Source organism: Ipomoea triloba, chromosome 13 (genome assembly GCF_003576645.1).
Source record: "Ipomoea triloba cultivar NCNSP0323 chromosome 13, ASM357664v1".
In the NCBI taxonomy this organism is placed as follows: Eukaryota; Viridiplantae; Streptophyta; class Magnoliopsida; order Solanales; family Convolvulaceae; genus Ipomoea; species Ipomoea triloba.
This window is the reverse complement of record NC_044928.1, coordinates 2721132-2792703: the sequence shown is the minus strand read 5'-3', so window position 1 is coordinate 2792703 and position 71572 is coordinate 2721132. Positions and strand designations below refer to the sequence as shown.

Sequence of the window (71572 nt, the reverse complement as noted above, 5' to 3'; positions counted from 1 at the left end):
CAAAAATAATTGGTATATATAATGTAATCACTGTTTAAAAATGTGTATGCACTAAGTAACAAACTATTTAGCTGCATGCATTGTGATAAAAAGACAACAGTGGGTGCTCCAAGATTAGTATTAAATCAACAAAAAAAAATTACGAAAAACAAAACACACACACACATGTACACACAAAATCAAGTATTATTACACTCATTCATACTAATTTCAAAGTATGAACTTCAAAATAAACATATGCAAAATAGATGTAGAAATTGTTGATGAAACTGGACATATTGCAGCATCAGTATTCGGATTACCTGCAAAGTTATTGTTGTTATTATCAAGTAAATAAGTTATGAAACTAGAACAAAATGTACTACTCATTAACCTTCTACAAATATAATAAATATTAATATTTTGTTCAATACTTTCACATGAGAATGTACGACACACATCTCATTGCACATGAAACATATAGGGGGGAAAACTATCATTGCCAAATATCAATAGGTGCTTGCAAGATCAAGAGTTCATAGTACAACTAAAATCTCAATCATATATACAAATACAACGAGACAAATTCACAACTTCCTACATCATATTCTCATTGCATAACGATGCCCTTTATGCTACCACAATAACTCAATTGCGCATGACACATTACGAAATACCAATAAATAAATTTTTAAAAAAATACAAGTACTGAAGATAAAGACAATGACAATGCTACTCGAAAGAGAATTAAAAAGACTTAGAGAAATTCAAACGAAAAAGTAGTATATATTTATACTATCGTTTTTAAACTAAGTATTTAGATTAGCGTTTTTACAAAATTGCAAATATTTATTTTAGTGGCAATTATAATCAATCTCTCATATATTATATATCTTGCATTCATAAACTTTAAATTACCGATTTAAATAAACAAATTCAACATTATATTCAATTACATATACATGAACATCTCTTATATAATCTTGCATTGATATACTTTGAAATACTTATTTAAAAATAAACATTGGCCTGGGTATTATCTCATCCGCCCAATGCGCGTGAAAAACAAGTAATAATAATAATTTTCATGAGTGTTTCAACAACAACAACAACAACAACAACAACAACAATAATTTTTGCCACTTGAATATAATATTAATTTATTAATTTTACAATTATTTTATTTAATTATGGTTAACATCAATTAAGAAAAAACACTTTAAAATATATAAATATTTCCAAAATAAAAATTCTAACTAATTCTTTTCATAATAATCTTGTAATTTTACAGAAGAGAAATAAGAACCAATTTCAACTTGAATTTACATCTGTAAATAAGAACCAATTTCGACAGATGTATGAGTGTGTGTGTGTGTGTGTGTATATATATATGCTAAGGATTATGTGAGAACAGTACTATAGGAGAGAAATAATAAGAACTAATTTCAGTTTTACATCTATAAAAATTCAACGAATTTGATCATATTTAAAAAAAGAAAATGCGGTGGCATTTTCATAATTATCATCTAACTTCACAATGCAAACTTGAACACTTAAATATGCAATCATTAACAACTAAATATGTAAACTTGGCATCCGGTATGCCAATGACCTTGTGGTCTAGTGGCATCCGATACTGGCATCCAGTTGCACCCCATGTTGATTGTAACTGAGTCAGTAGTACTCAAAAAAAAAAATGTAAACTTGGTAAATTTTATTAAATCAATGAAAAACTAAATTTTAAATCTAAACCGTAAATGCTAGACCTTAAGTAGTAAAAAGTGAACCATTAAACCAAATAAAATAAAAAACCCCTAACTGCACTGCACTGCACTTTCGCATTATTATTTCTAGAGAAAATTACACTTTCTGTCCCTAAGTTATAGGGTAATTGCAGAATTCGTCCCCAAGTATTGGTCATGCTTACTTTTCGTCCATAAGTTATCATTGGTGTTGCACTTTTCAGCATTATTATTTTTAGTCCACTATTTAGGCTATAGCTTGTATTATTTATTATTTATCTTTTGGGCTGTCATATTGGGCCTAGCACCCTGAGCAATAATACTACTACTTTCCTACCCTCATTCTATACTTTCATACTCAATTTATGGTGAACCTGGTCTCGATAAAATAATCAATATTCATCATTGAATTAAGTTTTTTGTCGAATATGTAATTTCTTTCACTCTTACATAAACTTTTTTACTCAAATGATGAAATTAGATGTTACCCCACTTTATTATTTTTTCTTTTTATCAAATGGGAGGGAGGAACCCGAGGGAAAGGACCTCGAATCTTTCCCTAACTTTACGAACACTAGTGGCCTGCACCAAGTCTTTGAGTGAGAAAAGCTTGTTCTCCTCTCGGAAGGCATGTCCCATGATTCGTCCAAATAGTCATCAACTGATTAGCACCATGGTTAGCAAGAGCGTCAACCACCTCATTTTGTTCTCGGTAAATCTTGCAAAGTGAAACTCTCCAATCCCTACTCATCCAACTCGCCACATCCTCAATGTAGCAATTGATGGGTCCTCTTTGAGCCGCTCTATCCCGAATCCACTTTATTACGTTCCTAGCATCAGATTGGATTTCAATGTCTCGGAGACCTCTAGTTCAAGCTCACTCCATACCTTTCACAATGGCCTCAACTTCTAAGATGTAAGCATCTCCAAACGTTGTCTTGCTAGTAAAACCCGCCACCCAATCGCCATTAGCGGTTCTAAGAATCCCATCATAACATGCTTTTCTGCTGAAAGGTTTAGAACTTCCATCCACATTAAGCGCCCAATGATGATTATTATATTGGAAGTCTTCTAGCTAGCTAACTTCAGCTCGCCTTTCATTAAATATTTGAATGACATAAATTTAAACAAATAATTATGAAAACAAATGAAAGTCAATTATACAATGAGTAAAAATTAAAAGATGACTGTGACCAAATGTAAGAATGTCACAATAGTTGATAATTAAAAGTGAACACACTATCACAGAAACATTAAAAAAAAAGAGGATTTCTAATGATGGTTATTTTACTAGAACTCGACGTCGTATATATTTTTAAAATAAATAAATATTTTAATTAAATATTAGCCCATTTATTAAATGGTTAAAACAAAATGTAACAATAGATAGTAAATGTTTAAAAGTTAAATTCGTTCACTTTAACTGACCATATTATATTGTAGTATCTGTTTATCTATATTCTTTTAACTTATTGAAGCACAAAGAGTTAGTTCACCTCCACTGAAGCTCGATCTCATAACCTCCCAAGTAAGAGAGTCACTACATGCCATTTGAGTCAAATTTATTCACTTTTTTTTTAGTTCAAGTTAATTGCATTTGTTGAGGTAATAGGAGACTCTATTTTACCCTTATGTTTAAAATGTATTTATTAATACTAAACTAATTAATATAAAAATTTTAATTATAAACAAATTAAATTGATCTTTCTAGATCACACTGCACATAAGAAACCTTTCAAAGTTTCAACTATATATTATTAACTGTACTGCGCGTCGAGGGTGCAAAAAAGTGCTCTTGAGCTTCTACAAATTTCTCAAAGCACCTATAAGAAACCCAAAAATTGCTATTTTTATCCTGTGAAAGTTTCCAATTAAAAAATTTCCTTTTAGAAAATATTATTTTCTACCTCTAACTTTACCTCATATATTTATCTACATACGTAATAATAAATAGTCATTGACTATAGGTAAATGGCCAATCCCACTCTGCTTAAAAACTTACTTATTTTTTTGAAAACAAAAACTTACTTATTAATCAAATAAAAAACATCAATCAAGTATTGATACGTAAAACGTGAATATTAGATAAGAAATATAGCTTTACTTTAATATAATTTGTGTTATAATTACGAAGTAGTATATGTTTTATACTTTCTCAATTTTTTTTTAAATTCAAACACGCAGGTAAAAATGACAGGTAATTAACTTAAGTGACACTCCCTTAGCTTTAAGTAATAGATTCATCTCTATTTTTACCAATCTTTGCTTATTTAAGATAATATTGCGATCTCTATCATCTCAAAAAAATAATACTAATAACTAGCTATTTTCTAAAATTATGGCTTATACAAGTTGAACACGAGTATTAGGCACTGACTATTTACCGAACTAAAAATGTTAATTTGAGTGCACAATACTTTACTTCAAAAAATTACAATTGTATGGTTATATTTATTTTGACATATCTCCTGTGTTGTTGGTAATAATATCGGATAATATTCGACAAAATTTTTCAGCGGAACAATTTTTCAGTTACAAAATACATCACATTGAGATAACTCCAATCAAATTGATAAAGACTTTGTAGTCTAGTGACATTTGGTGTCCCAGTTAACACTCCACATGGATGATAGGAGTGGGTTCGACCCTGTCAGTAGTACTCAAAAGAAACAAACTCCAACCAAATTAATCATATTACTTAAAAGATCGACTTCTGAACATGGCCTGTAGTGACTATGCGTTGCCGTGGTTACTAGCTAGAATGCGCCACATTCTTTACTAATTCTAATATTCCACAGTGTTACAATCCGTATAGAAGCAAATTTGTTTAATTTTGCCCGTGCATTTATACGGGAGTCACACCTGTGTGAGATTGCTCACAAATTCTTACTCGTCAATAGTTATACTATAGACACGGGTCCACTTTGCAATGTGAATATATGTTCATTTACATACTAAATGTTTACGATTTGAATTACGAACATTCAATATGTAAATTATGAACATTTAATTGTGAATATTCAGTATATAAATTGTGAACATTCAGTATGTAAATTGTGTATTTTGGACTAGGGTCCACTTTGCAAGGTGGATCCGAGTCCACTTTGCAAGATGGACCCGGGTCAAATCGGATTAGATTAATATGAAAATGTAATACGTATACTGAAAAATATAATATTAATCAAGATTAAAGTGTTTGTTTTTTGGGTGTACCTAGTGTTTCCACAACCAAATACATTGACTAATCCCTTCGATAAATTGTAGGCACCTTTATTGAGTAAGATAACTGGTCTATAAATTTAAGGTTGCTCCATACTTAAAGTCAAGAATCTAACCCTTAATATTCGAGGAAAAATGTAATATTTTGACTTTAAGCAGTCGTTATATTGTGGACCATGATCCACAATGCATTGTGGGCATGGCCACAAAACGACGTCGCTTCAATAACGGGAGAAACGGCTCCCGTAAATCTCGGTAACTGATACTACAGTTCATCTCAAATGATATTACAATTGTGTTGAACTGATATTGCAGTTATGTTGAACTGATACTACAGTTGTGTTGAAAGGGAACTGTAGTTGCGCGGAACGGAGGCCGTTTCCTCTGTCTGGAACTGCAGTTGTGTTGAACTGATATTGCAATTGCGCGGGACGGAGACTGTTTCATCCGTCCATTTTCATTAATGAAAACGATGTTGTTTTGATGCGCGGCCCACGATAAAAATTACGGAATTTAAGTAATAAACTTTTATAGTTAATTAATTAGTTTACAGTAAACAATGAATATAATTCAACGCGCAAAAACTTTGGTAAAAAAAAATCTAAAACAATAATTTCCTTCTATTATTATAGTAATATATATATCGGTCGTGCCATATTCATTTCTTCTCCAGTCTTTATAAAAGCGCAGCATTCAAAGGGAGAGAAAGACAAACGATGAGGCGATGAGCTAAAACAAGAAATAAAGAAAGAAAGAAAGAGAGAAGCAAGGTTTTGGCAATGGCGGATATTCTTAGCAACAGGAGAGGCGTTTTCGGGGTTTCTATGTGCGGCGCCGCCGAGGAAATCGAGCAATTATCGAGAGACGGCAGCCAGTTCAGCCTCTCCACCGGAATCCTCCCCTCCCTCGGCGCTCGGAGCAACCGCAGAGTCAAGCTCCGCAAGTCCATAATCTCCCCCTACGACCACCGCTACAGGTAGGTTTCTCCTCCTCCCTCCTCCGCCGCCGCCGCTGCTTTCTCTGTATATTTTGATAATTTGGAAAATATTTCTGGATTACGAGTTCAGATTCACTCATCAATTATCTCTTCATATCTTGCTTATTTGGAGAAATTCGTTTTTTTTTCGTAGTTGAAAACCGAAAATTATATTCTTTTAAAAAAATATAATTACTACTTATAAATCTAAAAGAATGGTGATATTTTAAAATATTATTATTCAAGGTACTAAAATAATCTTACTCTGCCTATTTTATTTGTCATATTATTATTTTCGTCAAATTATATTAAATGTGATTTTTTTAATTTAATAGTATTTTTAATGTAATTTTTAAATATATAAATTTTTTATATACTAATGTCATTAAATTTAATATTATAAAAATTTAAATTAAAAATAATTTTAAATAAGGCACGTTGATTGAATCAGACAAATAAAATAGAAAAAAAGTATTATTAATTTTTATTTATAATAATTGATATTTTATTTTGGGATCGTATAATTTTTTTAAGTTGTAGTTGCACGGGGTATTGTGCAGCTGTGCTGCTCGAGGCGTTGGGTGGTAACTTCTGGGAGCTAACTTTTGTATTTTTCGTATTTTTAAATTGGAAAATTTGATTTTTGGCTGTTACTATATGCATGATTGCTAAAATGCAAAATAAAGAATTTTTTACAGGAATTTTTACATTATTAAGTTTGACTTTTTGTTTAAAGAATGATATTTTTCTGGATCGTATAGAAAATGACGCCGCAACAATTCTCTTAGCTTTGGTTTTAACTTTTAGATTTTTATTTTTATGAATTATGAGATAATGTTACGGAGAAATGTCACGTTCTAGTGTTCTACGCACGTAAAGTTCTTTTAAATATCTTATTCGCGACGTTTTTTATACAGTATGATAAAAGTAGAATTAACTACACATAATTACTCTCGTAAAGTTAAATTCTTGGATCATAGTTTTTTTTTTTTTTTTGGAAAGGATCATAGTTATTGATTTATTTTGCCCGGGTTCCACACCCGGTCCAACCGGATGGTGGACCCGTAAATCATTGATTATCTTATATGAGAAAATTAAATTAGTGTATCGTGTCTATCATGAATTTATCATATTAGGTGTAACTCCGACTTTGACATTGTGGTTATTAGGTACCTGAGGGTGTGCATTAAGTAAACCCGCTTTTTAACCCTAGCCGGTAAACTAATTTAAGTTGTCTATAGCTGATTGGTTCAAATCAAGAGGGCTGAGATTTGAATACGTGACCTTGTGATTACAAGTTTGTATCCTTAGCTATTTTGACTGGGGTGACTCCCGATTATTGAGTTTATTTTGTTTTTGGTGGTGGTGGTTGGGCCGGGGAGGGAAGTGGGAGGTGGGGGAGGATTTCAGTAACAGTCTTAGATTTTTGTTTAGTACCTTTTTGTTTTCTTTTGACTAGTTGAATCTTGAAATATGAGTATAGGGTACATTTCTGGGAGGCTTCTGTTTTTATGTTTTTCTCAGCAGACAGCAGCAGTATCTTGACTAAACTTTTGTGGCCCTCCTTAATGTGTCTTTTTGTTTGTATTCTATAAATAATGCAAAGAGCCACCAACCTCCGGTGAACTGTTGGTACTTTTTACCACAGCTCCATGATGTTTTTTCTTTTTGTTTTTTAATGTAAAATTTTCCTTTAGGGAAAAACATGTCTCGTGTTGGTATAGAGTGGCCTGAACTTGTGTTATTTGACTTGACATGTTAAGGAGTGGGAGTGCAAGAGAGAGCGATCGTTAAATAGAAAATTAATTTGTTTAATGAACTGCATAGATAAACTTTTGCATGTTTGGTAGCTGGAATGTTGGGTTTAACATGGATAAAATGCACAAATTATCGTTGAACTTAAGGAAATGAACTAATTTGGATTAATGTTTTCAGGGTATGGGAGACCTTTCTGGTTGTTCTGGTCATCTATACTGCTTGGGTGTCTCCTTTTGAGTTCGGTTTTCTTAAAAAACCAGAAGGACCACTGTCAATTGCTGATAACGTTGTGAATGGATTCTTTGCGATTGATATTGTGCTCACCTTCTTTGTAGCATACCTGGATAGAACCACATATCTTCTGATTGATAGCCCGAAACAGATTGCTTGGAGATATGCAAGTACTTGGTTGGCATTTGATGTCATATCCACAATCCCTTCAGAACTGGCTAGGAAAATTTCTCCAAAACCTCTACGCTCATATGGCTTATTCAATATGCTTCGCCTCTGGCGTCTCCGTAGGGTTAGTGCTTTATTTGCCAGGTAAGTTATGTTGGTTGTAACCATAATCTGCCCTCAGATCACTCGAGTATCGAGAATGCTAATCCGCCTGCTTTCTGTTGTTATACAGATTGGAGAAAGATAGGAACTTCAATTATTTCTGGGTTCGTTGTGCAAAGCTTATTTGTGTAAGTAGACACTACAAACCCTGCAACCCTTTTGAGTGTGAGTAAACCCTGCCTTGTGATCCTAACCAGCAAAGGACCACAAGGAAGTAAACTAGCCTAGGTTACCCATACTGACTGACTCGTTTTCCAGGTCACTCTTTTTGCTGTTCATTGCGCGGGGTGCTTCTATTATCTACTTGCTGCTAGCTATCGTGACCCGAAGAAGACATGGATAGGGGCATCCATGGATGACTTCCTTCACCGAAGCCTATGGATTCGTTATGTTACTTCTATATATTGGTCTATCACAACTCTCACCACTGTTGGTTATGGTGACCTGCATGCCGAGAATACTAGGGAGATGATATTTGACATTTTCTACATGCTTTTCAACTTGGGGCTCACAGCTTACTTAATAGGTAACATGACTAATTTGGTCGTCCATGGTACGAGCAAGACAAGGCGATTTGTGAGTAAATCTATCTCATTGATCATCAACGCCTTAGAATCGAAGTTTCTTTATTGTATAGGCTGCTGGTGTTAACAAAATGTTTGTTATTCCACAGAGAGATACGATTCAAGCTGCCTCGAGTTTTGCCCAAAGGAATCGTTTACCTGCTCGCCTTCAAGATCAGATGCTCGCGCACTTGTGCTTAAAGTTTAGGACAGACTCCGAGGGGCTCCAGCAGCAAGAGACTCTCGATTCTCTTCCCAAAGCCATCAGGTCAAGCATATCGCACTTTCTCTTCTATTCCATGGTCGACAAGGTCTATCTTTTTCGGGGAGTATCAAATGATTTGCTCTTCCAGTTGGTAAGTTCAGCTATGAGATTATCCTGTTATTCGTGGCTTTTATGAATCTTGATGCTCACAATCAACTACTTTTCGGTGGACTTTTAAGGTCTCGGAGATGAAAGCAGAGTACTTCCCCCCAAAAGAAGATGTAATTCTGCAAAATGAAGCACCCACAGACTTCTATATCCTTGTGACTGGAGCTGTGGTAAGTTTGAATATTCCTTTTCATAGCATAAACACAGAAAAAAAGTGAGCTTTGAAGTGTTTTCTGTTTATTTCCTATAAGTTCGTCGCTCAATGTAGTCTAACCTGGAAATTACTTTGCAGGATCTTCTGGTCTATAAAAATGGAGCTGAACAGGCAAGTCTGATGTGAAATGTTCACTATTAAACATATTACTTCACGAAACTGCATACTCAAATCGTTTTTTTTTTTTTTTTTTGGTTTTTGTTTTGTACGCTAAAGAACTTGAATTAAAACTGCTGTTGATATTGCAGCATGTAGGGGAGGCGAAAGCGGGTGATCTCTGTGGCGAGATTGGGGTTCTTTGTTATAGGCCTCAGCTATTCACAGTCCGTACAAAGCGATTGAGTCAGCTTCTGCGTATGAACCGCACTGCATTTCTGAATATTATTCAGGCTAATGTTGGGGATGGAACCATAATCATGAACAATCTTCTTCAGGTCTAAAGTTTGCAGTGCATTTATTTTTTGTTTGATAAAATGTAGGATATAATCTTAAAACCAAATAATCCTATGTTGTAAGCTGTTTCATTTGCTCTTGATCTGAGCAGCATCTGAAGGACATGAGGGATCCAATTATGGAAGGAGTTCTCTTAGAGACAGAGAACATGTTAGCCCGCGGAAGAATGGACCTTCCTCTTACCCTCTGCTTCGCGACGCTCAGAGGAGACGATCTGCTATTGCATCACTTGTTGAAGCGTGGCCTCGATCCAAATGAATCCGACAACAACGGGAGAACAGCTCTTGTGCGTTAACTCAACTCGATTTGTGAATTGCTTTTCTTTGAAACACATTGTTTGTTTTTTCTCATTTTCTGCCTTTTTTTTTTGGCCTTTTCGTTTCGCCCATATCAGCATATAGCAGCAGCTAAAGGATATGAAAACTGTGTTCTTCTTCTTCTGGACTTTGGAGCTGATCCCAACAGCAGAGGTATATATTTTTAACTTTCTTTAATTTGCTTATCTTATAATCTAAGATTGAGGCAAAAGCTCGCTTGGACACTATCAATACCACGGGTAAACAACCAGGTGAACACAAAGTGGACTGAACAGAGACTTTGATACTGGGCTATAATGCACATAGGCCAAAATCATATTAAAAGACTAAATCCAATCAATTACCTAGTCTAACACATAGCCTTATATAAATCTATATATGTTCATTCTTATATTTTCAATCTGAGACTCTTAACAGCTTAAAATGTGTTTATTCTGCACTTTAAACCATTTTTTTTCTTCTTTCAACACCTGCAGATTCTGAAGGGAGTGTGCCATTGTGGGAGGCCATCATGGGAAAACATGAATCTGTGGCCAGGCTATTGGCAGACAACGGCGCTAAATTATCCTCGGGTGATGTTGGTCAATTCGCGTGCACTGCAGCCGAGCAGAACAACCTGGAACTACTCAGAGAGATTCTTCGTCGCGGTGGGGATGTAACGCTCCCCAGAAGCAATGGTTCCACAGCCCTCCATGTCGCTGTATGTGAAGGCAATGTCGAGATAGTGAAGTACTTGTTAGGCCAGGGGGCTGATATCTACAAAGCAGATAGCTATGGGTGGACTCCAAGGGACCTAGCTGAGCAACAAGGGCATGAAGAAATCACAGCACTGTTTGAATCCCATAAAGAGGCCAAGGCGGCTCAACCCCATGCAACAACAGTTACTGAAGACCGGCCTGGGGTTCGCTTTCTTGGGAGGTTCAAAAGCGAGCCAACAATCCTCCCGGCCTCACACTCGTCGTCCCCTTTTCCAACAACAGACGGATCCTGGGGGCGATCGTCGCGCCCTAGGCGCAGGACTAACAACTTCCACAACTCTTTGTTTGGAATAATGTCGGCTGCTCAAAACGGGGACCAACCCTTGCTTTATTCTGTGAAAGAGGATACACCTGCTGCCACTGAACAGACATATGCAGCTAGAGTGATTGTTAGTTGCCCCGAGAGAGGAGATGTCGCGGGGAAGGTTGTGTCGCTCCCTAAAACCTTCCATGAGCTGCTCCAGATTGGTGTTAAGAAGTATGGGTTTTTGCCTGCCAAAGTTGTGAGCAAAGAGGGAGCAGAAATAGAAGATATAGAGTTGATCAGAGATGATGATCATATAGTTTTTGTTAGTGAAAATAGAACTACAGAGGACAGTCACCAAACTGGTGAATTGTGAGAGGAATGAAGATTGAGAGTGATATTTTTGCGCTCTCCTCTTCTAAAAGTTATAGCTTCGAAGCTACTCATAATGGCCCAATTCAAATAGCATTTTTAGTGTATTTTTTTTTTAAATAAGAAAGCTGTTTAAAAAACGTTCTATCAATATCTCCCAATCTAATACTATTAATTAAAAACGAAAAAAATGTAAGTTGTTTAAACGGATATTTAATCAAACTTTACATATTGTTATAATATGTGACTTTATTTCCTTGCTCTAATTGCTGACTTCTTGATTGTGATGAAATGATCTTTCCATGCCCCTACTAATTAGACACACAGGACTTTGATTGATCACCTGGATGACCAAACTCCTACATCCATTTTCTGAGGCATGGAAACATCATTCATCATCTGCAAGGAAGAAAACAGTTACAACAAGAGAATAAGATATGCAGTACAAACATGTTGCCTCTTGCCTCTTCTTCCATCTTCCGACGACGTCGGTTCTTGGCAAAGTTTGTACTGCATATCTAGTCCCCTAGAGTGAGAAAAAAATTCTCTTGCCTCTCCTTCCATCTTCCTGCTGTTGGAAAAAGCAAATTTGTTGCTACTGGTGCAAGTTCACAACAACGACATCACCCCAAAGGTTATCACAAAATCCCGTCTTCCTGAACTCGGACCAGGGAGGGAAACATACACAACATTCTCAGAGTAAGAAAGAGGGCAAAAGATACATCAGACAATGTTTGTCTGTATGTTGAACTCAAGAATATATAGCCCTTAGAGAGCGTGTTAAACGTAAAGAAGTTGTTATTTAACACATTATTAGCACAGAGTTGGTGTTAGCAGATCCTTTGACTAAAGGCATGCCTCCATTTAAATTCAAGGATCTTGTTGAAAAGATGGGACTTTCGCCAACTTTATAATTTTGTATATACATTCAGTTCAATCTAATGAAATTCTTTTGCACTTCAGATATTTTCTTTTGAGTGTGTACGCTTTATTTCTGTTTTATCTAATTAAGAAATATTTTAGTGGACTTGAAATGAACATATGGTTTGTTTCATTAAGTTTATTATATAAGTACTCTAAGGCAATTTGCATTTGATCATAATGGATACTACTCGCTCTAAAGAGGACGTGTCATTATGGTTGGTGTAATCTTGTTCTTTGCACCAAGTGGGAGAATGTAACGTTTTCCTTGGGATTATTATTACTAGGATTATTATTATAAATAATAATATTAAGTATTTTATGTGGTGCAAACTATTTAGGGTGACTAAGTATTAGTCTTTGGCCAGCATTAGGTAATTAGTTACCTACATTGATAGGATGTAGGTATATAGATAGACTCCAAGTCCTCTCACTGCTCAGTTCACGACTCATACACCATCTAGAGGTACTGAGAGAAGTGAGAAAAACTTGTTACGGTGATTCCACAACGGCCCGAGGGACTTCTGTTCAACGTATGAGATAAAGTTATGGCTGGAGGTTAGTAGGTTTATGTTTATTGCCACATATCGTATGCTTAATGTGGATTATGTGCTTACAACACTTTGATTTCATTTGTGCGCCCATATCTATGATTTTCCGGCGACATTGCATTTGATTAGAATTGAACTTTGAGTTTAGGTGTTAGTAGTGATTTAGTGTAAGTTTGAGGTCGCTAATGGCAATCAACAAGTTGTCACTAAATATCGATAGAATCGCGAAACTTATTACACGTCTTATCCGTAAAACTATTTTTCCAAATAATATTTTCATTTAAAAGAAAAATATCCACATGGTAAAATAAAAACAAATCTGAAGTAGAAAATTAAGAAAACCTTTTTTTTTTTTTTTTTTTTTGTAAGGTCATATTCTCAATCTTAATTTAAGTAAAAGTTTTGATGGATATTTGCATATACGCACAAATGGGAACCATAGATGCAATCCAAATCAACAGTTCATATTCAATATTAATTAAAAAACGCGCTCTGACATATTGGTAATTTTGAGTAAGTAGGTCAGATTGTCTTTTGTATTCGAGTGCATATTTTTCTTCTTCGAGTGCACATTTTACCTTCTTCAAGTGCATATTTTCCTTTTTTCAAGTGTATCTGTTTTGTTTCAGTACTTTTTTTTTTTTTGAAGGTAAACGTAGCTATTCCATTAATTCATAACATAAAACGTTTACATCAACTATCAATGAAATGGTAAACCATTCCTTACAGTCAGACATAGAAACAATTTTTTTAACTATGCTATAGAAAACTTGAATCGCAGACTGTTTCATAACTAGGAAGCTATGTTCCTTCAAGGAGCTTAAAGCTTCATCAAAGATCTGGGTCTTCATCATCATTCTTTTTTGCTCGCCCAGGATAAGATCAACACTTGCCGAAACCAACCAAACTAAACGATTTATGCTAATGATAATGGAAAGCTCGTGAAAGTAACGAGAGGAAAAAAGCCCGTGAAAGTAACGAGAGGAAAACACAATAATAGAGAAAATAAAAAGTGGTAAAGCCAAAGTAGGGTTGGTAGTTAAGACTACCAACACAAACCCCAATACCTACCTACTATTATTTTATTCAAAGGGAAAGAAAACGGAAGAAGAAGATCTGTGGCGGTGGTCGGAGGCGGACGGAGCTGCGACGGTGGTCGAGGCGAAAGAAGAGTGGGAGCAAACGTAGAAGGTGACCAAAACCGCCGGCTCAAAGCTCCATTAGAGCTCCGGCTGGAGGCCGGTGGTGGAAGCCGAAGTTGAGTAGCAGAGAAAAGCTTTTTGTTTTAGAGAGAAAAGGGAGGCAGCCTTGTTTCAGTACTTAGTTTCTCCTTTGAGTGCACATCTTTGCACCTTTGAGTGCTAACATTTGGCCTTCAAGTGCACGTTTTGTAGCTTTCAAGTGCATGTTTGCTCTCTAAGAGTGCACAAATAATTTTCTTCTAATTTTTCCTTTTAGTATCTTGTTTTTTCCCTTGCCTTCTAGTGATCCTCTTTATGCTTTCAACTTCTCAATTTCATGCCTACAAGTGCAAGTGTGTCTTACTATTGTGTTAAAAAAAAAATAATACTTAGCATTTCGTTGAACCCTTGTTTTCATTCTAGTACATGTTTTTAGCCTTCAAGTGCACGTTTTGTAGCCTTAAAGTAGTGCATGTTTTGAACACGACAAGGAGCTTGCCTGCAATTCGAACCACTCTACACACTCAAGCGCAGGTGGCTCAAGGGCCAAACTCTCAACTATCTCAAGGAAGACAGACCTAGTCAAGCAGCCGAGGTGCATATGGAGGTAGGGGTGGCAGAGGAGGGCCCCCTAGACGAGCTGCAGCAGAGACCGAACACACGGTCGTTAGGGGTTCAAGAAACGGGAAGCAGATCACGACTATGGTAGTCCATCATCAATATGACCTCCCGGAATCATCAAACAGAGCGGAAGAGGACTCTGGCTTACTTGGAGAACCACCCGATCTTGCCAGAGTCTTTACAGGCAGACTGGGCGATGAGGATATAGCTATGGACGATGACACGTACTGGCCAAGAAGGCCAGATTGATCCTGATCTGTGAGTTTCCCTGTGCAATTGTGCATGCTTTTTGTTTTCATTTGTTTTAAACGATAGTGTTAATTTGGAATTGCCAAGGTGCTGCCTCTAGGGCTTTTAGGCACACCCTTAAACTCTTTTGCAGAAACTACTCTCCAGAGATAGTATGCCTGCTCGAACCTAAAGTTTCGGGAGACCAAGCTAATTCTATTTGTTTTAGTTTTGGATTTGATGAATGGGTTAGGGTTGAAGCGGTTGGGTTTTTGGGTGGCATTTGGGTCTTTTGGAAACTACCATTGCAAGTAGAAGTCCTATGCACACACCCACAGTTCATTAACTTACAGGTGATAGAGCAAAACTCAACCCCTTGGGTCTTGTTTTCTAACCTTTCTTTGCAGGCCTTTACCCCTCAAACTCAATGGTTAGCTTGTGGGGATTTTAACTCTGTTATCAACATCAGCGAAGTATGCAACAAGGAGCACTTTAACTCCACTAGATGCACAGACTTTAGGGAGTGGATATTTCAGGAAGGCCTAATAATAGACTTAGGTTTCAGAGGCTCGATATTCACATGGATGAGAGGAGTCAGTTCTTCAACATTTAATGGAGCACGTTTGGACAGAGCCTTATGCAATCCAGAATGGAGACTTAAATTCCCAGACGCTGAAGTAGAGCACCTGCCAATAGCCAATTCCGACCATGCACCATTGCTAATAACAACCAGTCCTCGACTGAGAGCTGGAAATACAAAAAATTTCAGATTCAATATGATTTGGACAACCCACAAGGACTTCCTGAGCTGCATTCGAAAGGCATGGAGAACAGACAAAGATCTAGAAACTAATAAAGTGTCAACAACAGAAGCCCTGAAAGAATGGAACGTCAACACGTTTGGAAACGTATTCCAAAGGAAAAAACGACTTCTAGCAAGAATCAAAGGGGTACAAAACTACCTTACCCAACAGGCGACCCGGAATCTCATCAGGTTAGAGAAAAGGTTGAGGGAAGAACTCAATGAAACACTAGCACAAGAGGAGATTATTGTTGGCGTGAGCAATCTTGGGAGAGAAATCTGCTATCAAATTTGTCAGATTATGTAAATATTATATTTACTTATTTATAATTGATTTGTTTATGTAAATATTATATTTACTTATTTATAATTGATTTGTTTAGGTTTAGGCTATAATGTAGGAAGCTGATGTATATATATAGAGGCTGTAATCACCTATTAGCAGAATCTAGTGGAGTTGGGCTGACATGAGCTGCCCACAGACGTAGGAGTTTAGCTCCGAACTGCGTAATCAATTGTTGTGTGTCTGGTTCTACTTTCTTACTTTTATTATTTTTTGTTCATTCGAAATTAACATTAATTAATGGTTTGGTAATTTGTTAATTAAAATTAAGTAGAACTATAGTCTTTAACTTGCATTCATCATCCAATATATATATGTGTATATATATATAGGCGCAGCAAGAAAAATGTTCCAGTGGGGGAGAAACATAAAAGAGGTAACACCAAGTTACCCCCTTATATGGAGGTTGTAAGTTCGAGTCTCAGTGGATGCGGTATTGACTCTTTTTGCTGCATTCTATTGTAATAGATATAGACCAAAAATAAAACACATCAAAACTTTATATATAAAGCTAAAGAATGAACACGTGCAACCCTCAGGATTTGAACCCTCGCCCGTTCTTGAGTAAAAACATACACCAACCAACTCAACTTAATAATCACTATATATATATATATATATATATATATATATTTATTTATTTATTTATTTATTTATTTATATACATACCAGGGCTATATATGGAGTGGGGTGGGGTGAGTGAGGGCAACTGCCCCCCGCCCCCCATTGTGACTCTACCACTATGTATGTATGTATGTATGTATGTATGTATGTATGTATGTATATATATATATATATATATATATATATATATATATGTATAAAATTTTGTTTCATATATCACCATTGCATTATAAATATAAATTATATTACTCTGTATGAGTAATGAGTGTTATAATTTTGTTTAAAAAATAGTTGTAATAATAAGTAGGCAATGGATTGAGACATAACTTTAGAAAAATAATAATAATAATTTGCTAATTTGCGAGTCAACTTCCGTGAAAAGGGGAAGAATCCAATGCAGAGAAGAAAGGACCTATTATTGGACATTTTTGTATTCTGTATCGCATGTGCATGTACATGTGCTTCCTCATGTGCATGTGCATCTAACTAGTAAACAAAGAAAGACTAATATATTAATTAGCTAGTCTCCACATTATATTAAAATACATAATTGATGGGTAAGACATAAAACATGTGCAAGAGTGAGATTATTTTAGAATAAATTTATAATTTAAGAATTTTATATATCACATAGTACTCGATAGATATACGACAATATTTGATTTGTTAGAGGTAAATAAATTTATAATTTAAGAAATTTATAGATCAATTAACACCCGATCTACGACAATGTTTGATATGTGCAAGGTAAATAATTTTATAATTTAAGAGTATTATAAACGAAACCTGTCTAGGGATATGATGGAACATCAATTAACTATGCATGTGCAGATGGAATGGAACCTGTCTAGGGATATCAGATATGATGGAGATGCGTGCAGTGCTAGCTCTCTTCCATGTATGCTAATTAAGTGAATTCAATCTTTAACTGCTTTTAACTAATAATATATTTACTTGTCAAAGACCTTGTAGTCTAGTGACACCAAGTTGTTCTCCCATATATAAAAATTCTTTTATATGCAGTAGTTTATTCAATAATTGTTTTTAGAAATTACAAAAGTTTTTAAAATTTTCTTAACTGAGTCTTAGGTTCCCCATTCATTACTCTGGGGTTTTAAGAAGACATAGGAGGTGATGGATATATATATATATAATATAATTTTCATATATTGTCAGGATATACTACCTATTCTTGATTAAGTTACTGCAGAGCTTACGAAAGAATTTTACATACTAAAACTTTCAAGTTACTCCCTTGGTGAATTTGTTATAAATATAACTTGAGAAATTTGACATTTTCTTGTATTTCAAAAGTTATTGTTTCATTACCCTTGATGTTTAGTAAGGGAAATAAAAAACTTTTAAGATGGTGTTTTTACATGCTTGAAGACAATGATCAAGTGCTCTCTTGTTTGTACTGAGTCCTAGGTTCCTTATACGAGACTCATGTTCCTAAAAAGCACTGTTGCAAAACTCCCCCGCCGCTCCCTATTAAGCACTGTTCCTAGGCACCATCTAGGCGCTAGGCGCTCCTACACCGGGGTGAATTGCTCCCTAGGCGTCCGCCTAGGCAGCCGCCTATTGCCTAACTCGGCCAAATTTGGCCGAGTTAACTCACCCAACACGGCAGAGTTAGCCGAGTATGTTAACTCGAGCAAGTCGGCCTTGTTAATTTTTTAATTATATTTATATATATTTAAATTTATTTATTTATATAAATAAGAGAAGTAAGAGATATATATATTATATATAATATAATATATGACATACACCACACACATGCATTATGCTTTTGTTTTTATAGGTCGCCTCCTAGGCGCTAGTCTACCACCCGACTAGCGTCTTGCGCCTACTGCAACCACGCTAAAAAAAGTCATATGGGGTTATTGAATTGCTTTTGGAATTAAAGAATCTTGAAATAGAATGCTAGGAAGTTCAAAATAATGTTGCAAAATTAGTGGTTTCAATATAAGAAAGTGAATAGAATGTGAATTTCCTACTTTACCCCTTAAATTTTGAATATTTTTTAATTTTTCCGTCAGTTTTAACCGTCAGAAACCAAATGCGCCACTTTCCTCATAATTGAGGGACTAAAAATGGATACGGTGATAAATCGATCAAGAACTGAGTCGTCACTACCATTATAACTCAGGGACCAAACTCGCCACTTTTCCCTATATATAATTTCACCTCCTTCAATTCAATTTTTGTTTATTGGACATTTTTTGTATTCTGTATCGCATGTGCATGTACATGTGCTTCCTCGAGCACCTATGATTGAACATTTTCTTATGGTGCATGTGCATGTGGATGTGCTCCTAACAAGTAAACAACGAAAGAGTAATATTGCAATTGATGGGTACGGTTAACCTTGCCATAAAACATACATGTGCAAGAGTGAGATAATTTTAGAATAAATTTATAATTTGTTTTTATAGATCAGACGTCAGAGAAAGATTCGATCGAGAGAGAAACATACAGAGAGAGAGAGAGATTGGTTGGTCAGAAATAATTTTTTTTTTTTGAATTTTAATAATAAGTAGAGTGAAGAAATGCAGTATAAATAAGCAAAGCCAAAAGTTGCGAATGCACTATTACATTCTAATCTTACTTCTAAAAAATACAAAGAGTGAGAGAGAGGAAAATTAAACATACAGAGAGAGAGAGAGATGGCTTGTGTTGCATTGACTTCTCTGATGGCTACCATTGAGCTTGAATTTTTGCATCCCAACCACAGAGTGTCTCTTCTTCCTGATGATGAAAAACCATTGAAATCTCTGGTTCAGAAGCTTTCTTATATGGAAGGGTTTGTGAAGAAGGAATACAAAAACGCTGTGGGTGGTACTCCAATCCGACGACATCTGCTAAACAAAATCAGAGACTTTGCACTCAAAGCTGAAGATGCCATCGAAATACAACTCACAAGCATCCTTCAACTTCAACAAAAAGCTCATCTCAGCTTGCAAGAAGTAGCAAAGGAGGCAGAAGAGTTGCTGAAGCTTATCAACCTTCCGTTGATTGGTTGGTCAGAAGCTGCAGCTTCTTCCAATTCGCACCCTCACAACATTGAGGAGGATGAGGATATAATAATGGTTGGTCGCGACACTGAGTTTTCATGGACAATGGATGATCTCCTTGATACGTCTTCTCTAAAACGAAGTGTATTCACAATTGTTGGAGTCCCAGGCATTGGAAAGACTGCTTTTTGTAAAAAAGTGTATACAGACATTGCGGTTGTATCACATTTCGACATTCGAGCTTGGGTTACTATTGGGCAAAGATACAATGGGAATGTGCAACAGCTACTGTGCAACCTTCTTCAATCAATGAGGCCACCCCCCCTCCCCCTCAATGACATGATGCTGCAGGGAAGCACTGTTTCTCAACTAAAAGATCAACTGCACAATCACTTGAAGAAATGCAAAAGATATTTCATTGTTTTGGATGATGTCCCTAACACTCTGCTTTGGGATGATATCCAACAATGTTTTCCCGTTGACTCAAATGGAAGTCGGATATTGCTAACTACTCTTTTCAAGAATGTGGCTATCAAAAATGGGAATACCGTCCAGTACCTGCCTTACCTAGATGACAGTGAGAGTTGGGTTCTATTTTCCCACAGATTTTCTCTTAAACAGCATATGACACCTAAATTTGAAGAAATTGCAAAGAATCTTGTTGAAGAATGCAAAGGATTGCCGCGCTCAATTGTTACAGTTGCAGACCGTCTATCTAAATGCAACTTCACATTGAAGGAATGGAAGAAGATCGAGAAAGAGTTATTGTCATTGGGAATTCTGCATAGAGATACACAGCACTCAAGTAAGCTTACCAACATTTACAATCGTTTGCCACAACATTTAAAAGTTTGTTTTTTCTATTTTGTGGTATTTCCAAAACATAGTGAAATCAATGCGAAAAGGCTTATTAAGTTATGGGTTGCTGAGGGATTTGTGAAGCCAATGAAGAATATGCCATTAGAAGATATAGGTTACATGTATTTAATGGCTCTTACAAGTACAGGACTAGTCAGAACAACCTATCAGTATGGTTTCATACCAAAGACTTGTGAGATACACATTGACATGCATAGCTTTTGTGTCAGAGAAACACAAAAAGAAGGTCTTTTATGTGCAGCAAATACTCAACAATGTATTGGATGGTCATCAGACATACTCGCAAATTCATGTCGGTGGTTAAGTTTACGCTCACATAGTTTGGACTATCATGTGTTGTTTAGTTCAAATATCCCTCGCTCACTTTTCATCTTTCAGGGAGGTTTTGAAAGGTTTATACTTTTTAAACATTTAAGAATTTTAAATTTGAGTGAATCTCTAATACTCAAAAGAGTGTCATTATTGCCCTTAAGGAATTTAGTTTTTTTAAGATATCTTTCCATACCACAGTGGTTTGAGAGTTTGGATGATGTAGTATCAAGTAATTCAAATTTGCAAACACTTACTGTTTCTGGCATTGATGAATCAACATTTGGAGCACGTACTCTTCATTTGACATCCAAAATTTGGGAACCTCAACATTTAAGGCACCTCAAACTTGGGGATATGTATATGATAGATCCTCCAAACATGGTTAAAGAGCATTTGCAAACATTAGTTTGTGCAATGCCAATTCATTTCAGGAAAGAAGAAGTGTATTATAACAGGTTTCCATGCATAAGAAAATTGAAAGTTGTGTATAAAGACGCCTTAGTGCCTGGTTGCAGAAATCGTATCATCATTCTGGAGAATTTTGGGAATTTATTATGGTTGGAGGCTCTAACGGTTATGGTTCCAGTTGGTTGTATTACCCTTTTAGAGCGGCTTGGCTTTCCTGCAAAATTGAAGAAGTTGAGGTTGAGTGGGACTAATTTTCCAGTGAAGGTTTTAAGGGTAATTGGGCAGTTACCGAACCTTAAGGTGCTGAAACTAGAGAATGCTTTCTATGGCAGAGTGTGGGAAGTGGTTGAAGGAGAATTCCCTGAATTAGAAGAGTTGATGGTTGAAGCCAGAAGTCTTGAGCGATGGGTGGCCAATATTAGTAATCCTTTCCCAAGGCTCGATTACATAGTCTTAAAACGTTGTTATTCTCTAGAAGAGATCCCTCTTGTAAGTGAAAAAGAACACTTTATGCGGCCAATTAAGTTGGAGCAATGTTCTCCTTCTGCTGTCATTTCTGCGAAGAGGTTTGTCACTTCTGCGAAGAGGTTTAAAAAAGAGACGGGACACCGATTTTGGGTAGCTGACCACCTTGTTATTGACGGCAAGGATGTTTGGGTATGTTAGTTCCATCTGTTTCTCTCTCAATCTTTTGTTTATTTTCTTTGCAAAATCTGTTTAATATATATTTCTTTTTCAATTCTCACCTGGTTTCATGTTTCACAGTATGATGATGAAAAAGAGGCCTGGTTCGAAAAAAAATAACTGGTGAGGCTTAATTTAATATAAACACGTACACTTGTTTGTCTTGAGAGGTCCTAGTAGTAAGAGGCACCTTTACCATACTTAGACTAATCCATGTTGGCACCAAGCTGACCCAATTAGAGAACAAAGTGTTGACCAAATTGGTTTCTCCCTACAAGAGGAGAGGTTTGGAATTTAGACCTCTCTTAAATGACAAGAGTCCTCGCACCAACTAAGCTGGTTACAGACTTATTTGCACGTTTAGTATTCATATTTGACCTGTATCTTGGAATTCTTGGCAGCGAAAAATGGTATGATGGACTGGTCGTTATGAAGCTCATCTTTGGGATAAAAGCACCTTGAATCAAAATCAAAATAAGAAGGGAAAACAAGGTTTTTCTCTGCCTCTAATACTTCATTTTATTGTTATTGTTTTTACATGATGATATAAAGTCTAACTTGGAGCTCAAATGCCTCGTTGGATTGCATGTTTCAGAGCATATGATGATGAGGAGGCTGCTGCTAGAGCATATGATCTTGCTAATTTGAAAACACTCATGAATTTTCCAGTAAGAAAATACAGATCCATTGCTTAACTGATTTCTGTAACAAATACCAGAATCCAGAGTTTCTTCAAATCTCCTTCCATATTCCTTTAACATTAAAATATAAAATTAAGTTTTCATTAGGTTTAATTTGTCAGTAACACATATTCTCCAGTTTTGTTAATTTGTAGTCCCTCAATCCATTTCAAGTTATTTTCTCCTACTTTTTGTCCAAAATTAAAAGGACTCAATTCCTTTACTTAAACTACTTTGTTGTTCAGTTCTTGACATGGTTATTAATGTAGGACCCGAGCATTAAAGACTGGGAAGTGATAGCAAGAGATCCTTCGTTCACTGAAATGGCAGAGAACCTTCAACAGATAGCAAGAGATTGGAACTATTTTGTGATTATGTATTTATGTTTGGAACTTCGGATATTTGAGATTTTTTGAGTTTGAACATTTTAGTTCTATTAATCTATTTATTTTAAAGGGTCTTTCTCTCAGTCCGTTTAACGGTCCAGGGTTCACCCATGTTCGTTTCGGGAGGCACGGGAGCTAGTCCAGGAGTCTAAAAATGCCTTTCTTTTTGTCCAAAGACCTCACGACTATAGGAGAACTTAATGGGTGAGCTTTATCCATGTAAAACCTTTTTAATGCCTTCTGCACATAATTTTTTTGATGGAGAAAAATTCCATCATTCAAGTATTCAATGTGAAGACCTAAATAAAATTTTGTGACTATTCAATTCCGTGGTTAGGTGTCCAATTAATTCTAAATTGTTTGACAAACAGAAGTATTAAGGGGGTGTATTCAATCATGACTTTCATAGAATTTTAAAGACTTTTATGAACTTTAAAAGTTTGGAGGTATTCAATTCAAACTTTTAGAGAGTATTTAAAAGTCATGCGGTATTCAATCAAGATTTTTAAAGAGTTTTTAAAAGTCATGTGGTATTCAATTAAAACTTTTAAAGAATCTTTAAAAGCCATGTGGTATTCAAAAAGTTATGAATTTGTAAGGACTTTTTAATTTTAGAACTTCGGTAGACTTTTATATACTTTTCTTTCTCAAATATAAATACTTGAAATCCAACCCCCAACCCCAAGATTTCAAAATTTTCTTTGAGAAGGTTTTTTTTTTCTCTCTTTCTATATTTAAAATCTATTGTTTTCTCCTTATTTAAAATTTTAAACTTTATAAACCTTATACCTAAATTCAATAAATTATTTTTTCTTCATTATCCTATATTTTCTACATACCTAAACTCTACCAATTTTTTTCTCTCATAAACTTTACAATCTTCCTCTAAAAATTTAAAATAATATTATTTTTACTTCATTGTTGCTTGTATATTTTGATTTTTTTTCTATAAACTTTTTATCCCTAACTTCTAAACATTTTCTCCTAAATACATGAACAGAGTAAATTTTTTTATCTATTACCGTCAACTTTTACTATATGTTTCATAATATTCATATGTTTATTCATAATATATTTTTTCTTTTTTCTTTTTAACAACATGTTATTACGAATAGTGAACTATTGTTCGCAATAGCAATTTGAAGCTACAAAGAGAAGCACCTTGTTGTTGTTAGCAGTCCCATATTATTATTGCAAATAATAGCTCTTTGCTTGATACCTAGCAGTATATCAAATATAATTTATATATATATTATTAATTTTTTGTATTTTATGCAACTTGTAATTTATTTTTTTAAAATATTAATTTCTCAAGAAAAAGTAATTATATTTTTAAATATTTTATTTGAACAATTCTATAACTATCTTAGTGTTTAATATTGTTATGAATTGCTTGTGAAAGTTTGTAAGGATGTATTCAATTTAGAATTTTAATGCCTTTTGTAGACTTTTTAAAATAAAAAAGTTGATAAAAGTTTATGCAAGTTTTTTATACAGACTTTTATAGAGTTTTACAAAGTTTTAAAAAGTCTAGAACGACTCTATGAAAGTCAATAAAAGTTTATTAAAATCTATCATTTTAAAAGTTTTTAAAAATCTACAAAAGTCATGATTGAATACACCCCCTAAGATTAAATGTTAAATTTCTACTCATGGTCGATTTGAAAACTCCGAAAATAAAAGCTCTGTTTGGCAGAACTTATTTAGGAGCTTATAGCTTATTTAAAAATACTAATAAACTATAAAAGCTCTGTTTGGTAATGTTCTCAAAATAAGCTAATAGCTTAAAATAAGAGTTTATTTTGAAAAGCTACTTCAAGTAGCTTTTCAAATATAAGCTAGTAGCTTTTAAACTTTTTTCCATTTTTATCTTTATTATTTTAAATAAATGACATCTTTTACCCCTTCCAATTAAAATTCTTTTTGCATTTTCTCTTCAATATGTTTGGTTGTAATTTCAATTTGACATTTGTGTGTTTGAACATTAATTTTTGTATAAACTAATTTTATGAACTATAAATATTTTGTTTTACTTTAAATATTTTCAAATATATCTTCTTACTTTATATTTTATTAAAATATATTGGTTTCATTATTTTATATTTTAATATGTAAACAATCATATTTAAGCGTTATGAAGATGTCTTTTTTAGTCTTTTTACATTTATCAACTTATTAAAAAGCTAATTTTACCAAACACTTTTAAGCATAACAGCTAGCTTAAAAGCTCTTCAGATTTCAGTTTCGAGCTTATAGCTTTTCAACTTTCAGCTACCTTTTCAGCTAGGTTTGCCAAACATAGCCTAACTCCCAAAAATTATTTTCCCAAATTTTTTGTGTTTGGATTTTCAAAGAAAATAGAGTCAACCAAAAATATGCATTCTAGTCAATATAATGGAAAAATGTTTAATTTGACGAAAAATATTTTCCTAGATTTTAAGTCGGAAAACATTTTTGGAATTCTTTATTTTCACGTCTCTATCTAATCTCTCTTCAAGCTAGTTTTCATATTTCCATTACCATCACACAACCACGAACAAATGTAGCACACCATGAACACCACCATTTACTATTATTATTATTATTATTATTATTATTATTATTATCATAACAAATAATATATTTATTTTTAGAAAATGAACCAAAAAAATGTAATTTCTTAACTTTCAGCTAAATAAAAAAAAAATATTTTTCTGAACTTCAACCAAATACCATTATTTCTTATCACATGGATCACTAACTTGACGTATATTGGGAGATCTTCCAGCGTCCAGTATTTGATTCAAGGTTGAAGTTGTGCTCATCATTTGGATCTGTTTCTTGAGTGAATCCAGCTCAGTGGTCAACTGCACTACTTTGGAACTAGATGTTGCTAGTTCAGCTTCTTTGTCAGCCACTTGTTTCCTTAATTTCAACATTTTTCTCAAGAACTCCGTTCTTGGCAGTAGCTGTGCTATGTGATTTCAATGGAATTTCTCATTTCTTGTACAGTTGGACATATGATTTTTCAAGATCCTCAACGGTCAGCAATCAGCTTGTCTACATCATCATGATCGGAGTCATTCTCCAGTTCAGACTGTGGTTCAGTAAGTGCAACAGTGAATGCGACAAAATTTCCAAAGATTTCCTCATCATCTTCCTGAGTTTTCTCAGTACATTCTTCATCGCTCTAGGTTGAAGCCTTCATGGATTTCTTTCTTTTGAGATAGGTTTCACATTCGGCCTGGATATGACCAAATCCTTCGCATTCTCGACACTGTATACCTTTGTTTCTGTTCTTATTTTCATATGGTTGCTATTGTTTTGTTCGAGATTGATTCCCAGTTTAACCTGATTGACCCGAATTTCTTGATGGGTTAGGGTTCGTCGTCTTTCCATTGGATCTTGAAGTCGATGCCGAGGAATGGTTTGATCGATTCATCTGAGACTTTCCTCCTCTGTTTCTTTGACTAATATGCTTAAGAATCTTGGAGAAATTTCTAGTGATCATAGAGATTGCTACGTCATCCAAATCTTCATTTTCATCTTCCGATTCACCACCTTCTGCGAAGAATGCAACATTTTTGTCATTCTTGTTGCTGCTTTCTTGAGAGAGTATGTCCATCTCATATGTCCTCAGATTGCTCATCAATTCAGCAACAGACTTCTTTCTCCCATCCAACTCTCTCTTGAATGGCAGGCACTTTCATCCTGAATCGTACAGGGAGAGAACGCAATAGTTTCCTAACTAATTTGTCAGAAGAGAATGGTTCACCTAGTACATCGGCTTCGTTCTTCAATTCATGTACTCTTGCGTTGAATTCAACAATCGTTTCATCATCTTTCATGCGTAATTCTTCAAATCTATTGTGGACTTGTTGCATTTTGGTCTGTTTGACTGAAGAGTCGTCTTCATAGAGTTTCTCCAATATTTCCCAAGCCTCCTTTGCCGAGTTACACCCAACGATTAATCCAAATTGGCCTTCATTAAGCGTTCTGGTAATGGTATTCAGTGCCTTGTTGTTATCGCTGTCTACGATTTTGGCTGTAGTACATTGATCGATTGGTGCAAGAATCACAGTCGATCTTGTTTTCTTGAGTTCTCGTAGGATGAGTCCATCCATGGGTGACAGACTTCCAGACATTCACTCCTTGAGCTTGTAGATAAATTATTGTTCTGGCTTTCCAGTAGCCATAACTTGTTCCGACCAATTGGGGCGGACGCACTTGACCTTCCATTATCTTGAGACAAGAAAAACTCCAAGAAACAGATTTTGCAGATGGTAATAGTATATACTAAAGCAGAGATGCAAGAACAGGGTTAAACACACAATGATCGATTAATCAAGAGAGAGGTCTTGTAACATGCTCTGATACCAAGTGAAATTAATGCCTAAGACCACTTGCTTAGCGTATATAGTCGTGATCTTGATGTTTGAACTTAATTGCTAAATTCAACAAAATCACACTAACAATTTAATCGACCGAGTAACTCTAAGAACTATGACCAAGCTGGTTCAGTTTGTAGTTCAACGACCTAATTACCAGAAATGTAGAATGCGTAAGAAATAGTAAAGACACAGGCAATTTGGTAACCCAGTTCGGAAACAACGTTCCTGCGTCTGGGGGACTTCACTCTGGTTGCTCAACTCTTCATTGAATCAATGTTAAAGAAGTGTACCCACAATACAATTGAATTCACACGGAGAACTCTTGGATCTTCAACGAATCTTCATCCTTCGAGTCCTACCTTGAAAAGTTGTCAAGAATGCGATCTCCTAATCTCCTTGTGTCGAGGTTCCCCCTCAACAGTTGCACGTCGTGTTTTACCAGAGTGAGTTCATGCCCCTTATCTCACAACGAGAATTTCGATCTTGAATCAAGGTAAGCTTTGTCAAGATATCTTTTCAGCTTAATCAGAGTGATGCTATGTGAAAGAATCTATGTAATCTCAACTTAATCAGAGTGATGCTCTGTGAAAGAATCTATGTAATCTCAACAACCACTTCTTGGAGATGATCTATGTATTTGTAGCTGCTGGAATCTTGGTTCAGTTGTAACGAAATAACCATTCTGAACTATCTTGACTTAACTAGTGTAAGCCTTAGTTCAGTGTTAAGTCTTCGAGTCTTCTGAACCATATGTTGATCTATCTAATAACTAGTACATACTCGACCTATACTTAATTCAATTGGACTTGAATCACTTAGACTGAACTATCTCTTGAACTTTAAGTAGAATATCTGATTGTCATGAAACTTATAACAACTAGGGAGTTTCACAAATCCTTATGAATGTTTCTTATGATAAAAGTCTTTTTATTAACAGCTACTACAAAAATTCATTGGCTTAAGGCGATGGATGACGAGATTTGTGCCATTGAAAAAAATGGTACTTGGGAGTTAACAGAATTATCTCCTGGAAAGAAGCCAATTGGAGTAAAGTGGGTTTACAGAACGAAATACAAGTCAAATGGAGAAATTGACCGTTTTAAGGCACGATAGATAGCAACGGGTTACAAGTAGAAACTAGGGATTGATTATCTTTATGTTTTTGCTCCGGTAAGACTTGACATAGTTAGAATGATTGTTTCTCTTGCTGCTCAAAATGATTGGAAATTGCATCAAATAGATGTCAAGTCGGATTTTTTGAATAGTTTTCTTGAAGAAAAAATATGTGTTGAGCAACTTGCATGGTTTGTGAAGAAAGGGGAGGAACATAAAGTGTACAGGTTGAGAAAAGCCTTATATGGCTTAAAGTAGGCGCCTATTAGGGCATGGTATGGTTGCATTGAGTCTTATTTCGTTGAAAGTGGTTTTATAAGATGTTCTCATGAGCATACTTTGTATGTCAAATGCACGGATTCTGGTGATATTATTATAATATGTCTATATGTCGATGATTTGTTTTTTTATTGGAAATAACTTGAAACTAATCTCAGAATTCAGGTAGACACTCATTAAGAGATTTGAAATGACTGATATGGCCCTTATTATGTGTTATTTTCTTGGTCTTGAGGTTGTTTAGATGGATGGTGGAATCTTTATTATTTCACAAAAGAAATATGCTGCTGATATTTTAGAAAAGTTCAAAATGGAAAACTCCAAACCAGTTTCAACTCCAGTAGCTGAAAAGTTAAAAGTGTTCAAAGATGAGTGTGGTAAGAATTAATGCGAATGCTACAACTTATATAAACTTAATTGGGAGTATGAGGTATCTGGTGGCAACAAGGCCAAATATTTCTTTTGGAGTTGGAATACCTAGCAGATTTATGGAGAACCCAAAGGAATCACATTGGGCTACTGCAAAGCGAATTCTGAGATAAGTCAAAGATACAAGTAATGATGAAATTTTTTACTCTACTAATAAAGTTGTGAAACTTGTTAGATATACAGACAGTGATTGGGCTAAAGATGTTGAGATCAGAAAAAGCACATCAGGATATGCCTTCTATCTTGGTTCAGCCATATTTTCTTGATTGGTTGTCAAAGAAACAACAGATTGTAGCACTTTCAACTGTAGAAGCAGAATATATTGCATTAGCAAATTGTGCTACTGCTCAAGCAGTTTGGCTAAGGAGAATTTTGAAGTTTTTACAACACAAGCAAGAAACACCTACAACTATTTTCTCTGACAACAAGTTTACAATTTCGTTGTCCAAGAATCCTATCTTTCATGGTCGCAACAAACACATTGATAACAAGTATCACACAATCAGAGAGTTGGTTGTTGAAAAATAAATCAACAACATTGAGTATTGTTCAAGTGAATGTCAAGTTGCAGATATTTTTACAAAGCCGTTGAAGACGGAGACATTTCTTAAATTGAAGAAAGATTTTGGTCGGGATGACCAATATATCCAACTTGGTTTAAAGGAGGCAATGTTATAAGCATATAATAATAATATTATTATAATATTAAACTGCAAGTTAGTGGTTTGTTATTTTTTAATTAGTGGAATTAAGTTAGTGGATTAATGGGTTGTTAAATAAATTAAAGTTAGTGGGGTAATGAGTGTTAGTGCTTTAGTGTTAGTTTTTTTCTTTACCTATAATTATATAAATATCATGGCATTTGTAGCGTTGAATATCAAGTTGTAAGAGTTTGAAGTAAAATAAATATTGTTATTTCTCTCTCTCTTTATCTTCTCAAATATATATTTAGATATATTATATTTAATATATCTTACAATTGTTTTCAAAATATATATATATATATATATATATATATATATATCTTACAATTAGAATAGATTATATGCTTGGACCAACTGAAATTTTTGATTTCTAGTCCTCTACCAGTTTATGTTATACAAGTGATCTATTACCAGTAGAGAAAATACATACTCTTATGCATTGCTTCTTTTGATGTTTAAATATGTTGCATCCACTGAAATTGTTGGTTTTAATGAGATAAATGGTAAATTTTCAAGCTACAGAGTAAAATTTAGTCAAATAGTACCTAGAAAATTCTAGAGAAGTGAATACTTTAGTTATGTTTGGGGTGCTTCACCATTGCCTCAGGAATTCTTGTATTTTCTCAGTTGGATAAATAAAATTATGTTTTATAACCTGGCCAAAGAGTACTCAATATTGATTGAATATAAACTCCAAAATCACATTGGTTCACCCATTTTCCCATCTCACACCCAATATCAGAGATAAACACAAATCAATCTCAATTTTCCAATCTTAGCTTTCCATATATGTTTATGCTCTGAATGCTCTGAAACACTGTTAGTTTCATAATTTCACACTAAAAACTTTCAAATGGTGAAAATATTGCATGTGCATGTGCTTCTAACTAGTAAACAAAGAAAGAGTAATATATTTTCACCAAAAACAAAAAAAAAAAAAAAAAAAAAAAAAAAAAAAAAAAAAAAGAAAGAGTAATATATTACTCCGTAATTAATTAGCTAGTCTCCACTATATATATATATATATATATATATATATATAAAGCAGATCTACCAATTGCAATTGCGCGCACTTCTACCTACCTACTTAATTACTCTAAAACAAGCAGATCTACCAATTGGAACATACAGAGAGAGAGATGGGTTGTGTTGCATTGACTTCTTTGATGGGTATAATTGAGCTCAAATTTTTGCAACTCAACCACAGAGTGTCTCTTCTTCTTCATGATGATGAAAAGCCATTGAAATTATCAACCAACTTTTTAAAAATAAGTAGGTTACCTTCAAAAAAAAAAAATAATAATAATAATAATACTAATAAGTATTGCATATTTTTTAATATTAATTATAGACCAAGTTTGGGTTGACATTTGCACATCTACCAATTGATTGAGGCAATTTTTTTTTAGAGAAGAGAACAATTCAAACATGACGTGATGAGTAATAATGATGCATTCTATAATTTGCAGTGCCGATTAAATATTAAATAGTTAATTTAATATAACAAAAAAATATATAATTATTGTATATTTTATATTGCTATAAAACCACCTGCATTAATATAAATATAAACATATTATGAGTGTAAGTAATTTTTTTATTTTTTTTGCAATTTTAATAATAAGTAGGCCATATTTGTATTATTATTACAAGCCCAGAATTATAGAGGGAAAGAGTCCAGAAATGCGGGATGTAGCATTTTATTTTTCTGCAGTTAATATATTTTCTTCAAACAGTTAACCGTTCATGTGTTTGTAGTTATCATGTTATGTGTCTATAATTACCATGTTATGTGCCTTCAAGTTGTTTATAGGTACAGAAACGGTTAACTGCAAGTATAAAATCTGTTAACTACAAACCCATAATTTTTGGATCAGAATTCACAATGCAATATGAACATTTGGTCGATGGTATAACAATTGAAAAAGTGCAGTATAAATTAGCAAAGCCAAAAGTTGCTAATGCATTATTACAAATTAGGCTAATATATTTATATATGTGTACGTATATATTATTATAAAATAGTTATAGTCTAAATATCAAATTTTGTTACTCTAAAATGACTGTTCAGTTTCTTCGTGGTTTAGGTGTCCAATTAATTATAAATTATTTTGCAAACAGAAGCATTGAGATTAAATGTTAAATTTTCACTCATGGTCTCTTTGAAAACTCGAAAAATAACTCCAAAAAATTATTTTCTTAATTTTTTGTGTTTGGATATTCAAAGAAAATAGAGTTACAGGAAAATAGTCATTCTAGTCAATGGAAAAATGTTTAATTTCGTCAAAAATGTCTTCCTAGAGTTTAGTCGGAAGATATTTTTTGAATTCTTTATTTTCACATCTCTCTCTAATATATATCTCTTCAAGCTAGTTTCCGAATTACTATTATCACCATGACCGAATTTTAGGGCATGCAAGATGGGCAACAACACAGGGTCAATTTTTAGAGGGTCCAATATTAATTTTTGACCTTGGGGAATTGCAACTTAAGAATTTTTTTTTTTAAAAAAAAAATCTACAATTAATCTTAAAACTAATCAGTTTATCCCAAATCACTTCTCTCTCCTAAAAATTATGACCTAATTAATTGAGCATGACAAAATGACTTTGTTTCCTCAACGACACATATGATGTCTCAAGCCCTGAATCTACAGAAATAACTTGAAACTTGTACCATTCACCACCAATACCATTCACCATTAAAGATTGCGCTTATACTTTTGGTAGGGCCTCATTTATTTATAAAAACGGGGCCACAACAATCCAAAAATCGGCCTTGATTACCACCACACAACCACCAACCCGCATCACCACCACCAACACCACCATTTACTATTATTAATATTAATATTAATATTATAACAGTACAAATAATATATTAATTTTTAAGAAAATGAACCAAACAAAATATACAATTTCTTAACTTCTGGCCAATTTATTAAAAAAAAAAAACATTTTTCTAACCTTCAGCCAAATATGTAGTACTAGAAAATTAAAATATTTTTCAAAAAAATGAATTATTTTCTTGAAATTATTTTCCAAAAAATATTTTATAGATTTCCAAGCAAACCCTAGTGTATTTGAACTTTTCCAATAAGTGGGAAATTCAATTCAATAAGTTTTGATGTTGTGCATGTAACTATGTAAGTATTATATGGGGATGTTTGCTTTTAGTTAATGGATAAAATATTTTTACCATCGAATGTAACAATAAAATTGTTCACTTATATTATTTATTTATTTATTTATGTATTATTATTATTTTTTTTTTATTTTTATTTTTTGTACTTAATAAACATTTACATACAATGAACAATGTTGAAAAATTATGCTTAATAACTTACCACTCCAAGCCTATCATCCACAACATAAATAAATAATTTAAGGAAATAAGACATAATTTAGCTCTCCATATTCATGGTAATACCAAAAACAAAAAAACATTGGAGTTGTTAGGTGGTTTGATTTATCATTTCAAGACGAAATTATCAACGAACTTTTTAATTAAGTAGGTTACCTTTAAAAAAATTATGTAGGCCATATTTTTAATCTATATATATGTATGTATGTATGTATATATAATAACAGAAGTGCATGGATACTTAAGGTATAATACTATGGAAACAAAATAAATTATCATTTTTATTCTTTAGTGTAATTACTGTGGTAATTTTATGGTAATCTTTCTTTATATATTTTTATACTTAATATAAAAATATAATTGCATAGTATTAGTATAATTACCTACTAATCATTATGGTTGTTAAGAAATTAATTGAACATATATTAGTATAATTAAGTAATAATTATTATGTTAATTAAGTTAATAATTAAATAGATATTAGTATATTTATAATTATATATGGGTCGTTGAATTTATTTTTATAATAATTACAATTAATTCATATGTATATGGAGGAGGAGAAATAAAAAAAAAAATTAAAGGCAATATGGTAAAAAGGAATATACTTAAGGTATAAAAGTATAATTGCCTAATAATAATTGTCTAATAATTATTATGGTAATTAAGGTCAACCTGGGTGAGGCTGGTGTGGTAAAACATTGTTTGGACTTATATGAAAGTATGTCTGGCCAGGCAGTAAATTATCACAAATCAAGTGTTTGCTTTAGTAGAAACACACAAGCTGCGCATAGGGAGGAGGTGGAAGTAGTATTGGGAGTTGTTCAAGCCCCTAATTTCGGAAAATATCTGGGATTGCCGGCTTTTGTGGGCAGGAACCGGAAGGCGGCCTTTGCATATATTCAAGACAAGATTATTCAGCGGATTGGGTCATGGAACAAGAAGCTCCTCTCACAGGCTGGTAAGGAGATCCTATTGAAAAGTGTGGCCCAAGCAATGACTACTTTCTCAATGAGTGTCTTTTTGCTACCTGAGTCAGTATGCCAATCTATTGAGAGAGTTATGAACCGTTTCTGGTGGGGCTCGGGAACTGAGAGAAGGATTCATTGGAAAGGACCGTTTATGCATACCCAAGAGGTTTGGAGGCTTGGGTTTTAAAGATCTACCTCCTTTCAATTTGGCTATGTTAGGAAAGCAGGCTTGGCATTTTCTAACTATACCTGACTCTTTGGTTGCTAAAATATATAAGGCACGGTATTATCCTAGAACCTCTTTTATTGAAGCAACTGTTGGCAGTTCTACAAGCTTCTGTTGGCGCAGTATCATGGCTGCTCATGACATAATTTGCAGTGGTGTGAGACGCAGAATTGGGGATGGGAAGTCTACTCTAATTTGGGGACATCTTTGGTTACCTGATGACCCAGCTCCAATTGTTCAAACACCTATGCGTGCACAACTCAGTGGTTCATATGTGTCTGGCTTAATTGATACTGACAATGGCACCTGGGACCTCTCCATTCTCAATATATTTTCAACCCGGTGGATGTCCAGCGCATCAGCAGGGTCCCAATCTCGCTAGACTATGAGGATGTGTGGTTTTTTGCATAATGACCCAAGGGGCTGTTATTCTGTGAAGTATGGTTATAGGGCAGTCATGGGTGAATTCAATGGATCGAAGGTGGATTTGATAAATGGAGTTCCCTATGGAAAATTAAAGTTCCTCCCAAATGGAAAACCTTTCTCTGGAGAGCTTTAACAGACTCTCTACCAGTCACCACTAACTTGTTTATGAAGAGGGTAGATGTAGACCCAACATGTCCTAAGTGTGGTGTAGATCATGAGAATGTTTTACATGCATTGGTTTCGTGCGCTTATTCCCAACTAGTTTGGTGTGAATTCAATTTACCTACTGCACCTTCTGTTGGAATGTCTTTTAGCATGTGGTTCTCAAATATTTTGCATACCTTTTCTGAAGGAGACATTACACGCACGGTTGCGGCATTATATTACACGTGGCGCGCAAGGAATCAGGCTGTCTGGGATGGTCTTCTACCACTGCCAAGGAGAGTGAAATACTCAGCAGAGGCTGCGCTCCAGGCATGGATGGCAGTCCATTACGGCAATTCCATTATACCCGAGAGTTCGAACGTCACAAGCAACATCTCAGAGCATGTGCAGTCGGTGTGGCCAAGGTGTTACTTCGATGCAGGGTACTGTGCAACCACGCGGAAGGTGTCCTACGGGGCGGTTCTACTCACGGCACAAGGGGGCTTCTTAGCAGCGTGTGCTGGACCGCTACCGGACTGCTATTCACCTTTAATGGCGGAGGCAGAGGCTTGTAAACAGATCCTTCCATGGCTGCGGGATAAGGGGCTGGAGTCGGTGGAGATTTACACAGATTGTTCGCAATTACGATCACAGTTGCAGCACGGGAGTTCGATTCGCTCTCATGCAGGTTATGCTATCCAGGCAAGCAGGACTTTTATGTTATTATTTCATAGTTGTGTGGTTAAATTAGTTCCTAGATCACAGAATGTCGTAGCACATACTCTTGCCGCATTGGCTTTTTGGCATTTAGGTTTTATGTACTGGGACTCTGTCCCGCCTGACTCTAAAAAAAGTCAACCTGGGTTCTTGGATTTATTTTTACAATAATTACAATTAAATAATTTCTCCATTTTTCTACATTTATTTTACTAATAATATAATTAAATAATTCATATTACATATTATTTTTCGAAGATAATTGAAGACAAAAGAGTCATATAATTTAAAATTAAATAAATGTATACTTTCAAATATTAGAATTATTTATAATTTTATTTTTAATTTTATTATCTAAATATATAATAAATAAATTTTATACTTGCATCGCATATTCGCATGGGTAATTTACTAATATTAATTATAGTTCGAAGTTTGGGTTGACATTTGCACTTGTACCAATTCATTGAGACATTTTTTTATAATGATGCGTCCTATAATTTATAGAGCCGATTCAATATTAAATAGTTAATTTAATATATCAGAAAAATTAAATATTATTGTATGTTTTATATTGGTATAAAACAACTTGAATTAATATAAATATAATCATATTATGAGTGAAAGTAATTTTAAAAAAAATTTTGCAATTTTAATAATAATTAGGCCATATTTAATTTGTATTATTATTAGAAGCCCAGAATTATAGGGGAAAGAGTCAAGAAATATCGAAAATTATACCATGAATTACGGTGTACATTGCATTCTGCATTACTGTATTTTGGCCAAAAAATTATCTTCATCTTTGGTACATACAATTGACACATTTTGTATTTGCAATTAGTCGTTTATGTATTTGTAAATAAATTGAAGGCACATCGATCACATGTTAATTATATATACACATAACGCGATAACTACAAACACATAAATGGTTAACTGCAGGTACATAATATGTTAACTACAAACATATAACATGTTAAACATCTTTTTTTTGAAAGATTAAACATCTTCTTATTTTTCTGTAGTTAATATATTTTTTACCTGCAGTTAACCGTTAATGTGTCTGTAGTTATCATATTATGTGTCTATAATGACCATGTTATGTGGCTTCAATTTGTTTACATGTACAGAAACATTTAACTGCAGGTACAACAAATGTTATTTACACAATTTTTGAATTTTTAATGCTTCAATTGCACACTTTTTCTATTCGATGGTTCAATTGCACAATGTATAAAAAGTTCAGTAGTCTATTTGACATTTTTTTCTAAAATATATAATTGATGGGTACGGTTAAGGCATAAAACATGTGTAAGAGTGAGAGATAATTTAGAATAAATATATAATTTAAGACTTTTTAATTTATATATCAACTAGCATCCCATATTGCAATTGCTCGCACTCTTATAAATCAAGCAGATCTATCAGACTTAAGAGAGAGAAACATACAGAGAGAGATGGCTTGTGTTGCATTGACTTCTCTCATGGCTACCATTAAGCTTGAATTTTTGCAACCCAACCAAAGAGTGTCTCTTCTTCCTGATGATGAAAAACCATTGAAATCTCTGCTTCAGAAGCTTTCTTATATGGAAGGCTTTGTGAAGAAGGAATACAAAAACGCTGTGGGTGGTGCTCCAATCCGACGACATCTGCTAAGCAAAATCAGAGACTTTGCACTCAAAGCTGAAGATGCCATCGAAATACAACTCACAAGCATCCTTCAACTTCAACAAAAAGCTCATCTCAGCTTGCAAGAAGTAGCAAAGGAGGCAGAAGAGTTGCTGAAGCTTATCAACCTTCCGTTGATTGGTTGGTCAGAAGCTGCAGCTTCTTCGCACCCTCACAACATTGCGTCTTCGGGTGGATCCTTGCAATGCTCTCCACAGTTTGAGGATATAATAATGCTTTGTGGTGACTATTTCCTTCAATTGAGAAGGGATCTTTTGCTTCATATGTTATTTCCAGAACGAAGTGTACTCACAATTGTTGGAGCCCCAGGCATTGGAAAGACTACTTTATGTAAAAAACTGTATACAGACAATAAGTTTGTATCACGTTTCGACATTCAAGCTTGGATTACTATTCCGCCAAGATACAATGGGAATGTGCGACAACTCCTGTGCCACCTTATTCAATCAATGAGGCCAACCCTCAACGAAGCAATTGACATGCTGCAGGGAAGCACTGTTTCTCAACTAAAACACCAACTGCACAAACACTTGAAGAAAGGCAAAAGATATTTCATTGTTTTGGATGATGTCCCTAACACTCTGCTTTGGGATGATATCCACCATTGTTTTCCCGATGACCCAAATGGAAGTCTGATATTGCTAACCACTATTTTCACTGATGTGGCTGAGTACATCAACGGCAATATCATGAGCCTGCCTTACCTAAGTGACAATGAGAGTTGGGTTTTATTTTCCCACAGATTATCTCTTAAACAGCATATGACATGTAAACTTGAAGAAATTGCGAAGCATCTTGTTGAGGAATGCAGAGGATTGCCGCGTTCAATTGTTACAGTTGCAGACCTTCTATCTAAATGCAACTACACATTGAAGGAATGGAAAAAGATTGAGAAAGAATTGCTGTCATTGGGAATTCTGCATAGAGATACACAACACTCAAGTAAGCTTACTAGCATTTTCAATTGTTTGCCACAACATTTAAAAGTTTGTTTTTTATATTTTGTGGTCTTTCCAAAACACATTCAAATCAATGTGAAAAAACTTATTCAGTTATGGATTGCTGAGGGGTTTGTGAAGCCACTGAAATGTCTGCCATTAGAAGATATAGGTTACATGTATTTAAGGTCTCTTAGAAGTAGAGGACTAGTCAGAACAAATGATGGGAACGATTTGAGACCAAAGACTTGTGAGATACATATTGACATGCATAGCTTTTGTGTACGAGAAGCTCAAAAAGAAGGTCTTTTATGTGCAGTAAATACTCAACAGTGTATTGGATGGTCATTAGACATACTCGCAAATTCATGTCGCTGGTTAAGTTTGCGCTCACATAGTTTAGACTATCATGTGTTGTTTAGTTCAAATATTCCTCGCTCACTTTTCATCTTTCAGGGAGGTTTTGAAAGGTTTATACCCTTCAAACATTTACGAATTTTAGATTTGAGTGAATCTCTGATACTCAAAAGAGTGTCATTATTGCCCTTGAGGAATTTAGTTTTTTTAAGATATCTTTCCATACCACAGTGGTTTGAGAGTTTTGATGATGCAGTATCAAGTAATTCAAATTTGCAAACACTCACTGTTTCTGGCACTGGTGAATCAACATTTGGAGCACGTACTCTTCATTTTTTGCCATCAAAAATCTGGGAGCTGCAACATTTAAGGCATCTCCAACTTGGGGATATGTATATGATAGATCCTCCAAACATGGTTATAGAGCATTTGCAAACATTAGTTTGTGCAATGCCAATTTATTTCAGGAAAAAAGAAGTGTATTGCAAGTTTCCAAGCATAAGAAAACTGAAAGTTGTGTATAAAGATATCTTAGTCCCTGGTTGCAGCGGTGGGCGATGTTGCATAAATCCTATAATCATTTTGGAGAATTTTGAGGATTTATTGATGTTGGAGACTCTAACGGTTATTGTTCCAGTTGGTAGTATAACTCTTTTAGAGCGGGTTGGTTTTCCTACAAATTTGGAGAAGTTGAGGTTGAGTGGGACTAATTTTGCAGTGAAAGTTTTAACAGTAATTGGGCAGTTACCGAAGCTTAAGGTGCTGAAACTAGAGAATGCTTTTTATGGCAGAGTGTGGGAAATGGTTGAAGGAGGTTTCCCTGAATTAAAAGAGTTGGAGGTTGAAGCCGTAAATCTTGAGCGATGGGTGACCCATACTAATACTCATCATTTCCCAAAGATCGAGAAGATATTCTTTAAACGTTGTTATTCTCTAAAAGATATCTCTCTTTTAAGTGCAATACAGCACCCGGTGTTGTCAATTAAGTTGGAGCAATGTCCTCCTTCTGTTTTCACTTCTGTGAAGAGGTATAACAGAGTACTTTGCATTATTGTTGACGGCGAGACTTTTTGGGTATGTTCCATCTGTTTCTCTTTCATTGTCTTTAGTATTTTTTTTTCTCACCTGATTTCATGTTCTTGGTTCTGTTTTCCATTATTGATCCAATTGCTATGATAAATTACAGAACATAAAATAGAAGAATTAGAAAAAAGCAAAAGAAGAAGAAGACAACGACCAGGCGAGGCTTAATTTAATATACACACACTTGTTTGCTTGTTTAATTTAGTATTTATATTTGGCCTGCTCATTATATATATATATATATATATATTATTTTGGATGATTTTTATGATATTTGTTTGGGTGGTTTGCAAATATCAAGGGATGACTAAAAAATGTACTCCATAATAATATCAGGAGGAGGAAGAAGAAGAGGAAGAAGGGCAGTACACAGATAAGGAAGAGTCCGAAGAAGAAGGATATGATGTATGACCTGAGGCATGAGGCTATCCTAGCTACATATGGCTTTGCCTTGCATTTTCAATTTAGAATTCTCCACTTTTTGGTTATATATATTTGAACTTTTAAGTCATTGTCTTTCATTTGCTAAGGCAAATTAACTTTTCTCATATTATCTACTTCGTATCAATCTTAACTATGAGAGTATCAATGATTCATTTTTGTTTACACTTTCTTTTTTGTTGCAACCCTTGAAGAAGTTTGTAAAAATTTTTAAAAAAAACAAATGTTCTCCCAAATTTGTTGTATATGCATCTCTTGTAGTGTAATGAACCCCTTTTTACCATTTCAATTAATTGGTAGTCATGTGATCCAATCATGATAGTGGAGACATTGATTCTTTGAACAAAAAAGATTGAAAAGATATAGAATAGAACTACATTGTAAAAAATCTTGAATATTTTAAAAAAAAATTATTGTATGTGCATCTCCCCAACTTCAAAAAGTATTTTGAGTGCTTTACAATATTGAATAGTGATTGTCCCCGAAGCATTTTATGTGTGTTGAGATCACTACACTAGCTACCAACGCAATTAGAATACTTATTTTTTTTGTTTTAAACACATAGATTCGACTTAACCTGCATTTGCAAAATTTAACTCTACTACCGTACTATTGTATTAGTATTCAACTTATTAATTCTCTCAACTTGCTAAGTTGAATAACTTAGAGTAAACAGCATTCTGCCTACCTTTGCAACCAATTGATAGACTAGCTCGAATATTGAGATTTATACCAACTCGTGTATACTTAGCGCAATGTCCTAGAGGTCTTTCTTAATATAAATAATGATTTAATACTTGATAGATGTTAAAATCACATCTTATCAACTGTTATTGTTGTATATTTATAGAATAATCAATAGTAATCTTATAAGTGTACTTATATGTTTGTAACCCAATGGGAAAAGTTGTTATGATAGATGTTTGATTTCAAGATTGTCATCTGCAACTTAATTGGGGTGATGTGTCAATTGATTTAATCAACTAGACATGCAGGATTTTGATATGATCTTAGGAATGGACTGACTATCCAAAAACTAGGCCTATATTGATTGCACTTGTAGAAAAGTGGTATTTCAAATTCCTAGACAATCTATCTTTACTTTGGAACACTTTCCTAGAAGTGGAGTGTTGGTGTCGAAAGTGCTATTGAAAGTAATTTCTGGATTGAAGGCTAAGAAAGAATCGAGAAAAGGGTGTAGCGGTTTCTTGGCTTATGTAATAAATACCCACTAGAAAGAAGTTGAGTTAGATGATATCCAAGTAGTTAAGGAATTTTCGGATGTGTTCCCAGAGCATTTACCTAGATCACCTCCAAATAGGGAAAGTGAGTTCGAAATAGAGGTTGTTCTCAGAACTACTCCAATCTCAAAGGCCCTTTCCGCATGGCACCATCTGAGCTATGTGAGTTAAAGGTGTAATTACAAGAATTGCTTGATATGAGATTTATTAGACCTAGTGTATCTTTTTGGGGTGCACTAGTGTTGCAATTGTGTATTGACTATTGAGAATTGAATAAAGTTACTGTCAAGAACAAGTATCCTCTACATCACATAGATGATTTATTTAATTTGACCAGTTGCAAGGTGCTAAATACTTCTCAAAAATTGATTTGAGATCAGGGTATCATCAATTGACTTTTGAAACTAGGAGAAGACTTAGTCCTAGTATTGGAGCATATCATAGATTTTTGGTTATTTGGATATTCCCTTCGACCCTTTGTATTTCTAGTAAACCATTGTGCTTGGTTTTGGTGTTTGTGATGCATTTTCGACATACTACTCTTGATTGTAAATATTCAATAGTGGTGAATTGATGAGTTTTTGGGAAGAACTAGTTCTTTGTTGTGGAATTATTATGTATTCAAGTGTTGTTATGAAGGTTTCAAGAGGTATGTATGGTTAGGCTTCGTATTGTTACAGGTTTTCACGTAACGATGCGGCCGGGTCATGTCCTATAAGTGGGGCGTGACAATTTTTTAGAAGGAGCTGATGAGAACGTCATAGAGAAATACAGTTCCAAGAGTGATATATTGGTGTTTTCTTTTCTGCTACATGCTGGTTCCTCATGATGTTATTCTTTTCTTATGTTGTAGCTTGTCCAACTGGCCTATCAATCCATGCTGGGATGTGAACGATCTAAGGCTATGGAAAAATTCAAAGAAATGTTCGATAATGTATTGAGTGAAGGGAAGGTCTTTGTTGTGGCTACTTCTGAGTGCAGTGAGTCTTGTTTTAAAATTGATCAGTTCCACAATGTTTTAAAATTCTTTCATCACCTATAATTGACTCTGAAACTTGTGCTGATGAGTACTACATTGCAGGTTGAAAGACTTTGTGTTTGGCAGAAGAATTTTTCACTCCTTAGACTATGATGGTGAATTTGCAATTCCCTTGGGAGAAGATGGAAACATTGCTTCATTGAAGGCTACTTTCGAAGCTTTGACTGGGTGAATCAAATGCCTCTAGTTCCTCAGCTCCTGCATCTTGCTCAGCTTCGTGTATTCATTCATTGTGTTGTATTAATTGTCATGCATCCTGCATTGCATCTGCTCAGCTTGTGTATTTAAAGAATAGTGTTTTGTGATTGCAAATATTATTTGACAAATATTAGTTACAATTTATTTTCTTTCCAATTAAATGTGTACATAGAGTTTATTTGTGATTGCAATACGTATTTGAATATAAAGATTTTTGAAAAAAAAAACATAATTAAATGATAATTATAAAAACATAATAATGTAATTATAAAACATTTAGCGACACTTAAATAACCGCCTCTAATATTTTAAAAAATAAATAAAGATAAATATTTAGCGACACTTAATAACCGCCGCCATTAGAATTTTTAAAAATAAATAAAGAAAAATATTTAGCGACACTTAATAACCGCCACTAAGATTTAAATGAACAAATAAATAGATATATTTAAATGAACATTAATAACCGCAAAAGTAAAATACATCACTTTTAGAGGCGGTTATTAAAATCGCCCCTAAATGCAATGCTGGTCAAGAATTCTCACACTTGTCTAAAACCGCATCTAAATCTTTCGCGATACAGTATTTAGACATGGTTGAAGAACCGCCTCTAAACAATTTAGTGGCGGTCGTAAACTGCCTCTAAATAATAAATTAACCGTTGCTCAATAACTTTTTCGGTGTAGTGTTCACTCCTCTCATTGCAATAATTCAGCTTGAGTTTTTTAGTGTAAGAAAAACCAATGAAATTGAGGAATATAATATATATAATTTCACCTCCTTCAATTTTTGTTTATTGGAGATTTTTGTATTCTGTATCGCATGTGCTGTATATGTGCTTCCTCGAGCACCTAATTTTGTACCGTGCATTGCATGTGCTTCTAACTAGTAAACAAAGAAAGAGTAATAAATTAATATATATTAGCTAGTTTTCACTTTATATTAAAATATATAATTGATGGGTTAAGGCATAAAACATGTGCAAGAGTACAGTGAGATAACTTTAGAAAAATAAAATAATTTTATGCAGAGAAGAAAGGACTACGCACGCAGTTGCTGCCATTATTGAGGATTGCCTTCTTCTTCCACTTCTACATTCCTTTCATACTCAAACTCAGAATTGAAGTTGCAGAGAGATGGGTTGTGTTGCATTATCTTCTCTCATGACTACCATTGAACTTGAATTTTTGCATCCCAACCACAGAGTGTCTCTTGTTGATGATGATGAGAAGCCATTGAAATCTGTGTTAGAGAAGCTTTCTTCATTGGAAGCCTTTCTGAAGAAGGAATACAGCAAGGGTGGTGCTCCAACCCCAGATCTGCAAATCAAAATCAGAGACTTTGCACTCAAAGCTGAAGATGCCATCGAAATACAATTGACAAACATCCTTCAACAAAAAGCTGATGAAGGGGAACTCCAACTCCATCAAACCTTGCAACAAGTAGCAAAGGATGCGGATGAGTTGTTGAACATTATCAACAACACTGAAGTTGAAGACATCATTGCGGCCTCAGGTGGATCCATATCCTTGCAATGCTCTCCACAGTTTGATGAGGACATAATAATGGTTGGTTATGTAAACTGTTACTTTGAATTCTTGAGGGGTGAATTACTCGGCAATAAACATTTCTCAGATTCAACAAGAATGGTATTCTCAATTGCTGGAGTCCCAGGCATTGGAAAGACTACTTTATGTAAAAAAGTATATACAGACAATGCCGTTGTATCACATTTCGACATTCAAGCTTGGATTACTATTCCGCCAACATACAATGGGAATGTGCAACAACTACTCTGCCACCTTCTTCAATCAATGAGTCCAACCCCCCTCAATCACATGCTACAGGGAAGCACTGTTTCTCAACTAAAAGACCAACTGCACAAACACTTGAAATGCAAAAGATATTTCATTGTTTTGGATGATGTCCCTAACACTCTGCTTTGGGATGATATCCACCAATGTTTTCCTGATGACTCAAATGGAAGTCGGATATTGCTAACCACTCTTTTCACTGATGTGGCTAAGTATATCAGCAAACATTGTGATTTCTTCGAGAGCATCCCTTACCTAACTGACTATGAGAGTTGGGATCTATTTACCCAGAGATTTTCTCTTAAACAGCATATGGCACCTAAATTTGAAGAAATTGCAAAGCATCTTGTTGAGGAATGCAGAGGATTGCCGCGCTCAATTGTTACAGTTGCAGACCGTCTATCTAAATGCAACTACACATTGAAGGAATGGAAGAAGATTGAGAAAGAATTACTGTCATTGGGAATTCTACATAGAGATACAAAACACTCAAGTAAGCTTACCCACATTTACAGTCGTTTACCACAACATTTAAAAGTTTGTTTCTTATATTTTGTGGTATTTCCAAAACATAGTGAAATCAATGCGAAAAGGCTTATTAAGTTATGGGTTGCTGAGGGATTTGTGAAGCCAATGAGGTGTCTGCCATTAGAAGATATAGGTTACATGTATTTAAAGGCTCTTAGAAGTAGAGGACTAGTCAGAACAAAGGATGAGTACTATTTCAGACCAAAGACATGTGAGATACATATTGACATGCATAGCTTTTGCGTCCGAGAAGCACAAAAAGAAGGTCTTTTATGTGCAGCAAATACTCAGCAATGTATTGGATGGTCATCAGACATACTTGCAAATTCATGTCGCTGGTTAAGTTTACGCTCACATAGTTTGGACTATCATGTGTTGTTTAGTTCAAATATCCCTCGCTCCCTTTTCGTCTTTCAGGGACGTTTTGAAAAGTTTATACCTTTCAAACATTTAAGAATTTTAGATTTGAGTGAATCTTTAATACTCAAAAGAGTGTCATTATTGCCCTTAAGGAATTTAGTTTTTTTAAGATATCTTTCCATACCACAGCGGTTTGAGAGTTTTGATGAGGTAGTATCAAGTAATTCAAATTTGCAAACACTTATTGTTTCTGGCATTGATGAATCAACACTTGAAGCACGTACTCTTCATTTGCCATCCAAAATTTGGGAGCTGCAACATTTAAGGCATCTCAAACTTGGGGATATGTATATGATAAATCCTCCAAACATGGTCAAAGAGCATTTGCAAACATTAGTTTGTGCAATGCCAATTCATTTCAGGAAAAAAGAAGTGTATTATTGCAGGTTTCCAAGCATAAGAAAACTGCAAGTTGAGTATAAAGACATCTTAGTGCCTGGTTGTAGCGGTGGGCAATGTTGCAGAAATCCTGTCATCATTCTGGAGAATTTTGAGGATTTAGTGAGGTTAGAGACTCTAACGGTTATGGTTCCAGTTGGTAGTATAACCTTGTTAGAGCGGCTTGGTTTTCCTGCAAAATTGAAGGAGTTGAGGTTGAGTGGGACTAATTTTCCAGTGAAAGTTTTAACTGTAATTGGGCAGTTACCGAAGCTTAAGGTGCTGAAACTGGAGAATGCTTTCTACGGCAGAGTGTGGGAAGTGGTTGAAGGAGGATTCCCAAAATTAACAAAATTGGAGGTTGAAAGCACAAGTCTTGAGCGATGGGTGGCCAATACTACTCATCCTTTCCCAAACCTGGAGTACATATTCTTAAAACGTTGTTATTCTCTTATTTCTCTACAAAATATCCCTCTTCTAAGTGCAATAATGCACCGACGGTTGGGCTCAATTAAATTGGAGCAATGTCCTCATTCTGTTGCCATTTCTGCCGAGAGGTATAAAGAAGAGGTCTGGCCGCGTAACAGTATTTGGGCACCTGACGTTATTGTTGACGGCAAGGCTTTGTAATTTGGGTATTTTAGTTCCATCTGTTTCTCTTTCATTCTTTTTTGTTTATTTTCTTTGCAAAATCTGTTTAATATTTCTTTTTCTCACCTGGTGTATGTCATGTTCTTGGTTCCGTTTTCCATTATTGATCCAATTGCTATGCGAGGCTTAATTTAATATACACACTTGTTTGCATGTTTAGTATTCATATTTGGCCTGCCCATTATACATATATATATATATATATATATATAGGGTCATAATCAGGTGTGACCGTTCCTTCCCGTGTTATCGGTGCGGTTTACACCACTCAATGTTAAGAAATACACCACACAAATATGCACTATTAGGTACAAATCACTAAAAACACGCCACTACGTATGAAAAAATACACCCACACAATGTTCAGAATGCACAATTAGAAATAGGGGAGTTATGAGGTTTTAATGCATTTTCATTGTGGTGCATTTCTTAACATTGAGTAGTGTAAATCGAACGGCCACACGGGAAGGCGCGGCCACATTTGAACAAATTTCTATATATATATATATATATATATATATATATATATATATTCATTTTGGATGATTTTATGATATTTGTCCGGTTGGTTTGCAAATATGAAGGGACTAAAAAATGTACTCCCTAATAATATCAGGAAGAAGAAGAAGAAGGATATGATGTATGAGGCTATCCTAGCTGCATATGCCTTTGCCTTCCATTTCCAAAGAGTGAAACTGCGCCATGCTGATTATTACCAGTTCTACCGATTCCAATCTTCTTCCGCCTCTTGTTTTTTCCTTCCGTTTCCTCGAGGTGTTACAGCCGAGCTTCAATTTTTCATCATTCTGTAAACGCCGAAGAGGTAATCTCAAAGTCCCATACTGAAAATTATTAAATTAAAAAGAAGCTTTTAAAAGTCGAGTGTAGTGTGATGATAAATGATTATATATAACGTTGAAAAGTCGGTCTGTTTTTGTTTTGTTTCTGCCATTTGGACTTCACATCAAGTGTTTGAGTTTTTTTAACTGCGTTCCAGTGGATGTTAGTGCTTAATTTGAATAGTATTCTAACAATTATTGATTTTCTTTTCTGATTTTTACTACGGCTGGTTGTGCTATTATTTTATACAAATTGCTACCCTGAAAAAGTATATGGGCAACTAACAAGTGCTTTTATGGAGTTAATTTTGGACACTAATCTAGTCTGTGTTTTCTGTTTGATTGATTGATTTTTTTTTTAATTTGATTCAATTTCCATATATACCCACCTGGAAAAAGAATATATCCGAACTAAGGGGGGTGCATTCAATCATGACTTTTATAGAATTTTAAAGACTTTTATAAACTTTAAGAGTTTGGAGGTATTCAATTCAAACTTTTAGAGAGTATTTAAAAGTCATGCGATATTCGATCAAGATTTTTAAAGAGTTTTTAAAAGTCATGTGGTATTCAATTAAAACTTTTAAAGAATCTTTAAAAGTCATGTGGTATTCAAAAAGTTATGAATTTGTAATGACTTTTTAACTTTAGAACTTCTGTAGACTTTTATATACTTTTCCTTCTCAAATATAAATAGTTGAAATCCAACCCCCAACCCCAAGATTTCAAAATTTTCTTTAAAACTTTTAAAGAAGGTTTTTTTTTTTCTTTCTCTCTCTCTATTTAAACTCTAATTTTTTCTCCTTATTTAAAATTTTAAACTTTATAAACCTTATACCTAAATTCAATAAATTATTTTTTCTTCATTATCCTATATTTTCTACATACCTAAACTCTACCAATTTTTTTCTCTCCTAAACTTTACAATCTTCCTCTAAAAATTCAAAATAATATTATTTTTATTTCATTGTTGCTTGTATATTTTGATTTTTTTTTCTATGAACTTTTTATCCCTAACTTCTAAACTTTTTCTCCTAAACACATGAACAGAGTAAATTTTTTTTATCTATCACCATCAATTTTTACTATATGTTTCATAATATTCATATGTTTATTCGTAATATATTTTTTCTTTTTTCTTTTTAACAACATGCTATTACGAATAGTGAACTATTGTTCGCAATAGCAATTTGAGGCTACAAAGAGAAGCTCATTGTTGTTGTTAGCAGTCTCATATTGTTATTGCAAATAATAGCTCTTTGTTTGATACCTAACAGTATATCAAATATAATTTTTATATATATTATTAATTTTTTTTATGCAACTTGTAATTATATTTTTTTAAAATATTAATTTCTCAAGAAAAAGTAATTATATTTCTAAATATTTTATTTGAACAATTCTATAACTATAAATTTTAGTATTTAATATTGTTATGAATTGCTAATGAAAGTTTGTAAGGATGTATTCAATTTAGAATTTTAATGATTTTTGTAGACTTTTTAAAATAAAAAAGTTGATAAAAGTTTATGCAAGTTTTTTATACAGACTTTTATAGAGTTTTACAAAGTTTTAAAATGTTTTGAACGACTCTATGAAAATCAATAAAAGTTTATTAAAATCTATCATTTTAAAAGTTTTTAAAAATCTACAAAAGTAATGATTGAATACACCCCTTTAAGTGTCTCTACTCAGATAATTTTTATTTATTTAATTTTTTTTTAGGAGGTTGGTGCGGGGGCAATGGGTATCTAAGTTTTTTTTTTTTTTTTTTTTTTTGGGTGAAAATGGGTATTTAAGTTTAAAGCTTTTAGCTTTTACACGTTTTCTTCTACAACATGGATTGTGTTGTGCACCCATAAGTTCAAAACTTTGTTAACTAATTAAAGTATCAGATTGCATTTGTTGACACTAAAAATTTGTTAATTTTGATTATTTTTTATATTAGTAATTTAAATAAATTTTAGATAATATTGATATTATCTAATTTGTTAAATTAGATAATATCAAAAGAGTTTGAATTTATCAAAACTCTTCTATCCTACAACTATAAATAGGGCCTCTCATTTCTATGTATTCATCCTAGGAAAAATCATAGAAATAGCTTTGAAGCTTATTTAGAGAATTAGAATCATGATCATGAAAATAAAAGCCCCATGATCCTAAATGTAAAAGTTCTTCCTTGAAAATCATGCCTATCATGTTGATCCAAAACTCCTGAAGATCAAGCCATTTGAAATCTGGAGACCCTTCAAAAGAACAAGCATATAAGTTCTTCTTTGAAGATCAAGCCACTAGAAATCCGGAGGCCCTTCAATGGAGTGTTCAAGGCATCAAGTGGAGAATCAGAGGACCATATATCCAGAGATTGTACCCACACCCCATATTGATATATACATGTAACAGAATTTTGAATCCCATATATATATATTCAAATTTCTTTGTTCACAAATTGGCACGCCCAGTGGGACAGCTCTGCCTCTCATATCTTCATAGGCACCGATATGGGGGCAAACCCTATATGAAATTTGAAATGGAGGAAGTTAATGATACTCCTTGGCACGAGTTAAAACGACCTCATATCGATCAAGGCTCCATGGCACGAGTAGAAACGGCCTCATATCATGCTCCTTGGCACGAGTCAAAACGGCCTCATATCGATCAAGGCTCCTTGGCACGAGTAGAAACGGCCTCATATCATGCTCCTTGGCACGAGTCAAAACGGCCTTATATCTTTAATTGTAGTGTCGAGACTTCCTTGCACTACATACTTTCGGTGGTATATGTTCTCAAGTGGTGTACAAGAAAGTCTCGAGGGGGCATTTGTTGACACTAAAAATTTGTTAATTTTGATTATTTTTTATATTAGTAATTTAAATAGATTTTGGATAATATTGATAATCTCTAATTTGTTAAATTAGATTATATCAAAAGAGTTTGAATTTATCAAAACTCTTCTATCGTACAACTATAAATAGGGCCTCTCATTTCTATGTATTCATCCTAGGAAAAATCATAGAAATAGCTTTGAAGCTTATTTAGAGAATTAGAATCATGATCATGAAAATAAAAGCCCCATGATCCTAAATGTAAAAGTTCTTCCTTGAAAATCATGCCTATCATGTTGATCCAAAACTCCTGAAGATCAAGCCATTTGAAATCTGGAGACCCTTCAAAAGAACAAGCATATAAGTTCTTCTTTGAAGATCAAGCCACTAGAAATCCGGAGGCCCTTCAATGGAGTGTTCAAGGCATCAAGTGGAGAATCAGAGGACCATATATCCAGAGATTGTACCCACACCCCATATTGATATATACATGTAACAGAATTTTGAATCCCATATATATATATTCAAATTTCTTTGTTCACAAATTGGCACGCCCAGTGGGACAGCTCTGCCTCTCATATCTTCATAGGCACCGATATGGGGGCAAACCCTATATGAAATTTGAAATGGAGGAAGTTAATGATACTCCTTGGCACGAGTTAAAACGACCTCATATCGATCAAGGCTCCATGGCACGAGTAGAAACGGCCTCATATCATGCTCCTTGGCACGAGTCAAAACGGCCTCATATCGATCAAGGCTCCTTGGCACGAGTAGAAACGGCCTCATATCATGCTCCTTGGCACGAGTCAAAACGGCCTTATATCTTTAATTGTAGTGTCGAGACTTCCTTGCACTACATACTTTCGGTGGTATATGTTCTCAAGTGGTGTACAAGAAAGTCTCGAGGGGGCATTTGTTGACACTAAAAATTTGTTAATTTTGATTATTTTTTATATTAGTAATTTAAATAGATTTTGGATAATATTGATAATCTCTAATTTGTTAAATTAGATTATATCAAAAGAGTTTGAATTTATCAAAACTCTTCTATCGTACAACTATAAATAGGGCCTCTCATTTCTATGTATTCATCCTAGGAAAAATCATAGAAATAGCTTTGAAGCTTATTTAGAGAATTAGAATCATGATCATGAAAATAAAAGCCCCATGATCCTAAATGTAAAAGTTCTTCCTTGAAAATCATGCCTATCATGTTGATCCAAAACTCCTGAAGATCAAGCCATTTGAAATCTGGAGACCCTTCAAAAGAACAAGCATATAAGTTCTTCTTTGAAGATCAAGCCACTAGAAATCCGGAGGCCCTTCAATGGAGTGTTCAAGGCATCAAGTGGAGAATCAGAGGACCATATATCCAGAGATTGTACCCACACCCCATATTGATATATACATGTAACAGAATTTTGAATCCCATATATATATATTCAAATTTCTTTGTTCACAAATTGGCACGCCCAGTGGGACAGCTCTGCCTCTCATATCTTCATAGGCACCGATATGGGGGCAAACCCTATATGAAATTTGAAATGGAGGAAGTTAATGATACTCCTTGGCACGAGTTAAAACGACCTCATATCGATCAAGGCTCCATGGCACGAGTAGAAACGGCCTCATATCATGCTCCTTGGCACGAGTCAAAACGGCCTCATATCGATCAAGGCTCCTTGGCACGAGTAGAAACGGCCTCATATCATGCTCCTTGGCACGAGTCAAAACGGCCTTATATCTTTAATTGTAGTGTCGAGACTTCCTTGCACTACATACTTTCGGTGGTATATGTTCTCAAGTGGTGTACAAGAAAGTCTCGAGGGGGCATTTGTTGACACTAAAAATTTGTTAATTTTGATTATTTTTTATATTAGTAATTTAAATAGATTTTGGATAATATTGATAATCTCTAATTTGTTAAATTAGATTATATCAAAAGAGTTTGAATTTATCAAAACTCTTCTATCGTACAACTATAAATAGGGCCTCTCATTTCTATGTATTCATCCTAGGAAAAATCATAGAAATAGCTTTGAAGCTTATTTAGAGAATTAGAATCATGATCATGAAAATAAAAGCCCCATGATCCTAAATGTAAAAGTTCTTCCTTGAAAATCATGCCTATCATGTTGATCCAAAACTCCTGAAGATCAAGCCATTTGAAATCCGGAGGACCTTCAAAAGAACAAGCATATAAGTTCTTCTTTGAAGATCAAACCACTAGAAATCCGGAGGCCCTTCAATGGAGTGTTCAAGGCATCAAGTGGAGAATCAGAGGACCATATATCCAGAGATTGTACCCACACCCCATATTGATATATACATGTAACAGAATTTTGAATCCCATATATATATTCAAATTTCTTTGTTCACAGCATGCTATTCTAATTGTTGTAATAATCATAATGCAAAATTGATATGCATGAATAGACAACAGTTTATTAAAACCGTTGTCTTTGTGCATCCATTTCTTTTATTTAGACAATGGTTGTATTTAACCATTGTCGTTGGTGTGTTGTCTTTAAGTGCACTTGAATACACAACACTACAAAGACAACAATTTTTAAAAATCGTTGTCTTTGTGAGTTTTTTTTTTTAAAGACAACACGGTTTTATTTAGCCGTTGTCATTGGTGTGTTGTTATTAAACACATTTTAATACACAACACTTGACCACCAAGCCACTTCATCACTTTATTACTAAAAGGCTGCACCTAATATTTAAACCAAATTTCCAGGCGAACAGATTTACAAACGGGCCACCGGTTGCCTGGCCCTTCGGCTATGGCACCCCAGCAGGGCTGGGGGTCTGGGGGTGCTCCGTGAAGTGGGAAAGACCCCCCAAGTAGGGTAGGCTCAACGATGGTTCACCAAGTCAGGTCTGGTGGTCTGGCCTCCTCAAGGAAAGCGTCTTGTCTTGAAGACACACCTTAAGTCACGAAGACGGAAGACTTCCCAGGTCTAGTTGTCTGGCTTCCTCCCTCCTGTTGGCATGCATATCTAGGTTCAAATCCTAGTGGTAATATAGTTAGACTATTTTGTATATATTCATTAGTCATTCAATTATTTATTTATTTATTATTTAGGTCTCCTTTGTTTTTTGGGCTGATATTTTTGGGCTTTGTACATATCCTATTGGGCCCCAGGCCATGCCCCAATTAATAATATTATTATTTTCTTATTCCGCTCAATATTGTTATGACATTGTTTTGCAATTAGCGGTTAGTAGATTGTGTTAGCGATTAACAGATACAAAATACGCAAAATTAGATGTTTTAGATTAGTGGTTTACAATTGTCAAAAAAAAAAAAAAAGATTAATGGTTAACATGTAACCATTTAATTGAGCATATGCTAGACACGGATGGTAAAGAATCTGAGTTAATTCTAGCAATGGTCCTCCGACTATGTTGATTTTCCAAAATCGGTCCCTGACTTCTAATTTGGGCAATTTAGGTCCCTTGACTTTCAAATTCTTTCCAATGTTGGTCATTTAGTCAAATTTTGGTTAAGTTGAGGTCAAATGAAGGGATAAAATTGTTCGTTCACCTGTTTAGTGTATTATTACTCGTATTTCTCTTGTCCTATACACGGTATATATGAATATATATAATCTTAGCCAAAGTGTCAATCGAAGTCATATAATCTCAATCAAAGAGACTTCGACTGAGATTAAAGTCACCGAAAAATATTAATTGGTAAAATAATAATGATATTTTGATCATTTTACTTCTATTTTCTTTCTTTACCTTATTCCTATTCGTTGCCAGCTCCGATGAGCTCCAATCGCTTCTAAAGTTAAAGGCCTCCTCCCAGAACGCCGGAACTAGCGTGTTCAATAACTGGAATTCCGATGGTTTAGTCAGGTAGACTTTGCAGTGTGCTCATTTGAGAAGAAAGAAAATAGAAGTAAAATAACTAAAATTTACTCATTAATTTAGTTATTAATATTTTTCAGTGAGATTTGGCTGACAATTTGATCGAAGTGACTAAAATTGATAGAAATTCAATAATTAAAGTACTAAATTAATAGTTTTAAAGGTCATAAATTGCAATTAACAAGATCCAAATAGTCATTGGACCAAAATTACTCTTAATTTTTTTATTGGACATTTTTGTATTATGCATCGCATGTGCATGTGCTTCCTCGAGCACCTATTATTGAACATTTTTTTTTTATCATATCGTGCATTGCATGTGCTTCTAACTAGTAAACAAAGAAAGAGTAATATATTAATTAGCTAGTAGTCTCCACTTTATAGTAAAATATATAATGATGGGTTATTAAGACATAAAACATGTGCAAAAGTGAGATAATATTTGAATAAATTTATGATTTAAGAGTTTTAATAAATCAACTAGCCTGGGATATACGACAATGTTTGATTTGTTCAAGGTAAATAAATTTATAATTTAAGAATTTTATACATCAATTAACACTTTATTTACGACAATGTTTGATATACGCGAGGTAAATAAATTTATAATTTAAGAGTATTATAAACTATGCATGTGCATACGGATCGGAACTTGTCCAGAGATATGATAAAGTTGGGCCCAGTGCTAGCTCCCATCCATGTGCTTATTAAGTGAATTCAATCTTTTGACTACTTTTAATTGATATAATATTTACTTTAATTTCATCCTAAAAATTATCTATGAATCTCTTCTAGTTATTTAGGGCTCAAAATGAGTGTTCAATTTCTTTGTTAGTTTTTGGGCAAAGAGAGGGATGTTTGCTTTAATTATGCCGTAGGTTAGTGGGTGCATTAAAATATGGATAAAATAATATGGACAAATTAAAAAATTTCCTCTATGTAACTTGACAATTTTTTTTATATATATATTTATTAAGTTTTTACCTGCAATGAATTAAAATTGCCTTTGGTTGGAGATGCTTGTACTCTCCACTATCGGATTTGATATCCATTATCATTATATTTGTTTGCCTAATTTTACTATCCTATTGGACTCAAATCTTTTAATAATCATAGAATTTATTATTCTTCTCTCTCCTACCATTGGATTGTGTTTCATTCACTTTTCTCATTGCAACAATTCAACTTGAGTTTTTTAAAGAGTATGAAAAATTAGTGAAATTCAGGAATATATATAATTTCATTGATCTCCTTCAATTTTTGTTTATTGGACATTTCTGTATTCTGTATGCATGTGCTTACTCGACCGAGCACCTATTTTGTATTATGGCGCATTGCATGTGCTGCTGTGCATATGCAGTGGTTATACGGTGGACCATAAATCATTACTGATATTGCAGTTGTGTTGAAATGATGTTGCAGTTGTGTTGAAAGGAAACTGCAGTTGGGCGAAACAGAGGCCGTTTCATCCGTCTGGAACTGCAGTATCAGTTCAACACAACTGCAGTATCAGTTATGACCATGGTACACAATGCAATTTGCGGTGCACATGCATGTGTTTCTGACTAGTAAACAAAGAAAGACTAATACATTAATTAGCTAGGGATGGTCTCCATTATATATTAAAATATATAATTGCTGGGTTAAGGCATAAAACATACAGAACAACTAGCATCCCAACCATATTGCAATTACTTAAGAAAGAGAATCGATCGAAAAATAATAAGTAGGCCATAGGCCATATTATAGGGGGGGGAGAGTCAAGAAATGCAGTATAAATTAGCAAAGCCAAAAGTTGCGAATGCATTATTACATTCTAATCTTACTTTGAAACAAAATACAGAGAGATATGGCTTGTGTTGCATTGACTTCTCTGATGGCTACCATTGAGCTTGAATTTTTGCATCCCAACCACAGAGTGTCTCTTGTTGATGATGATGAGAAGCCATTGAAATCTCTGCTTCAGAAGCTTTCTTATATGGAAGCCTTTGTGAAAAAGGAATACAACAACGCTGTGGGTGGTGCTCCAATCCGACAACATCTGCTAAACAAAATCAGAGACTTTGCACTGAAAGCTGAAGATGACATCGAAATACAACTCACAAACATCCTTCAACTTCAACATAAAGATGATGAAGGGGAACTCCATCTCCATCGAAGCTTGCAAGAAGTAGCAAAGGAGGCAGAAGAGTTGCTTAAGGTTATCAACAATGATTCTCTTCCGTTGATTGGTTGCTCAGAAGCTGCAGTGTCGCAGCCTCACAACATTGCGTGGTCAGGTGGATCCTTGCAATGCTCTCCACAGTGTAGGGATCCGGAGGAGGATATAATAATGTTGTGGGATGACTATAACCCCATAAAATATTATCTCCTTAATGATTGGTTATCTGCAGAACTAGGAGTACTCACAATTGTTGGAGCTCCAGGCATTGGAAAGACTACTCTTTGTAAAAAACTGTGTACAGACACAGAGGTTGTATCACATTTCGAGATTCAAGCTTGGATTACTATTCCGCCAAGATACAATGGGAATGTGCAACAACTACAGTGCCACCTTCTTAAACCAATAATGTGGCCAAACCCCGTCATTGAAGAAATTGACATGCTGCAGGGAAGCACTGTTTCTCAACTAAAACACCAACTGCACAAACACTTGAAATGCAAGACATATTTAATTGTTTTGGATGATGTCCCTAACACTCTGCTTTGGGATGATATCCACCAATGTTTTCCCAATGACTCAATTGGAAGTCGGATATTGGTAACCACTCTTTTCACTGATGTGGTTGAGTACATCTGCAAAGATCGGGGTATCATCATGAGGCTGCCTTACCTAAATTACGACGAGAGTTGGGTTCTATTTTCTCACAGATTTTCTCTTAAACAGCATATGACACCCAAATTTGAAGAAATTGCGAAGCATCTTGTTGAGGAATGCAGAGGGTTGCCCCGCTCAATTGTTACAGTTGCAGACCGTCTATCTACATGCAACTGCACATTGAAGGAATGGAAGAAGATCGAGAAAGAATTACTGTCATTGGGAACTCTACATAGAGATAAACGACACTTGAGTAAGCTTACTGATATTTACAATCGTTTGCCACAACATTTAAAAGTTTGTTTTTTATATTTTGTGGTCTTTCCAAAACACAGTCAAATCAATGTGGAAAGACTTATTAAGTTATGGATTGCTGAAGGATTTGTGAAACCACTAAGGTGCCTGCCATTAGAAGATATAGGTTACAGATATTTAAGGGCTCTTAGAAGTAGAGGACTAGTCATAACAGACATTTACAAATTCAGACCAAAGACTTGTGAGGTACATATTGACATGCATAGCTTTTGTGTATGTGAAGCTCAAAAAGAAGGTCTTTTATGTGCAGCAAATACTCAACAGTGCATTGGATGGTCATTAGACATACTCGCAAATTCATGTCGCTGGTTAAGTTTACGCTCACATAGTTTGGACTATCATGTGTTGTTTAGTTCAAATATCCCTCGCTCCCTTTTTCTCTTTCAGGGAGGCTTTGAAAGGTCTATACCTTTCAAACATTTAAGAATTTTAGATTTGAGTGAATCTCTAATACACAAAAGAGTGCCATTATTGCCCTTAAGAAATTTGGTTTTTTTAAGATATCTTTCCATACCACAGTGGCTTGAGAGTTTTGATGATGTAATATCAAGTAATTCAAATTTGCAAACACTTACTGTTTCTGGCATTGATGAATCAACACTTGGAGCACGTACTCTGCCATCCAAAATTTGGGAGCCGCAACATTTAATGCATCTCAAACTTGGGGATATGTATATGATAGATCCTCCAAGCATGGTTAAAGAGCATTTGCAAACATTAGTTTGTGCAATGCCAATTCATTTCAGGAAAAAAGAAGTGTATAAGAAAACTTGAAGTTGTGTATAAAGACGTCTTAGTGCCTGGTTGCAGCGGTGGACGATGTTTCAAAAATCCTATCATCATTCTGGAGAATTTTGAGGATTTGTTGAGGTTGAAGACTCTAAGGATTATGATTTCAGTTGGTAGTATAACTCTTTTAGAGCGAGTTGGTTTTCCTGCAAAATTGAAGAAGTTGATGTTGAGTGGGACTAATTTTCCGGTGAAAGTTTTAATGGTAATTGGGCAGTTACCGAAGCTTAAGGTGCTGAATCTAGAGAATGCTTTCTATGGCAGAGTATGGAAAGTGGTTGAAGGAGGATTCCCTGAATTAAAAAAGTTGGAGGTTGAAGCCCCAAGTCTTGAGCGATGGGTGGCCGATACTAGTACTCATTTGCCAAAGCTCGAGTACATATTCCTAAAACGTTGTTATTCTCTAAAAGAGATCCCTTCTATAATTGCAAAAAAGCCTGAGTTGCGGTTAATTAAGTTGGAGCGATGTCCTCCTTCTGTTGTCACTTCTGCCAAGAGGTATTCAGTAGATATGTGGAGGGACATGAAACTGTCGGTTTTCATTATTGTTGACGGCGAGTATTTGCGAGTATGTTCTTTCTGTTTCTCTTTCATTCTTTTGTTTGCAAAATCTATTTAATATTTCTTTTTCTCACCTGCTTTCATGTTCTTCGTTCCGTTATGTATTATTGATCCAATTGTTATGATGAATCGCAGTATTCAGACACACTAGAATCAGAAGAATCAGAAGAAGACCAAGAAAAAGAAGAAGAAGAACAGGCCAGGCTTAATTTAATATACACACATTTAATTTGTTTGCATGTTTAGTATTCATATTTGGCCTGCTCATTTTATATATATATATTTATTTATTTATTCATTCATTTTCGATGATTTTTATGATATTTGTCTGGTTGGTTTGCCAATATGAAGGGACTAAAAAATGTATTCAATAATAATATCAGGAAAAAGAAGAAGAGTCAGAAGAAGAGTATGATGGATGGCAGTATACAGATACGGAAGAGTCAGAAGAAGAAGGACATGATGTATGAGGCTATCATAGCTACATATGACTTTGCCTTCCATTTTCATTCTAGAATTTCCCACTTTTTGGTCATATATATTTTAACTTTTATATCATTGTGAGGCAAATGTGCCTTAACTTTCCTCATATTATTTACTTCGTATCAATCTCAACTAAGAGAGTATTAATGGTTCATTTTTGTTTAAACTTTTTCTCTTGTTGCAACCCTTGAAGAAGTTTGTAAAAACTTTTAAAAAATGCTCTCCAAAAGTTTTGTTGTATATATGAATCTCTGCCCACTACTATGTAGTCACAAGATCGAATCCTAATGGGAGAGACGTTGATTCTTTGACTGAAAGGATTGAAAAATTATAGAATAAATACTATCTTTTAAAAACTTATGAGTATTCCTAAAAAAAAAAAAAAAAAAAACCGTATATACATATCTACAACTCCAGCAAGGATTTTTAGTGCTTTACAATATTGAATAGTGATTGTCCCCCAAGTATTTTATGTGTGCTGAGGTCAATGCACTACCAACACAATTACAATACTTTAGTTTTCATCCAAGACTATTATTTTAGTACCGTGTCAAAATTCATCATGTTATTCATCCCTTTACTTAAACATATCGAAATATGAAATTATTAAGGATATTGATATGATCTCATTTGTGCATATTTTTCCAAGTGTTTTAGATCAACTTTGGAGCTTAAATGTATTAAATTGTCGCCTCCAATTCATGTTTCCTTGCTTTCTAGTGTAGACATGATTTATTATTAAATTTGGTGCCCATCCGGAATCCCGCCCGTCGTGACGAAATACTTCAAGGCGTGAAGATTTGAGCCAGCATCCAGGCTCGACGCGTCGAGCTCTAGACTCGACGCGTCGAGAAATCGCCGTAGGAATTTCCGAAAATATATCGAAGGCTCGACGCGTCGAGAATCCTGTGACAGTCCAGAATTTTGCTGCGCGGAATTGCCTACTTTGCCCCTATTTTTGATCCCACTATAAAAGGCTCTTTTTCCCAAAACCCTAGAGCTAAGCTGCGTTTTTAGGAGGCAAATAGGAGTGGGAGCAAGGTGTTGTCTCTTCCATGGAGTGAAGGAGGGATCCACCATTCTTGGAGAAGAAGATAGTCATGTCAAGGAGATATGAAGGCTTAGGAAGGAAGAAGGAAAGCTTGGAAAGCTAGATTTGGGAGAATTTCTTTTCCTTTCATTTACTTTCTAGTCTTTGTAAACTCTTTATTACTTGACCTTTGAATTCTATTACAGCCATGATTGGCTAAAATATTTTGGGATTTTTGGGTGAAACGTGTTGATGAATCATTTGCCTTTGTTCTTTATATTTCAATGTTATATTTACATTTGGGTTTATGACTTATTATGCAATTGTGTTTAATGTTGATGATGCTTGTGATTAAGGATCCAATTGCTTGCTTCGTTTGCTAATTTTGTATCTTGACGGGAGTTAGGATATAATCTAGAGCACCCATAATTTGTATCTTGCTTGCACATCTTGGGAAAGAGTGTTTAGTGTAGTTGTTTATGATGCTTATTCTATTCCTTGTCTTGTAGGAATTATGGGAGTAATTCCCCTCTTTAAGTGCATCTTAAACAATTGTCTTACCCAAATATGATATTTCACCTTAGTTTGGCATTAGGAGACTAAACACCAAAACCCGGAAATCCCATCTCTCCCTCTATTTGTTTTCATCAAGTAAGCTTACTGATATTTACAATCGTTTGCCACAACATTTAAAAGTTTGTTTTTTATATTTTGTGGTCTTTCCAAAACACAGTAAAATCAATGTGAAAAGACTTATTAAGTTATGGATTGCTGAAGGATTTGTGAAACCACTAAGGTGCCTGCCATTAGAAGATATATGTCTCATGTATTTAAGGGGTCTTAGAAATAGAGGACTAGTCAGAATGGGCAATGAGTACGATTTGAAAAGAAAGAATTGTTCAATACATATTGACATGCATAGCTTTTGCGTACGACAAGCTCAAAAAGAAGGACTTTTATGTGCAGTTAATACTCAACAGTGTATTGGATGGCCACTAGACATACTCGCAAATTCATGCCGTTGGTTAAGTTTACGCTCACATAGTTTGGACTATCATGTGTTGTTTAGTTCAAATATCCCTCGTTCCCTTTTCGTCTTTCATGAAGGTTTTGAAAGGTTTATACCTTTCAAACATTTAAGAATTTTAGATTTGAGTGAATCTTTAATACTCAAAAGAGTGTCATTATTTCCCTTAAGGAATTTATTTTTTTAAAGATATCTTGCCATACCACAGTGGTTTGAGAGTTTTGAGGATGTAGTATCAAGTAATTCAAATTTACAAACACTTAGTGTTTCTGGCATTGATAAATCAACACTTGAATCCCGGACTCTCAATTTATTGCCATCCAAAATTTGGGAGCTGCAACATTTAAGGCATCTCAAACTTGGGGACATGTATATGATAGATCCTCCAAACATGGTGAAAGAGCATTTGCAAACATTAGCTTGTGCAATGCCAATTCATTTGCGGAAAAAAGAAGTGTATTATTGCAGGTTTCCAAGCATAAGAAAACTAAAAGTTGTGTATAAAGACGTCTTAGTGCCTGGTTGCAGAAATCCTATCATCATTCTGGAGAATTATGAGGATTTATTGAGGTTGGAGAGTCTAACCGTTATGGTTCCAATTGGTAGTATAACCCTTTTAGAGCGGGTTGGTTTTCCTGCAAAATTGAAGAAGTTGATGTTGAGTGGGACTAATTTTCCAGTGAAGGTTTTAACAGTAATTGGGCAGTTACTGAAGCTTAAGGTGCTGGAATTAGAGAATGCTTTCTATGGCAAAGTGTGGGAAGTGGTTGAAGGAGGATTCCCTGAATTACAAGAATTGGAGGTTGAAGCCAGAAGTCTTGAGCGATGGGTGGTCGATACTAGTAATCATTTCCCAAAGCTCCGGTACATATTCTTAAAACGCTGTTATTCTCTAAAAGAGATCCCTCCTACAATTGCAACAAAGCCCCGGTTGCAGTTAATTGAGTTGAAGCAATGCCATCCTTCTATTGTCACTTCTCTAGAAGAGATGGCGGTATCTTACAATATTGTTGACCAGCATTCTATGTGGGTATGTTCCATATGTTTCTCTTGCATTCTTTTGTTTATTTTCATTGCAAAATCTGTTTAATATTTCTTTTTCTCACCTGGTTTCATGTTCTTGGTTCCGTTTTCCATTATTGATCCAATTGCTATGATGAATCACAGCATTCAGACACAGAAGAATCAGAATAATAATAAGAAGAAGAAGACCAGGCGAGGCTTAATTTAATACACACACAAGTGTTTTCTGTTTATTTCCTATAAGTTCTTTCAGGGGATATACAAGTTTGATTGCTGAACTACTTTCAGTTAAGAAGTCAGTTAGAAAGGCTATTATGATAGTTTGTTAGATTGTTAGCTTTCCCACCTTCCCCTTGTATAAAAACAGCTCAGTTAGTTCATTTCAATATGAATCAGATTTATCACTTTACAAAATTTGTTCTCTTCCTTAAATTTTAGTTCTATATTGTGCTGCGTGAAATGGTATCAGAGCCTTGAAGAAGGTTTCCTGAAGATCTCTTTTCCAATGGCGGCATGGCCTCCGATCGGCACAAGATCAACTCCCGTTGATAATACAGCAGCAACTCCGGCAACTGGAAATCCGGCACCTGCTCCCTCTGTTCCTTTGACTCCGGCGATTGGATCAAACACAGGCGAGGTAATTTTTGATCCACAGTCCCAGTCAAATCCTTACTTTCTGCATCCTAATGAGAGTCCAGCATTGGCGCTGGTCTATACGCCGCTAAAAGGTCCGAATTACCATCCATGGGCAAGAGCTATGACAATGGCGTTGTCATGCAAGAATAAACTCAAATTTGTTAATGGATCGATCACCAAGCCGTCTACAGATGATCAGAGGTTTGATGTATGGACACGATGCAATGACATGGTGATCTCCTGGATTGTCCGATCACTATCTCCGACGATTGGACGCAGTGTTCTTTGGATCGACACTGCGTATGGCATATGGAGTAATCTGAAACGCAGATTTAGCCAACAAGATCTATTTTGAATAGCAGAAATCAAGTGCGAGATTTATCAAACGAAGCAAGGTGACAGTTCTCTAAATGAATATTTCACTCAACAGAAGCTGTTATGGGATGAACTTCAAATTCTCAGACCCTCTGTAGCTTGCGATTGCATTGTGAAGTGTAATTGTGGGAAGAAGATTGATGAGTTGAATGAGGAAACTGAGAAGGATAAGTTGTCCATATTTCTCATTGGTTTGCATGATAGACACGCTGGTACAAGAAACCAAATCATGCTCATGAGACCTCTTCCAGATGTGTGTGATGCTTACTCCATGATAGCACAACAGGAGAGACAGTTTCACATTGGTACCACAGGATTTGCTAGTCAGCTACATCAAGCTGGTGAAGTTGGTATCACTGGAAATGTCTTGATGGCTAGGGCAGGTAATGGTCCTCAACAGAACTACAAGAAGTTTGTAAGTGGGAACAAGAAACCTGTGTGCACTTTCTGTGGTTTCACAGGACACACATAGGATAAATGCTACAAGAAACATGGATACCCACCTGGTTGGAAGCCAAAGCCAAGAAATCAGGGCTTTGTCAACCACACTCAGGGTCCCTTGACAGTCCAGCAACCAAGTTCTAATGAAGATATATCTTTCACTCAAAATGACTTCAAGAAATTCATGGAGTTTGTCCAAATGCAAAGATCATATGGGGAAAAAGGGTCCATGACCACACCACTGGATCAACCAATTCAGACTAATGTCATTTCTGCCAATCTCATGCCAGGTGCTCAAACTGAAGGTACACTGTCATCCCCTAATCTAGCAGTTTACAGAGAAAATGAGTGGATATTAGATAGTGGTGCTACTCATCATGTTGTGTGTAGTATGAATCTGTTGACAAAGCAAAAGATGGTTCATAACATGCATGTTAGTTTACCTAATGGAGAACAAGTTGCCATAACCTACATTGGATCTGTATATCTGTCTAAGGAATTTGTTCTGCACAATGTTCTCTATGTTCCTGGATTTTAGTATAATTTGATATCTGTGGGAGCCCTCATTAAAAGCTCAAATTGCACAATGAAGCTTCATACTAATCAGTGCATAATACAGGGAGCTATTCATGGGAAGATGATTGGGCTGGCTGAACTCCAGAATGGACTATATCACCTGATTTTTCCTACTAATTCCAATTCTGTAAATAACATTGTTTCAAAGTTGAATAAGTGTACCCTATGGCATGCTAGGTTAGGACATGCCTCATGCTCAAAAATTCAGTTGTTGCATGAGTTGGACTCAACAATTCAAATGAATAAGAATTTGATATGTGACTGTTGTCATTTTGCAAAACAAAAAAGACTCCCATTTCAGTCTAGTACTTCTATTGCTGATGCTTGTTTTGATTTATTACATATGGACATTTGGGGTCCTTATAAGACTGCCACCATCCATGGTCATCATTACTTCCTTACCATGGTTGATGACCACAGCAGGGCAGTGTGGGTTCACCTAATGAGAAAGAAATCTAAAGTCAGAAACCTAATCATAAGTTTTTGCAAAATGGTCAAGACTCAATATGGAGTCCATGTCAAGACCATAAGATCAGATAATGGTCCTGAGTTTGATATGTATGAATTTTTTAATGAAGAAGGAATTATGCATCAAACCTCCTGTACATATACTCCTCAACAGAACAGTAGAGTTGAAAGGAAGCATGGCCATCTCCTAACTACTGCTAGAGCTCTCAGGTTCCAAGCCAACTTGCCAGAGCATTTTTGGGGTGAATGTATACTACATGCAGCTTACATCATAAATAGACTGCCATCAGCTTCCATTAATAACCAAATACCCTATCAAGTTCTGCTTCAAAAGGTTCCACATTATCAACATTTGAAAGTGTTTGGTTGTTTGGCTTATGCTGCTACATTGGGTCCCAAGTCAAAATTTGATGCTAGAGCTAAGAAATGTATCTTTCTTGGTTTTGTTAATGGAACTAAAGGCTATAAACTGTATGATCTGCATTCAAAGATGGTTTTCTTGTCCAGAGATGTGATATTTTATGAGAATACATTCCTATTTCAGCATGGTGTCAGTTCAGAAAAGGAGTTCTCCCAGGTCATTCTTCCAGCTAATGTCTCAACAGAACTCTCTAATGAGTCACAAGATCCTCCTCATACTACCACCAGTCATGAGCAAATACATAGCCCACCCCTTCATGAGGCAGTTGAACAAACACAGTCTCCTGAGCAGCCACATGGTACCTCACCAGAACAGTCTCAACAACCAGCAATAAGGAGGTCTACTAGACAAAAACATACTCCAGCTTACTTGGGAGACTATGTATGCCACAGCTCTGTGATGAGAACCTCTCCTCATGACATCTCTAAGGTCATAAACTACACTAAGCTTTCACCATCATTCTACTCTTTTGTTATGAATATTACTTGCCACAGTGAGCCAAAGAATTACAAAGAGGCCATAAAGCATGAATGTTGGAGGGAAGCTATGGAGAGTGAGATTGCTGCTTTAAAGAGGAACAACACTTGGGAGATGGTGGACCTGCCACCATCCAAGAAACCTATTGGATGTAGATAGGTGTACAAGATTAAACACAAGGCAGATGGCACTGTTGAAAGATATAAAGCAAGACTTGTGGCTAAGGGGTACACACAAACTCTTGGTATTGATTACCTAGACACTTTCAGTCCAGTGGCCAAGATGACCACTATTAGAACATTGTTAGCAGTTGCAGCAGCAAAGGAATGACATCTCCACCAAATGGATGTGAACAATGCATTTCTTCATGGGGACCTTGAGGAGGAAGTCTACATGGAGCCTCCTCCTGGTTGTGAAGAAGGAAAAACTGGTCAAGTATGCAGGCTGATCAAGTCTTTGTATGGCCTAAAACAGGCAAGTAGACAGTGGAACATCAAACTGTGTGTTGCATTGTTAAGTATGGGGTTTAAGCAGTCTGTTCCTGACAATTCTTTATTTACTAAAGGGGAAGGGTCATCATTTGTAGCCCTACTAGTTTATGTAGATGATATAGTGGTGGCTAGTGCTGATCTAAACCTGGTTCAACAGATCAAAACTCAACTAAATGATCAGTTTCAGATCAAAGACTTGGGACCCTTGAAGTACTTGCAGAAAAAGGGCATTGCAATATCTCAAAGAAAATATGCCCTAGAGTTGCTTGATGAGGCAGGATTCATGGACTCAAAACCTGTTCATAGCCCTACAGTCCCTTCACACAAGCTAAGCAGAAATGAAGGTGATGTTTTGGAAGATAATACTCAGTATAGAAGGCTTATTGGAAAACTTTTATACTTAAATATTACAAGGCCTGACATAAGTTTTGCTACACAACAGTTGTCTCAATTCTTGGATAAACCTACACATCTACATTTACAAGCAGCCCACAGAGTTCTAAGATACATTAAAAATGCTCCAGGACAAGGGTTATTCTTCCCAACTTCATCTGATCTTCAACTAAAGGCCTTTTCTGATTCTGACTGGGGTGCTTGTGTTGACTCCAGGAAGTCTGTTACAGGATTTTGCATTTTTCTTGGTCAAGCCCTGATATCTTGGAAGTCCAAGAAACAACCTACCATATCCAGATCTTCCTCAGAAGCAGAATATAGAGCCTTGGCAGCAACCACCTGTGAAGTACAATGGTTGATCTACCTACTTGCTGAGTTTGGTTTACATCCTAATGTTCCAGCTGCTATTTATTGTGATAGCAAGTCTGCAATAGCCATCACTGAAAACCCTGTGTTTCATGAAAGAACAAAGCATATAGAGATTGATTGCCATCTTGTTAGAGAAAAACTGCACAAAGGAATCATCAAGCTCTTTCATATTTCATCTGAAAATCAGTTGGCAGATGTTCTTACAAAGGCTCACTGTCCAGGCTCCTTCTTCAGCTATGTCTCCAAGCTTGGATTGTTCAACCTATACAATCCAGCTTGCGGGGGGCTTTCAGGGAATATACAAGTTTGATTGCTGAACTACTTTCAGTTAAGAAGTCAGTTAGAAAGGCTGTTATGATAGTTTGTTAGATTGTTAGCTTTCCCACCTTCCCCTTGTATAAAAACAGCTCAGTTAGTTCATTTCAATATGAATCAGATTTATCACTTTACAAAATTTGTTCTCTTCCTTAAATTTTAGTTCTATATTCTGCTGCGTGAAAAGTTCGTCGTTGAATTTAGTCTAAAGTGGAAATTACCTTCTGGTCTATAAAAATGGCGCGGAACAGGCAAGTCTGATGTGAAATGTTCACTGTTAAACATATTACTTCATGAAACTGCTTACTCAAATCGTTTTTTTATTTTGTTTTGTACGCTAAAGAACTTGAACTAAAACTGCTGTTGATATTGCAGCATGTTGGGGAGGCGAAAGCGGGTGATCTCTGTGGTGAGATTGGTGTACTTTGTTATAGGCCTCAGCTATTCACAGTCCGTACAAAGCGATTGAGTCAGCTTCTGCGTATGAACCGTACTGCATTTCTGAATATTATTCAGGCTAATGTTGGGGATGGAACCATAATCATGAACAATCTCCTTCAGGTTTATAGTTGCAGTCCATTTGTTTTAGTTTGATAAAATGCAGAATATAATCTTTAAACCAAATGGTCTTAAGTTGTAAGCTGTTTCATTTACTCTTGATCTGAACAGCATTTGAAGGACATGAGGGATCCAATTATGGAAGGAGTTCTCTTAGAGACAGAGAACATGTTAGCCTGCGGAAGAATGGACCTTCCTCTTACCCTCTGCTTCGCGACGCTCAGAGGAGACGATCTGCTATTGCATCACTTGTTGAAGCGTGGCCTTGATCCAAATGAATCCGACAACAACGGGAGAACAGCTCTTGTGCGTTAACTCAACTCGATTTGTGAATTGCTTTTCTTTAAAACACATTGTTTGTTTTTTCTCATTTTCTGCTTTTTCTTTTTGGCCTTTTCGTTTCGCCCACATCAGCATATAGCAGCAGCTAAAGGATATGAAAACTGTGTTCTTCTTCTTCTGGACTTTGGAGCTGATCCCAACAGGCAGAGGTATATATTTTAACTTTCTTTGCTTATCTTATAATCTAAGATTGGGGCAAAAGCTGGCTTGGACGCCACCAATACCACGAGTGGACCAAATAGACTCTGATACCCGGCTATAATGCACATTGGCCAAAACCAAACTAAAAGACTAAATCCAATCAATTTCTTAGTCTAACCATAGCCTTATAAACCTATATATGTTCTTTATTATATTTTCAATGTGAGACTCTTAACAGCTTAAAATGTGTTTATTTTACACTTCAAACCATTTTTTTCTTCTTTCAACACCTGCAGATTCTGAAGGGAGTGTGCCACTGTGGGAGGCCATCTTGGGAAAACATGAATCAGTAGCCAGGCTATTGGCAGACAACGGCGCTAAATTATCCTCAGGTGATGTAGGTCAATTCTCCTGCACTGCAGCCGAGCAGAACAACCTGGAACTACTCAGAGAGATTCTTCGTCGCGGTGGGGATGTAACGCTCCCCAGAAGCAATGGTTCGACAGCCCTCCATGTCGCTGTATGTGAAGGCAACGTGGAGATAGTGAAGTACTTGTTAGCCCAAGGGGCTGATATCTACAAAGCAGATAGCTATGGGTGGACTCCAAGGGACCTATCTGAGCAGCAAGGGCATGAAGAAATCACAGCACTGTTTGAATCCCATAAAGAGGCCAAGGCGGCTCAACCCCATGCAACAACAGTTCCTGAAGACCGGCCTGGGGTTCGCTTTCTTGGGAGGTTCAAAAGTGAGCCAACAATCCTCCCGGCCTCACACTCGTCCCCTTTTCCAACAACAGACGGATCCTGGGGGCGATCGTCGCGCCCTAGGCGCAGGACTAACAACTTCCACAACTCGTTGTTTGGAATAATGTCGGCTGCTCAAAACGGGGACCAACCCTTGCTTTATTCTGTGAAAGAGGATACACCTGCTGCCACTGAACAGACATATGCAGCTAGAGTGATTGTTAGTTGCCCCGAGAGAGGAGATGTTGCGGGGAAGGTTGTATCGCTCCCTAAAACCTTCCATGAACTGCTCCAAATTGGTGTTAAGAAGTATGGATTCTTGCCTGCTAAAGTTGTGAGCAAAGAGGGAGCAGAAATAGAAGATATAGAGTTGATCAGAGATGATGATCATATAGTTTTTATTAGTGAAAATAGAACTACAGAAGACAGTCACCAAACTGGTGAATTGTGAGAGGAATGAAGATTTTGAGAGTAAAATTTTTGCACTCTCCTCTTCTAAAAGTTACAGCTTCAAAGGCACTTATCAATCATTATGCCCCAATTCAAATAGAATTAAGTGTTCTGTGAAAAAGAAAAAAAAAAAGCTGTTTAAGAAAAAGTCCTATCAATATCTCCCTCTCTAGCTAACACATCTTGTAGTGTTATAATATGTGACTTTATTTCCTTGCTCTAATTGCTCACTTCTTGATTGTGATGAAATGATCTTTCCAAGCCCCTACTAAGACACACAGGACTTTGATTGATCACCTGGATGAACAAACTCCTACATCCATTTTCAGGGACGGCCCAAAGGGGGCAGCATGGGCACCTGCTCAGGAACCATCTCTATAGGGGGCCCATAAGTCATATATAGGCAAATTATTGTGTGGACTATAGTCCACATAGCTGTGTGGACCATGAATATAAAGTACATTTTTATTATGTTAAAAGTACGGTTAAAGTAGGACAATACTTAACACTGTTTATTTTTTCCGTTAAGTCTATCCACATGGCGTTGGAATTGTCATGTCACAATTTTGTGATGTGGCATAAAACTATAAAATTCACCCCAAAACGAAGCAAGGTTTTGAACCAAAAACCTCTTATCTAAATAAAGGACACTCTACTACTACACCACACATTCCACTTGTTTTATATTTGTTTAATATATATAGTAATATTTTTCTTTTAAAGTACTAAAGTTTCAAAAAGGAAAATGGATTCACAGAAGGATTAACATCCCTCTTTGTTAGATTGCTACTAATCTACTATAGGTGTGTTTCAATTATTAGTCAGATTAAATGATCTTGCAAATTTGTCATCTTTTCATTCATCACATAACATCTTAAATAGCATCACAATGTACTAATTTTAAACAAGACACCAAATATTTGATAGTCTAAAAATACATGTACCCAAATCGTATTAAATACTAATACACAATAATGAAAAAATAATTCATGAATCCAATGAGTAATTGATGCTTTCTTGGACTGAAAATGGTGTAGCATCTCTTGCACGAATTGAAGAATGTAGTTTGTCCTTGCTTTTTCACGCTTTATTTCCTATATCATAAGCAAAGAAAATGTTAAGCTATACAAAACTTATGAGCATATTAACTTTGTTTGGAAAACTAAAATTGCCACTCACTTGTAGTTGACCAAGTGAAATGCATGATCCGGTATTAGATGTTGCAACCACATATTTGTTAGATTTTCCAGGCTAGTTTTAATTTATCAAAATGCAAATTAGTTCTATGTGCTAAATAAAAGGTGAATTGGTACTGTAAAATATATATATATATATATATATATATATATATATATATATATATATATATATATAAAAGACAATTTTTTTCTTACATTAACAACTGAAATCTTTTTTGATTGTTTGATTGTTGCATTTTGTGTATGATGATGAGATGAACCAGCTGGAGTAAGGTGCAACGAATCAGCTTGTGCCTACATATTTGCATTTTGTGAAGGTTCATATGAACCAGTTTGGCATGGAACTTGAGTAGGGTGAGATGCCTTAGGCCTTGTCTGTTTACTTGCATCATTCTTCATTTTTTTTGTTCTCTAAATACAAAATAATACAAGTTATATTAATTTAAAAAAAAATTGAATGAAAATGTAACAATGGTACCTGAATATTAGGCCTTTGATAGTAAGGATCTACCACTCTCGGACATCTTAGCTTATTATGTCCTTCTTGTCACCATATACTGCACTTCATTTTTCTTCCAATCCTAGACATTTTAACCTTTTTACGACCCTCTAATTCTTCCCTTCTTCTTTCCTTTTGTGGTCTGCCAAACACTTTTTTAACATAAGGTGGCAAAATTTCTTCTACATTTCTTTTAGGCCAAAACATTGGTCCTTTCACTGGATGAAGCATGTGATGGTATGCCTTTAGATAAACATCATTCTTAAAGTAATTATCTAAATACTTTCTTGGATCTTGACCCTCATACATGATTGCTGAGATTGCATGTTGACAGGGAACTCCACTTATATCCCATCCTCTACAACTACAACTTCTTTCCTTTATAATCACC

At 35.1% G+C, this 71572-nt stretch overlaps 7 protein-coding genes and 1 long non-coding RNA gene across 10 annotated transcripts; all 8 read left to right on the top strand.

Moving 5' to 3' along the window:
• The first annotated feature begins 5626 nt into the window (after window positions 1-5626).
• On the top strand, window positions 5627-11720 carry LOC116000857 (potassium channel AKT1-like). 2 transcript variants are annotated; one of them, XM_031240712.1, is made up of 11 exons: window positions 5627-5916; window positions 7852-8217; window positions 8306-8363; window positions 8494-8811; window positions 8909-9154; window positions 9243-9341; window positions 9464-9496; window positions 9634-9819; window positions 9930-10124; window positions 10233-10308; window positions 10632-11720. In XM_031240712.1, exons 1-11 carry the CDS (start codon window positions 5720-5722, stop codon window positions 11531-11533), a joined length of 2676 nt encoding a protein of 891 aa, XP_031096572.1. In that variant the 5' UTR covers window positions 5627-5719; the 3' UTR covers window positions 11534-11720. The 2 variants fall into 2 exon arrangements, with proteins under 2 accessions (XP_031096572.1, XP_031096573.1); XM_031240713.1 differs by having other exon boundaries at window positions 5782-5916; window positions 8010-8217.
• Window positions 11721-19469: 7749 nt separating this feature from the next.
• Window positions 19470-20757, top strand: LOC116002371 (disease resistance protein RPM1-like). Its single transcript, XM_031242495.1, has 2 exons — window positions 19470-20622; window positions 20705-20757. The coding sequence occupies exons 1-2, from the start codon at window positions 19470-19472 to the stop codon at window positions 20755-20757; spliced, it is 1206 nt and encodes a 401-aa protein (XP_031098355.1).
• An 880-nt stretch (window positions 20758-21637) lies between these two features.
• Window positions 21638-22766, top strand: LOC116001549. The gene is made up of 3 exons (XR_004094240.1): window positions 21638-22223; window positions 22502-22592; window positions 22696-22766. It is a non-coding gene; the product is annotated as an uncharacterized LOC116001549 (long non-coding RNA).
• Window positions 22767-35212: 12446 nt separating this feature from the next.
• On the top strand, window positions 35213-36033 carry LOC116002369. Its single transcript, XM_031242488.1, has 2 exons — window positions 35213-35893; window positions 35950-36033. The coding sequence occupies exons 1-2, from the start codon at window positions 35213-35215 to the stop codon at window positions 36031-36033; spliced, it is 765 nt and encodes a 254-aa protein (XP_031098348.1).
• A 1335-nt stretch (window positions 36034-37368) lies between these two features.
• Window positions 37369-42871, top strand: LOC116002368 (putative late blight resistance protein homolog R1B-23). The gene is made up of 5 exons (XM_031242487.1): window positions 37369-39969; window positions 40315-40383; window positions 41655-41822; window positions 42514-42635; window positions 42742-42871. Exons 1-5 carry the CDS (start codon window positions 37369-37371, stop codon window positions 42869-42871), a joined length of 3090 nt encoding a protein of 1029 aa, XP_031098347.1.
• A 1162-nt stretch (window positions 42872-44033) lies between these two features.
• On the top strand, window positions 44034-46667 carry LOC116002367 (putative late blight resistance protein homolog R1B-23). Its single transcript, XM_031242486.1, has one exon. The coding sequence runs from the start codon at window positions 44034-44036 to the stop codon at window positions 46665-46667; it is 2634 nt and encodes an 877-aa protein (XP_031098346.1).
• A 10133-nt stretch (window positions 46668-56800) lies between these two features.
• Window positions 56801-59320, top strand: LOC116000865 (disease resistance protein RPM1-like). Of its 2 annotated transcripts, none has more exons than XM_031240726.1 (2): window positions 56801-57311; window positions 58859-59320. In XM_031240726.1, exons 1-2 carry the CDS (start codon window positions 56810-56812, stop codon window positions 58930-58932), a joined length of 576 nt encoding a protein of 191 aa, XP_031096586.1. In that variant the 5' UTR covers window positions 56801-56809; the 3' UTR covers window positions 58933-59320. The 2 variants fall into 2 exon arrangements, 1 of the variants encoding a protein (XP_031096586.1); XR_004094181.1 differs by lacking the exon at window positions 56801-57311 and adding an exon at window positions 58482-58730 and having other exon boundaries at window positions 58859-58909.
• Window positions 59321-66022: 6702 nt separating this feature from the next.
• Window positions 66023-69489, top strand: LOC116002366 (potassium channel AKT1-like). Its single transcript, XM_031242485.1, has 5 exons — window positions 66023-67237; window positions 67624-67809; window positions 67918-68112; window positions 68221-68294; window positions 68584-69489. The coding sequence occupies exons 1-5, from the start codon at window positions 66023-66025 to the stop codon at window positions 69482-69484; spliced, it is 2571 nt and encodes an 856-aa protein (XP_031098345.1). The 3' UTR covers window positions 69485-69489.
• Window positions 69490-71572: the final 2083 nt, after the last annotated feature.

Coding starts and splice junctions, on each gene's coding strand:
- LOC116000857 (XM_031240712.1), top strand. CDS start 5,720: ATGGCGGATATTCTTAGCAACAGGAGAGGCGTTTTCGGGGTTTCTATG. Junction 9,155..9,242: donor ATGATTTGCTCTTCCAGTTG/GTAAGTTCAGCT, acceptor TGGACTTTTAAG/GTCTCGGAGATGAAAGCAGA. Junction 10,125..10,232: donor ACAACGGGAGAACAGCTCTT/GTGCGTTAACTC, acceptor CGCCCATATCAG/CATATAGCAGCAGCTAAAGG.
- LOC116002369 (XM_031242488.1), top strand. CDS start 35,213: ATGAAGAGGGTAGATGTAGACCCAACATGTCCTAAGTGTGGTGTAGAT. Junction 35,894..35,949: donor ATGCAGGTTATGCTATCCAG/GCAAGCAGGACT, acceptor ATTAGTTCCTAG/ATCACAGAATGTCGTAGCAC.
- LOC116000865 (XM_031240726.1), top strand. CDS start 56,810: ATGTGGCCAAACCCCGTCATTGAAGAAATTGACATGCTGCAGGGAAGC. Junction 57,312..58,858: donor TAGAGATAAACGACACTTGA/GTAAGCTTACTG, acceptor GATGAATCGCAG/TATTCAGACACACTAGAATC.
- LOC116002368 (XM_031242487.1), top strand. CDS start 37,369: ATGGCTTGTGTTGCATTGACTTCTCTCATGGCTACCATTAAGCTTGAA. Junction 40,384..41,654: donor CCGAAGAAGAAGGATATGAT/GTATGACCTGAG, acceptor AATACCCACTAG/AAAGAAGTTGAGTTAGATGA. Junction 42,636..42,741: donor TTTGTTGTGGCTACTTCTGA/GTGCAGTGAGTC, acceptor ACTACATTGCAG/GTTGAAAGACTTTGTGTTTG.
- LOC116002366 (XM_031242485.1), top strand. CDS start 66,023: ATGGATGTGAACAATGCATTTCTTCATGGGGACCTTGAGGAGGAAGTC. Junction 67,238..67,623: donor GGCTTTCAGGGAATATACAA/GTTTGATTGCTG, acceptor TTGATATTGCAG/CATGTTGGGGAGGCGAAAGC. Junction 68,113..68,220: donor ACAACGGGAGAACAGCTCTT/GTGCGTTAACTC, acceptor CGCCCACATCAG/CATATAGCAGCAGCTAAAGG.
- LOC116002371 (XM_031242495.1), top strand. CDS start 19,470: ATGGCTTGTGTTGCATTGACTTCTCTGATGGCTACCATTGAGCTTGAA. Junction 20,623..20,704: donor TAGAGATACACAGCACTCAA/GTAAGCTTACCA, acceptor TCCAAAACATAG/TGAAATCAATGCGAAAAGGC.
- LOC116002367 (XM_031242486.1), top strand. CDS start 44,034: ATGGGTTGTGTTGCATTATCTTCTCTCATGACTACCATTGAACTTGAA.